Source organism: Molossus molossus, unplaced genomic scaffold (assembly GCF_014108415.1).
Source record: "Molossus molossus isolate mMolMol1 unplaced genomic scaffold, mMolMol1.p scaffold_m16_p_10, whole genome shotgun sequence".
NCBI lineage: Eukaryota > Metazoa > Chordata > Mammalia > Chiroptera > Molossidae > Molossus > Molossus molossus.
Genome location: NW_023425345.1, coordinates 27153490 through 27225578, shown reverse-complemented (window position 1 = coordinate 27225578; position 72089 = coordinate 27153490). Strand labels below are relative to the sequence as shown.

At 38.5% G+C, this 72089-nt stretch overlaps 4 protein-coding genes across 5 annotated transcripts; 3 read left to right on the top strand and 1 right to left on the bottom strand.

Annotated features, from left to right (window-relative positions):
• The first annotated feature begins 19903 nt into the window (after positions 1 to 19903).
• Positions 19904 to 33128, top strand: ART4 (ADP-ribosyltransferase 4 (inactive) (Dombrock blood group)). Its single transcript, XM_036253009.1, has 3 exons — positions 19904 to 20396; positions 22818 to 23523; positions 32444 to 33128. Exons 1-3 carry the CDS (start codon positions 20211 to 20213, stop codon positions 32533 to 32535), a joined length of 984 nt encoding a protein of 327 aa, XP_036108902.1. The 5' UTR covers positions 19904 to 20210; the 3' UTR covers positions 32536 to 33128.
• A 4994-nt stretch (positions 33129 to 38122) lies between these two features.
• On the bottom strand, positions 38123 to 38854 carry CUNH12orf60 (chromosome unknown C12orf60 homolog). Its single transcript, XM_036253010.1, has one exon. It carries the CDS (start codon positions 38852 to 38854, stop codon positions 38123 to 38125), a length of 732 nt encoding a protein of 243 aa, XP_036108903.1.
• Positions 38855 to 42612: 3758 nt separating this feature from the next.
• SMCO3 (single-pass membrane protein with coiled-coil domains 3) lies at positions 42613 to 51143 on the top strand. Its single transcript, XM_036253008.1, has 2 exons — positions 42613 to 42748; positions 49958 to 51143. The coding sequence occupies exon 2, from the start codon at positions 49974 to 49976 to the stop codon at positions 50649 to 50651; it is 678 nt and encodes a 225-aa protein (XP_036108901.1). The 5' UTR covers positions 42613 to 42748; positions 49958 to 49973; the 3' UTR covers positions 50652 to 51143.
• A 2074-nt stretch (positions 51144 to 53217) lies between these two features.
• On the top strand, positions 53218 to 68512 carry WBP11 (WW domain binding protein 11). 2 transcript variants are annotated; one of them, XM_036252897.1, is made up of 12 exons: positions 53218 to 53401; positions 54930 to 55065; positions 55577 to 55608; positions 56760 to 56853; positions 59164 to 59360; positions 60259 to 60392; positions 60602 to 60801; positions 61350 to 61541; positions 63746 to 63847; positions 64285 to 64575; positions 65436 to 65618; positions 67117 to 68512. In XM_036252897.1, the coding sequence occupies exons 2-12, from the start codon at positions 55002 to 55004 to the stop codon at positions 67548 to 67550; spliced, it is 1923 nt and encodes a 640-aa protein (XP_036108790.1). In that variant the 5' UTR covers positions 53218 to 53401; positions 54930 to 55001; the 3' UTR covers positions 67551 to 68512. The 2 variants fall into 2 exon arrangements, with proteins under 2 accessions (XP_036108790.1, XP_036108791.1); XM_036252898.1 differs by having other exon boundaries at positions 54981 to 55065; positions 67117 to 67550.
• Positions 68513 to 72089: the final 3577 nt, after the last annotated feature.

Here is a 72089-nt window from a genome sequence, read left to right as displayed (position 1 = left end):
CTCCTCCCCTCTCCCACCCCCCTCCCACCTTTCCCACACTATTGTCTGTGTCCATTGGTTATGCATATAAGTTCTTTGGTTTATTTCTTCCCACCCCCCCCCCAAACCCCTATCCCTTTAAAGGGCTTTAAAGCAGTAGACAGTAGAAGTGGGTTTTACACGTAGTCCTAACACAGACTGGTCATGTGTTTCTTAACAACATTCCCTTAGCCTATTTGACCCACAGTTTTCTCACCTAGAGAATAAAATTAATAGTATCTTCTCTGCCTACCTTATGGATTCTTACGGGGATTAAATTGGAAAAGGAGAATTTTTGAACTGCTAAGTGCTTAACATACATAAAAAAATTCGTGACCAAGGTTAGATATTTTTATCTACACTATTACATACTTCTATATGTAGAACTTGTAAAAATATACACTCATCAACCACTTTTTAGCAGATCACAAGTTACTTTTTAAACATTTTTTCCTGACATTAATCTTTAAAGGAGGAGCTTCCTATATGCTGTACATAGAAATGTAAAAATATACTAATGCAGGCACCTCTGTGTTTTACTATAATTTAATACTTCTAACTTAAATCTGAAAATGGAAGACTCTTCATCAAATAAAGGACCCACTCAAGGGAAAATCCTAAAATAGATTTGTTTTTCTCCAGTGTCTCTCATTTCCCTTTTGTTTGCCCTCCCCCACCCTTCCCCCACTACCCCTTCCCCCACTACCCCTTCCTTCTAGGTAAAGGATGACCCTGTGTCACACTCTTTCACCCACACTCCAACCCCAAATCTCCCCTTAAGAAGAAATCTGCAGTCAGTCCTGTGTACTCTGATACAGGAAAGTCAGTGTTCCATCCCCTCCACAGACAACCGCCTTTTCAGATTTATCCCCAGCGATAGCCTCCCAGCCTAGCCCCCAGTTAGCTTGAGGAAGAGCAGGCATAAGAGAGCAAGTAGAGAAGGTCATGTGCTTCATAACCCACTTCTGCCCCACTTGGCTCCAGAACCTCACAATTCAAATCATTAAGAGAATCTTCCTAAGCTGTTCTGCTAGACCAATAAGAGAACAACGCTAATTCTGAACTTTTGGTGTGACTAGCTGTTTTCCTGGTGATTAATCACAGAATGTCAATGTTTATGTAACTGCAGTCAAAATTCAGAGGTACCAACTTGACCAAAACTTTCCTTCTCAATATTACAGTACAGTTCTGTTTTTGTACACAATTTACATGAATGTAAGACTGTGTGGTTATATTAAGCTGGCCAGAAAATTATGTTTTCCTTGACAGTAATTAGGGTTTTACCTAAGATCTTCCAGCCTGAAACAATATTTAAAGATGCATTTTTTAAATTAAGGGGAAAAATACTGTTAATTAAGCAATGAAACTATATACCAGGTCCAGAAAACCTATGTTGTATCTCAATTAAAAATAGTCTTATTATACTTCACATTTGAACAACAATGTGGTATCTATCAATTAACAATTTTACAATTAAATATATTATATTATATATATACATTAAAATTACATAACATCTATTTGCAAAATGTACAGATATTTTCTTCTATAAGAGAAAAATAATAATTCTTACAAAGTTCATTATTGTTTTGTGAACAATAATAAAATGTTGAGCAATTGCAGCTTAAAAATTATATAATTTAACATTAAAAAGAACCCTAAAGGACCCTCATCTGATACTTAAATCTCTTTTCCCCCTTACCCCAAGATCTTTGCCAAGCAGTCAACTGATTGGATGCAACTGAAAACGTAGATAGATGAAAACTGAGATCCACTTGTCAGGAAACTATTGTGCATATAGATGATTTTGACTGGATTGACCTGATAATTAGCATATAGTGCTAAGAACAATAAAGACATCAATTTGGCTCTAGCCAACTTCCTTCTAAACAATAATAATAGTAGTAATAAAAAACCAAAGTAGTAATTGCTATTCATTGAACACTCTGTGTAATAGACACTGTCCTACATACTTTCCAAAATTGTTCTTTCAATTCTAATAGTGACCATCTGAGATGGATAGCATTAACTCCATTTTCCAAAAGAGTAAGTTGAGACTCAGAGAGGGTAAATAATATGCTTAGTGTTTTCAAACTAGAAAGAGTAAAATCAGGAGTAAAGTCCACATCTGCCTGTCTCTAAAACACTGCATCTTTTGTTCATGCAGAGATTTAAAAGTGATAACACCACTAAGAACTTAAACATCAAGACTATAAGGCTGGCCAAAAGATGTTAAAACTGCATCTAGAATTCATCTAGACTGGATCAGAGAATCATAGTTTCATATGGACAAGAGTAAAAAAAAAAAAAACCTTCTAGATAAGAAAAAAAAAAACATCAAGTTTGTGCAACCACTTCAGAAAAGTAAATTCAACGGACAAGGGGTCATAAACACAAGTCAGTCGGAAGAGTATGAACAAGAGGACCAAACACGTCTGCACTCCTTCAGTCCAATAAGAGACAACAGAAATAGGAAGGAAGGTGGGAAGTTACCTGAGTTACTTTAAACCAAAGTTCATCGGTAAATGGTAATGATAAAACTCTTACCAAAAATGATGGTTGGGAGGAATTGAGTACGATTAAACATATAGCTTAATCTGGCATATGCTTACATTTGGCATATAGAAAGTATTCAATAAATGTTGAAAGTAGTTTTGTTGGTTTAGAGGGTCACCTTCAACTTTCCAATATAGTTCAGTTTAGTGCAAATGAGAGTCAAAGACCTGGTTAAATCTTTTGTTTGCTTTGTACTAACTGAGCAATGTTGGACAAGGCACCTTGCCTATCTGAGAATCAATGTGTTCATCAAAAAAGAAAAAAAGGACTATAATATCTACTCATAAATTATTGGGAAGATTAAGTAAAAATATGTTGGAAGATGCTTAGCATAGTATTTGGCAAGTATAAATTTATTCACACATACAAAACATATATTCAACAAAAATTTATTGAGGGGCTATTTCAGTGGCAGGCACTATTATAAGCACAGGTGACAGAGCAATGACAAAGATATGGTTTCTGCCCTCATGAAGATTATACTCTAGATCTTTGAGAAGATGGTGGCAGGCAGGACCAGAGGGAGGGTGAGTCTGTGAGAGAGTGAGCTAGTGATTGAGAGAGTGTGAGTGGACATGAAGGTGGACGACCAACTCCTGCAATGCAGAGACGCGGAGCAGAAGGTTCCTGTGCTGTGGATGGAGCAGCCGGCTACCACAGTAAGCAGCTCCTCAGGGCTCTTCTCCCTGCACTGTGGGGAGGTCTCACCATTTTGGAAGATCCCGGGTCTTCCCTGGGAGGAGGCAGTGGGAGCAGCTAGGGCCCAGCAACCTGAGTCCACCAGCGCACCTGGCACCATCAGACCAGTGAACACTCTGTGTCAACACAGACCAGTGTAGAGTAATAGAGCTCCCAAGGCAACGGTCATGGAAGCCGTGGACAGCTGGGAACCCAGCACCATCCCCCACAGTAGCAGCCCGATCAGAGTCAAGATATACCCCCAGCAATAGAGGCTGGAAAGCAGACATCCATCCCAGCTAACAGCGGTGGGACCTGGGGCTCCACAGAGGCCTGTGCGGTCCAGAAGCTCACAAGAGCAGTGGGAAGCTGGAGCCTGAGAGGGACTGGTGCGATCCAACTGCCTGCCCATGGGACTTGCAGGGTGCAGGGGCACCAGAGAGGCCTGTGCAACCCAGCAGGGACTGTGCCATCCAGTTACCCACGGGACCTGCAGGGTGCTGAAGCACCAGAGAGGCCTGTGCAACGCAGCAGCCCATAAAATAGCCATAGAGCCTGGTCCCCAAAGGGACTGTGCCATCCAGTTACCCGTGGGACCTGCAGAGTGCGGGGGCACCAGAGAGGCCTGTGCGACCCAGACGCACACAAGATAGGTGTAGAGGACGTGAAAATGGAGGCAGAGTGAATGGAAGCTACACAGACCATCTCCCAGGACCAAACAGAAATTACAAATAAAATAAAGGCAAATTCTCAGAAGAAAGCAACAGAAAAGCAGCAGGACAGGACCATATAACCAGGGACACTGGTAGGATCTGCTGAGGTGCAAGAGGGTGGCAGGCTGGGAGCCCATGGACAGCAGCAGTCTTAGTTGTGAGCGGCGCCCTTGGGGAATAAAGACAAAGCCCTCTCCACAGCCAGAGAGCCAGGACAGAGCACTAAAATAGCCACAGCCACTCACCTAGGGCCTATGGCAGAGGGAGGGCAGACTGAGCTGGAACTCTGGGGACACCTGGGATTTGGAGGGCACTCAGAGTTTTTGCTGAGTTGTGACCACAGAGGATGGTGGCCAGTGTGCTCCTTCCCCGAGGATTCAGCCTTTCCCAGGTGAGGCAAAGAAATGCAAATTGAGGCTCATTAACAACCAGCACCTATCCCACCCTCTGAAAATCCTCTTACACCGAACACCAGGGCTACATTCCAAGGCACTGAGTAACTGACTACTCGCCTCCAGGAAAAAGCTAGAGGATAACTGAATCTTTCCTGGGCTTGCCAATCTACCCAGGAAAGTAAGACTTGACAGTGGTGTTTAACGTGGGCCCACCCAGGCTCATCCAATCCCAGTAGAGAGAGCCACAAACAGCAGAACACCAACACACACAGGGAGAATTTGGCAGGCTCCAAAACCCACTGAAATAGCCAAAATGGTGAAACAAAGAAACAAATCCCAAATGAAAGAACAAGAGAACTCTATCGAAGATGAGATAAATGAAATGTAGTTAAGCAAATTATCAAAGGTAGAGTTCAGACCCATGATCTTGAGGAAGCTCAATAGCATGAGTAAAAACATCAGCACCATGAGTAAAGATATAGAAACATTGAAAACCAACCAAGTGGAAATGAAGAATGACATAGCAGAAATAAAGAACACATTGGAAGGACTAACCAGCAGAGTAAAGGAAGATGAGGACTGTATCAGTGAATTAGAAGACAAGGTAGAAAAAATAAACCAATCAGAAAACCAAAAGAAAAAAACAATTAAAAAATAGAAAGATAGCTTAAGAGAACTGTGAGACAACTGGAAACATAATAACATCCACATCATAAAAGTCCCTAAAAAGGAAGAAAATGGGCAAGGGTTAGAGAATATATCTGAAGAAATAGTGACAGACAACTTTCCTAACTTGGTGAAGAAAAAAGGCATTCAAGTCCAAGAAGCACAGAGAGCCCCAAGTAAGAAGAACTCAAACAGGCCTACACCAAGACCCATAGTAATTAAAATGCCAAAAATTAAAGACAAACAGAGAATCCTAAAGGCAGCAAGAGATAAGCAACAGGTTACTATAAAGGAAACCCCATAAGGCTCTCAACTGACTTCTCAACAGAAACACTACAGGCCAGAAGGGAATGGCATGAAGTAATCAAGGTCCTGAAAAACAAGGATCTGAATCCAAGACTACTCTATCCAGAAAGGCTATCATTCAAAATAGAAGGTCAAATAAACAGCTTTCCAGACCAAAAAAAAAGGCTAAGGGAATATATTAACACCAAACCAGCACTACAAGATATGCTAAAAGGACTGCTGTAATTAGTAGAAAAAATAGAACCACACAAAACAAAAATGGAAATAAATAAGTACATATCAATTATCACTTTAAATGTGAATGGTTTGAATGCTCCAATAAAAAGACACAGAGTAGCTGACTGGATAAGAAAGCATGACTCATCTATATGTTGTTTACAAGAGACCCACCTCACAACAAAAGACTCACATAGGTTGAAAGTGAAGGGATGGAAAAAAATCTTTCAAGCAAACGGAATGGAAAAAAAGCTGGGGTAGCAATACTCCTATCTGATAAAGTATATTTCAAAATAAAGACCATAATTAGAGACAAAGAAGGCCACTACATAATATTGAAAGGTTCTATCCAACAGGAAGATATAACCTTGGTAAACATATATGGACCCAGTATAGGAGCACCAACATATATTAAAAATCTTTTGGAGGACTTCAAAAGAGAAATCGACAGCAATACAATCATAGCAGGGGACATTAACACCCCGCTTACATCACTGGATAGATCATCTAGACAAAAAAATTAACAAGGAAACACAGACTCTAAATGAAGTGCTAGATCAAATGGATTTAATAGATATCTACAGAGAATTACACCCTAAAACTGAAAAATTCGCATTCTTCTCAAGTGCACATGGGACATTCTCAAAGATAGACCACATGGTAGGACACAAACTAAGTCTCTACAAGTTCAAGAAGATGGAAATCATATCAAGCATCTTCTCGGATCACAATGGCACGAAACTAGAAATCAATTGCAACAAGAACATGCAAAGACATTTGAACACATGGAGGCTAAATAGCATGTTATTGAAAAATGAATGAGTTACCATGGAGATCAAGGAAGAAATAAAAAACTTCCTGGAAACCAATGATAATGAACATACAACAACACAAAATCTATGGGATACGGCAAAAGCCGTTCTGAGAGGGAAGTTTATGGCACTACAGGCCTACCTCAAGAAACAAAAATAAATTCTAATACAGTATCTAACCTCACAACTTAAAGAACTAGAAAGCAAACAAAAAGAAAACCCCAGAGCAAGTAGAAGGAAGAAAATAGTAAAGATCAGAACAGAAATAAGTGACATGGAGACCAAAAAAACAATTCAAAGGATCAATGAAACAAAGAGCTGGTTCGTTGAAAAGATAAACAAGATTGATGGACCGTAAGCTAGACACACCAAGAAACAGAGAGAGAGATACCAAATGCACAAAATCAGAAATGAAAGAGGAGAAATAATAACTGACACCACAGAAATACAGAGGATTGTTAACAAATATTATGAACAATTATATGGCAACAAATTCGACAATCTAAGCGAAATGACAAATTTCTAGAAACACACAGTCTCCCAAAACTGAACTGGGAAGAGATAGAAAACTTGAACAGGTCAGTAACAACAAAAGAAATTGAAGATGTAATCAAGACTCTCCCAGCAAACAAAAGCCCATGCCCTGACTGCTTCACGGGGAAATTTTACCAAACATTCAAAGAAGAACTAATACCCATTCTCCTCAAACCTTCAAAAAATTCAAGAAGAAGGAGGACTTCCAAACTCGTTTTATGAGGCCAGCATTATTCTAATTCCAAAACCAGAAAAAGACACTACAAAGAAACAAAACTACAGGCCAATATCTTTGATGAACATAGATGCCAAAATCCTGAACAAAATACTAGCAAATCGAATCCAGCAATACATCAAAAAAATTATTCACCATGAGCAAGTGGGATTCATCCCAGGGATGCAAGGCTGGTACAATATTTGCAAATCAATAAATGTGATACACCACATAAATAAAATGAAAGATAAAAATCATATGATCATACCAATAAACACTGATAAAGCATTCAACAAAATCCAGCACCCATTTCTGATAAAAATGTTCAGCAATCTGGGAATAGAGGGATTATATCTTGACATAATAAAGGCCATATATGAAAGACCTACAGCCAACATCATACTCAATGGGAAAAAACTAAAAGCATTTTCCTTAAGAACAGGAACAAGACAGGGATGCCCACTTTCGCCACTCTTATTTAACATAGTACTGGAAGTCTTAGCCACAGCAATCAGACAGGAAGAAAAAATAAAAGGGATCCAAATTGGAAAGGAGGAAGTGAAACTGTCATTATTCACAGATGACATTATACTATATGTAGAAAACCCCAAAGACTCCATCAAGAATTTACTAGACTTAATAAATGAATTTGGCAAAGTAGCAGGAAACAAATTAACATCAAGAAATAGACAGCATTCTTATACACCAATGATGAACTCACAGAGAGAGAAACTAAAAACAAATCCGATTTACCGTCACAGCAAAAAGATTAAGATATCTAGGAATAAACTTAACCAAAGAAATAAAGGACCTATTCACAGAAAACTACAGGTCATTAAAAAAAGAAATAGTGGAAGATATAAAAAAGTGGAAGCACATACATTGTTCATGGACTGGAAGAATTAACATCATTAAAATGTCCATACTACCCAAAGCAATCTATAGATTCAATGCAATCCCCATCAAAACACCAACGATATACTTCACAGAACTAAAATAAATACTTCAAAAGTTCATATGGAACCTAAAAAGACCCTGAATAGCCACAGCAATCTTGAAAAAGAACGAAGTTGGAGGGATCACATTATCAGATTTCAGGTTATACTACAAAGCCACTGTAATCAAAACAGCCTGGTACTGGCACAAGAAAAAACAGATAGATCAATGGAACAGAATAGAGAACACAGAAATGGACCCAAGACAATATGCTCAATTAATATTTAACAAAAGGGGCAAGAGTATACAGTGGAGTAAGGACAACCTCTTTAATAAATGGTGTTGGGAAAATTAGACAGCTACATGCAAAAAAAAAAACCCATAAAACTAGACCATCAACTTACACCATACACAAGAATAAACTCAAAATGGATAAAAGACTTAAGTGTGACTTATGAATCCATAAAATTCCTAGAAAAAAATGTAAGCAACAAAATTTCAGACATCATATGCAGCAGAATTTTCACTGATACGTCACCTAAGATAACAGAAACAAAGGAGAAAATGAACACATGGGACTACATCAAACTCAAAAGCTTCTGCACAGCAAGAGGAACAACCACCAAAATGGAAAGGGAACCCACTCTACGGGAGAGCATAATTGCCAATGATACATCAAATAAGGGGTTAATTCCAACATATATAGAGTGCTCATACAATTCAACAAAAGGAAGACAAAGAACCCAATTAAAAAATGGGATGAGGAACTAAAGAGATACCTCTCCAAACAGGACATACAAATGGCTAAGAGACATATTAAAAAATTCTCAACATCACTAATCATCAGAGAGATGCAAATTAAAACAACAATGAGGTATCACCTCACACCTGTCAGAATGGCCGCCATCAACAAATCATCAAACAACAAGTGTTGGCGAGGGTATGGAGAAAGAGGGACTCTAGTACACTGCTGTTGGGAATGCAGGCCGGTGCAGCCACCATGGAAAACAATATGGTGTTACTTCAAAAAATTAAAAATTAAACTGCCATTTGACCCAGTTATCCCACTTCTAGGAATATACCCTTAGAAGCCTAAAACACCAATCAGAAAGAATATATGTACCCCCATGTTTGTAGCAGCACTATTTACAATAGCTAAGATCTGGAAATAGCCAAAGTATCCATCAGTAGATGAGTGGATAAAAAAGCTGTGGTACATATACACAATGGAACATTATGCAGCTATAAGAAATAAAGGTCTCTTATCCTTTCAGACAACATGGAGGGACCTGGAAAATATTATCCTAAGTGAAACAAGCCAAGCAGAGAAAGACAAGTGTCAAATGATCTCACTTATTTGTGGAATATAATGAACATAACAGTCTCAGGAATGGGGTAGTCCCAGAGACGTGGAAGTGGGGTACAGAGTGACAATTCCCAGAAGAGTTAGTGGGGGGAGATAAACCACAGAACTTATATGCATGTATACATGAATAATGGACATGGACAACAAAGTTGGGGACAGTTTGGGGAGGGAAGGGGAGGGGGAATCAGTGGGGGAAAAAGGAGAAACATCTGTAACAAAAATAAATTAATTAATTAATGAAAAAGAAAAAAATAAATATATATAATATTTGTAAACAAATAAATAAATGAAACTTTGTTTTGTAAAGTTAAAAAATAATAAAATTAAATTAAAAATATGCTGTCAAAAAATAAATAAATAAATCACGTGTTGTAAAAAAAACAAAAATAAATAAATAAAAATAAAGATTATACTCTAGCCCTGGCCGGTTTGGCTCAGCGGTTGGAGCGTCGGCCTGTGGTACAGAGAGACCCGGGTTCGGTTCCCGCTAAGGGCATGTGCCTCGGTTGTAGTTTGTCCCCGGCCCTGGTTGGTCGTGCGGGTGGCAGCCACTTGATGGGTCCCTTCACGTCGATGTTTCTCTCTCTCTCTCTTCCTCTCTCTCCCTCCCGCTCTATCTGAACAAAAAATGGAAAAATGTCCTCGGGTGAGGATAAAAAAAAAAAAAAAAAAGATTATACTCTAAAAACGCCCTTTAAGTATTGGTTTGATCTGAACTGCAAATTCATAACACTTTATACATGAGAATCAGGATTCATGAAATTGTTGACAAGTTAAAATAAAGAGGCAAAGTATGCATAAATGTAAGGTCCTAAAATTGAACTTGCTACATCTATTTCAAATTTACAGGTGCATCAGACTGGTGACCTCTGACTTAATAATAGACATTCATGAGGAAATAATTGATGATTTCTAATAGGTGCAAATTCAGTGAGTCAAAAAAATGACATAATTGCCCAAAAAAACTGCTTCACTTTAGTTTGGCATCAGTGGAAGGAGAGCATTCAGAACAAAAGAAGCCTTTAGTCCCATTGATTAGTCACATTTCACAAGGGTCATTGACTCACTGGAGATACAAATGGCTAAGAGACATATTTAAAAATTCAGAAAAAGGAAGATGTGGCCCTGGTCAATTTGGCTCAGTGGTTAGAATGTCAGCCCTCAGACTGAGTTGAAGATTCCAGTCCAGCAAGGGGCATGCCTATGTTTTGGTTCAGTCCCTGGTCAGAGTCATGCAGAAGGTGGCCAGTTGATGTGTCTCTCTCACATCAATGTTTCTCTCTCACACGTGCTCTCTCTCTCTCTCTCTCTCTCTTTCTCTCTCACTCTCTCTCCCTCCCTCTCAACTCTGAAAATTATCCTCGGGTGAGGATTTGAAAGAGGGAAAGAGAGAGAAGGAGGGAGGGAGGAAAGAAAGAAAGAAAGAAGGAAAGAAGAAAGAAAGAAGGAAAGAAGGAAAGAAAGAAGGAAGGAAGGAAGGAAGGAAGGAAGGAAGGAAGGAAGGAAGGAAGGAAGGAAGGAAGGAAGGAAGGAAGGAAGGAAGGAAGAAGGGAAGGGAAGGGAAGGGAAGGGAAGGGAAGGGAAGGGAAGGGAAGGGAAGGGAAGGGAAGGGAAGGGAAGGGAAGGGAAGGGAAGGGAAGGGAAGGGAAGGGAAGGGAAGGGAAGGGAAGGGAAGGGAAGGGAAGGAGAAAGAAAGGCAGGCCGGCCAGGATGACAGAGAGTCTGAGGAACAATTGAGTCAGAATGTTGAGTGTGGAAAGGGAAAACTTGAAGAAACAGAACAGCATTCATAAATATTAGAATGAACAGTGGGAGATGAGGGAGATTTGGCCATAACAGATCAGAGATTATTCAAAACAACAGTGAATTAGATGAGACTGAAGTAATAACGTGTGTTAATTTGGGGGGTGGGGGGGTACATGCCCCTAGCAGGAATCAAACCTGGGACACTCTGGTCCGCAAGCCAATCAACCACTGAGCCAAACCAGCCAGGGTATAATATGTGTTACATTTGGGGTAAAATAGACTAAAACATTTCCCCTCTCAATGAAAAATAAAAGAAACATAGAAATTGTTTCTTTGTTTGCACCATTCATTGTTAGTGTGAAAAGATTTGTAACATGTCTCAGGGCAAGGGAAGAGTGAAAATTCTGTTAGCATAAGGCGAGAATTATGAATGCTATAGAATAAGGCCAACATTATGTTTATGAGTAAAATATTAATCTTTTAAACATAAGGCTTAAGTTAGTAAAATGAATCTGACTTCACCTGTTCGTAGAGCCTGGGGAATGGCTGCAGCATGGACTGTTCTCTGTCCTCACCATCACCTGTGGAGAGAGCGCTCACTCCCACCTCGAGAGAAACAGCAGTGGAGAGTGATCTCAAACTTCACCTCGATGCTCGGAGAGGCAATACCTGGGAGGAGGGAAAAGGCCATCAATTTTAAGTAGAGGACAGTAGCCACAAATTTTTCAAGACACAGTCAGGACTGAGGGTAATGGAAGTTAACTATCGTTTTAGGAAATAGTTTGTGATCCCAAAGAAACAAGAAATGGAATAAAATCCACTCTCATCGGTAGGGTAATAAGTTAAAAGAAAGCTTCAAGAGGGAGACTTCTCAGCCACAGGAAGCGTGACACCACTTTGACCATCAGGAGGAAAGTAAGGGTCACCCTTCCTGAATGACACCCTCCTGAGGAGTAGAGACACATCACGTAGGAAATAAATGGAAGGAATGACCACATAGGGTACAGATACAAACCTGGTCAAAAGTCCTCCAGCTCACTGAACAACATGGCAATGTGTAAAGCAAAGATTACCAAAACAGAAGAATCTTCATTTCGGTGGAGTCTAGGAGCCAACACAAGCGTGGAACGGAATCTGCACCTGCTAACCCATGGTGTGCAGAGGGTTGCTGTTGTGGGTCGGAAACTCCAGTCTCCTTAGAAAGCTCAATGCAAATGAGGAACAACCAGGCCTTCAATCCAAACATGGGCCAAAGTGGGACAGGACAGAACATGAAGGAACACAGTTCAGTGGAAAACACTGTCTCATGAAGAACACTTGCCCCCAAAATATTATCTTATTACACACATCATGTGCACACACAAACTTTTAAAACCCCAATACAGAAATGTCAGTAAGCTCACTAGAATGAAACTGCCAGACTGCTCATATCATAATGCTGTTCTTCTCTTCTTCCCTCTCCCATTTCTGCCCTGCTCATCTTCCCACATACGGGCCCACTCAGACCCCTCTGAAAAGTCCAGTCCTGTTGATGTCCAGACTGCATATGTAGCTGGTACCTTGGAGGGACCTGGGGCCCAGGGTTCTTGTGTTGGAGGCAGGTCCCCTCAGTTGCTACTCTCCCCATCCAGCAACTTGCTCTCAGGACTGAAGTGGGCTTACACACCCATCCCTCGAACTAGAATTAACTTTCGGTACTCTCAACCCCTACTGTCTTGAAAATATTAATGGGTCCTCTAGTAAAAATTGATTTTCTTGGGACTATGCCTCAAGTCTAATCTTCATGCTCCTGCTAATCAATGTGACTAGTCTCTTTTGTTTTATATCTCTTTAGGGAAATGGAGCTTTTTGTCTAAATCTCCTCCTAAACGTTAAGCCACTATTACCTGTGAGCTGATCTTCAAAATTGTATAGGTCTGAGTTCCTTGACAGCTAGGACCATATCTGTTTGGTTACTGCTGAATCTCCCAGGCCTCACACAGAGCTCAGAAAATGTTATAAACAAATGCGTGAACGGGTGGCTACTCCCTTGCCTGGTACTCTCAATCACTCTGACCCACTGAAGTGTTGAGATGGTACCAGAGTGATGTTGGCCTTCCTGCTGCCCACTGTGTACCTAAAACTGTGGACAGACTTTGCCGCAGTTCTTGGACCTATGCTTTGCATGGAGCCTGGGTCTCAAATCCTCTTCTGAGCCACTAAGAATTGTCCCATCTGTCCAGCCCAGGCCCGTTCTGCCTTCTCCTCCTGCTCCAAGTTTTCTAGTCATCAGTCTTCCAAACATTGTTTCATCCTCAAAGACACTATTGCCCCAGTCAGAGCAAGTACATGTGTTGGCAAAGAAAAAAGTGGGTAAGATCACAGCACCTTAATAAAATGTCTCAGTAAATTTTTTAAAGTTATCTTTTGTTCATTTGTTTTTTTTTTTCTTTTCTGTTGCTTGCTTGCTTGCTTCCTCCTTTTTTCCCGTCTTACTTATTTTCTTTTTATTTGTTCATTTTTTATTCTTCCATGTTTCTTGAAACAGATGAACTTGAACAGATGACTGGAAGCTTATTGGAAATGTCAGCTCTTCTAATTTGCATTTCCAATGAAACCGTCAACTTCCTGGGGTGGTGGAAAACACCCAATTGTGGAAAGTTTGAAAGTATTTATTCACTGATTCATTCATCAAGCACTTACTGAGTGCCAACTGTTGTGTGGGGACGGTCAAGGAAAGCCCTCCACCTGTGCGTCTCCCTACTCTCAACACTGTGCTACAATTCCACTTCTGACACCAGATTTCGGGTTTTTCACACTTCGAGCAATTCTGCAACACCGACTGGGTACCCTACAATTTAGCTCAATCTACCTGAAGTCTCTACCTGGAGAGCGTGTCAGATCCAACAGGTTATGGGTCACTCCTACTAGACTGACTTCCCCCACCTCAGAGCAACCGCAAGTCCAGGTTGCTACCCGTGCTTCTAACTAACTGGCTATAAATCAAAGGTTCCCACAACCCCCTCTTTGGGTTTGGTTAACGTGCTGGAGGACTCAGAGACTCAGAGAAACGTTTTGCTTACATTCACGAGTTTATTATAAAGGATAAAGGTAAGTGGCTGGGTGAAGAGGTACATAGATCAAGGTCCAGAAGGGTCCTGAATGCAGGAGCTTCTGTGCCAACATGTGCATGTGTGTCCCAACTTGGAAGTTCCCCAAACTCCATCCTGGTGTTATAGAGGCTTCATTACACAGGTATGCTTGATTAAATCATTAGCCATTGTTGACTGGTTCAACCTCCAGCCCCTCCACCCTACCTGGTGGTGGTGGGACTGAAAGTCCTAGTCCTCTAATCCTGGTGGTTCCCCCAGCAACCATCTTTAGGGGCTTCCAACTGTCACCACATTAACATAAACTCAGGTATAGTTGTGAAAGGGGCTTGTTACAAATAATGAAAGACACCCTTTTCACCTTCATGGCTCTGGTGCTGTTTGAGGAACTGGGAACAAAGGATGCCCCTATAGACCTTATCGCTCAGGAAATTACACAGTTTTAGGAGTTGTGTGCCAGGAACCATGGACAAGACCAAATATATACTTATTATAAGTCCCAATGTCACAGAAACGCACACAGCAGAAGTTGCTCTGTCGAGAATGTTAGAGGAGTCTCACAGGGGTGGAAGATGATGAAAGCAACGCTCTTTCCCAACACTAAGATGCTGTGCTAAGGAAGAAAAGGAAATGAGAAAGGTTAGATGACATGTTCCACACTGAAGCAATCGGTGCAAGTGCTTCCTAAGTGAGAAGGGAACAACATCACTTCTGTGATTCCCTGCTGGACCTGCGCAACCTCAATCTAATCATCAGGAAATAACAGACAAACCCCAATTATTCTGTAAAATAACTGGCTGATCACTTCCAAAAATGTCTAGGTCCAAAATCAAATCAATCCCAAGGAAATGTTCCAATTTAAAGACTAAGGAGACTTGACAACTAAATGCAAATTGTGATCCCAGAAAAAAATCTATACAAGGCATGACAGGAGCAGCTGATGAAATGTGCCTATGGGCTGCGGGTTAGATAATAGTGTTATATAAATGTGAAATTTTTTATCTTGGTTAATTGTATTGTGGTTGTACAAGAAAAGGTCCTTGTTTTTAGAAAGTAAGTTCTGAGGAATGTAAGGGCACAGGGTGTGAAGGGGAGCAGCAGGCACCACCCCAACATGTGCCCCTTAGATATGTGGAATATATTGAGCTGAAGGGAAATAAGACCCAGCAGTCTCAAGAAAAACATTTACTGCTCGCATAACTGCCTGAATAATCCAGTTAGGAGGCCTGTGCCAGAAAGCACTGTTGCCAGAGAGAACTTTTTTATCTGAAAGACTCACCTGCCTGGCAGGGCACACATCTGATTACCAAGCATCTTCTCTTCTCCTCTTCCTGTGAATTGCTGTTCTCCCTTTTAAAGCCCCTGACTTCTGTCCCGTCCCTTAGTTCAGGGTGGTATATAAGCCTCAATTGCCTAACTGCCTTTGGATCTCATATTTTTATGGGGCTTCTGTACAAACAAAATTAAATTTGTTTTCTTCTGTTAATTTGTCTTATATTGACTTTATTATTAGACCAGCCAAAAAACCCAAAAGGGAAGAAGAAAAGAATTCCTACCCTTACAACTAGACTCTTTTACATAAGGCAAATGCTTAATCCACAACCCATCAAATACAGTTGACCTTTGAACAACAGAAATTTAAACTGCATAGGTCCACTTATAAGCAGATTTTTTTTTTCAATAAATATACTGGAAATTTTTTTGGAGATTTTCTTTGTACCATGAAGCAATGATATTGCTACTTCTTCATTATCAATGCATGAATTCAATGAATTCACTGTTCGATTCAAATTAAGTTTTGTTCAAATAACCTCTAAATTTTTTTAATTTGCCTCAGTTTATCTTTTAACAAGGGGCAGGATGTCTGCAACTTACTCTCAGGTGGTTTAGCAAAAAAGAGTGAATGATAGAGCATGTGGGGCAAGTATAAGCAACCAGTGAATGTGGGCAGGGTATGCGAGTTCCTTGGAGATGTATATATTCCTTGTACAGAAATTTGCAATGTTTTTGTAAGTTTAAATTTTTACTTAAATAGAAAATTATTTAAAAATATGACACAGCTGAGGCAGTTTTGCTCACTTCTGTAAGGGTATTAAAGGTAAAAGAACTGACAAGTTAAAATCATTCTATCAAACTTTGGGGTCTCTATCAAACTTTTTTTTTGGATTACCAGGACTCTGGCAGTAAAATACTCCCATTAAATTGACATAGGTCTGAAGAAGTTCAACAAGATCCAAACAGGAGCCATTTCTAAACCTTGAGGCTAGTGGCAAAAGATAAGATTCTCCCCAGACAAAGCCCTCTAATGAATACTTCAACTCAAGCTCTGAAAGTAGCTTTAGAAAACTAGTCTAGAGTGTCTAAAAGTTATTCTAGAAAACTTGCAAGATCTTTTCTTAAACAGTTGTTTAGTTTTATAAAAATTAACTCATTTTGGCCCTGGCCGGTTTGGCTCAGCGGTTAGAACGTCGGCCTGCGGTCTGGAGAGACCCGGGTTCGGTTCCCGCTAAGGGCACGTACTTCGGTTGCAGTTTGTCCCCGGCCCTGGTTGGTCGTGCGGGTGGCAGCCACTCGATGTGTTCCTTTCACATCGATGTTTCTCTCTCTCTCTGTTCCTCTCTCTCCCTCCCACTCTACCTGAACAAAAAATGGAAAAATGTCCTCGGGTGAGGATAAAAAAAAAAAGAAAAAAAAAATTAACTCATTTTGTTGGACACCCTCTGAGTTGTTGGTCTTCAAATATCTGAGTAGAGTGTAAAGACAGCCAGAAAGCTCCGAGCACCTGCTGAGTGTGAGTGGCAATAGGAAACTGAGGAACAGAGAGGCTATTACCTTAGCCAATGTCAAGCACTAAGGAAGTGATAAAACTAGAAATTGGACTGAGGTGTCTTCCTCAAGAGCCCATGTTCTATTCACTAATCCATATGCTTCTGAGAGTGTACTTCATAGATCCATTCCATGACATTTTATAGAGTATTTCAATTTCATTGTCAACACAGCCCTACAAGATTGGTGTTATCATCTTCATTTTTACATACAAATGAGATGGAGAACTAACATAACTTGTTCAAATTCACAAAAGCTAAAAGAAAGTCTTGGAGGCAAAATGTCTGTGTGACTTTAAAGCCCATACCCCCTTTACCCATCAAAACGGCACAAATAGATTGCATTTTGAAGAACTGGGTATAATCAAGAAAATAATGACTGAATAAACCCCAAACTCTAAATTATCTAATATTGAATTATCTCATGATAACTTTAATAAAATAGCCCTCAAGGCAAAAGATGAGTTTCTAATGGTTTTAAACATTGTCAGAAAACACTTTTTTTTTTTTAATTTAAAAGTGTATGCACATTCACACACTAGATCTCTAGCTTTATCTTACCCCAGTTTATTGTTGGTATTCTCTCTCTTTCCTCCCTCCCTCTCTCTGCCTCACCTCTGTCTCTCTTACCCTCCTCCTTTCCCTTTCTTCCCTCTCCCTGGTATAAAAAGGTTATAAAGTTTTCTGATGCCCCCTAGTGGTCTTATCCTGGAAATGGCAGTCATGTTAGGAAACTTAAAATCTTTATGGACAATAATAAAATGACACTTTTAATCCTTTAGAGTTTTTGGAGACAGTGGGCCACTGAGGTAAAAGGACAGGGCCTGTGATCATGGACAAGTTATTTAGCCTCACAGGGCCTCAGCAAATGCAGCCTTGAAGTAAAGGTTAAAATATTTCCTTTTCACAGTTGCCTATGGTTTAAGATAACAAAGTAAAGGGTCTTGAGGCACAGTACACTCTCAATAAAAGATAATTATTATTTACTTTTGACAGTTCTGTAAAGTTGAGTAAATTGAGGCTCACACAGCTTACTCATTTTTTAACTTAACTCAGCAAGTTATCAAAATAACAGTTGATAAGGAAAAATGTTAAGAATTTTTTAAATCTTAAAGGGATATTTTCATACACTCTTGTGTTTTCATTAAGTCCAAAAAAATATACATTTCATGGGTCAGTGGTCCATCTCCAGAATATGTCTTAAAATTGCAAGAAGCACATGTCCAAAACATGTTCACAAATCATTACTTATCATAGTACTAAGTTGAAATAAACTTTGGTTAAAAAGTATAATTGTTTGTATTTATAGATACTAGATGCTGTTTTAAGGGTTATGAATATATCAAAGCATTCAGTGAGGGAGGTACTATTACTGTCTCCACTTAACATATGAGGAATCTGACGAACAGAGAGTTCAAGGACCTTGCCCAGGGTCAAACATTAAGGAGTAGTAGAGCCAAGAATCGAACTGAGGTCCTTCTCAAGAGTCCATGTTCTATTCACTAATCAATCTGCTTCTGAGACAGCATTGTCCACCTATGATGGAATATTGTGCAATCATAAAAATTGTGTTTTCAGTAAGTATAAAATTATATGGAAATGTACTCACATTAAAATATTAAGGAAATAAAAAATATATTAAGAGAAAAAAACAGTATGCAAAATTGCATACTATATTATTTTGGTGTTAGACTGTGTATGTGTGTGTATATAAAACCAAAATCTAAATCTAAATGGTACCTTTCTCCAAGCTATGGGTTATGATAATTTTTTTCTAGATATTCTGAACTTTTGTAATGAAACAGAACTGCTGTGATCATCAGAAAATTTAGATTAAAAAAGATTTTGGGGTGGCCCTGCCAGGTAGCTCAGTTGGTTAGAGAGTCCCAATACACCAAGGTTGTGGGTTTGATCCTTGGTCAGGGCACATACAAGAATCAACCAATAAATGCATCAATTAAGTGGATGATTCTCTCTCTCAAATCAATAAATGTAAACAATATTTTAAGGTGCTTTTTAAAATATAAGAATTTCACTCTGCTGGTGTGGCTCAGTGGTTGAGCATCGATCCATGCACCAAGAGGTCACTGGTTTGATTCTCAGTCAGGGCACATGCCCAGGTTGTGGGCCAAATCCCCAGCCGGGAGCATGCTGGAGGCAACCAATCGATGTTCTCTCTCATCGATGTTTCTATCTCTCTCTCCCTCTCCATTTCTCTCTCTCTAAAAAAATCAATAAAGAAAAAAAATTTTTTAAATACCAGAATTTTCAAAAACAGGGTTCAGTTTCCCTTTGCAATAAAATAATGAATCGGGAAGTGAAATCATGGAAAAGATTTGCAAGAAAACCAGGGACTGAGAACAGAGGAAGGGTGTTCAGACCAGAAAGGGAAGTGCCTGTGAGAGAGTGTTTATTAGGACACCAGTGCTGGGTTAACCGAGCACGGGAGCCTGCTTTTGACTGATGTCGGCTGTTCAGAGACTGCTGATAGCAGTCATTAGGATTCAGTACAGGCTGAAGTAGAATGGATGGGGGATGTGATGCCTTCCTTAATAGGAAGACCTATGACTCCACAGGTTCAGAGAGTTTCAAAGGTACTGTGGAAAAGCAGCAAAGACAGCCTTCTTTTGGACAGTAATAACCCTAAAAGGTTGGCTGCTTTATGACAGCCCCCTCGGGGCAGGGCCTATCAGCAGCACCAGAAGGGCTGGACACAGACCTATCTTGAGGTGGCGACTTCCCAGCAACCTACATGAACCAATTATGTTACTCACAGTGAAAACCTGCCAATCAAGATAATACCACTTGGCCCCAAACCCTGTGCGCTGTGTGCCTTCTCCTGCCTCCCTGAGAAAGCTGAGGCTGAGCTGCTGAACCTGATCCTGAACATTCTTTTGGAATTCCTCACCATACAGATTAGATAAGGGTTTATGTTTTTTTCATCAGAAACTAACTTCAATTTATGAAGAATTCCTTGTTCAGTGCACAAGTCCAGCTTTTTCCAAGATTTCAGCTTTGCAATTAAGTTGGAGTTGACCTTTGCCCTCGGAAAAACGGCTGGTCAACAGAAGCCTCAAGGTAGACGTTAGCAAGAAAGGTTCTTGCTGGGATTCACCCCTAGAAAAGCCCAAAGGAGAACGATGGCAATTCATTTCAGGATGAAGCTGCAAGAACGAAGGAATACATTTAACACCAACAAATGCTGTCCACTGACCAACAGACACAGGAAGAGTCTTCTCCCAAGTGCAGCTCCTGCGACGGGAGTCTGGCTCCTTGGGGCGCAGCTCCCACTCCTGCTGCTGTTCGCTGGCCTGCAGAGACCCACGGTGAGTTTCCAGGTCAGGCGCGACTGAGGAGGTGATCTCTGTATGATTAAAGCTCCAATGGAGCCTTCTCCTGGTGATCTTTCAATGACCTTTAGGCACTTGGGGTCTAATTTCATTCAGACATCTTAAGTTACACTAGCAAAAAGTTGGATAACAATTATTTTAAATTGTGGAATTTGTTACAATGTATAAATTTGATATTATGGAAGCTGCAGGCATGGCATTATTTTCTGGGTTCTCCGAGGACAAATTATGCAAAATTAACCAAGTCTATTTGGCTTTTGACTGTATCATATGAATCAACTCAAGAGAAGTATTATAATGTAAAGTTCCACATAAGGGAAATTAACCTAATGTTAAAAGATAACAGACTATATATTTGACATCTAGTAATATAATAAAGTTTTAAAGTTTATCATAACAAGATTTGACAAAATGTGATATTACTGATTTTGTTTTGTTTTGGCTTAAATAGATTCTCTAGATTTACTTGTAAACTTGCTGTAAAGAGTTATTGGTTAAACAGAACTTGTATGCATGTATGCATAGCCGATGGACCTGGACAACAAAGCTGGGGACAGGGTGGGGAGGGGATGGAGAGGAGGGTATCAATGGGGAAAAAAAAGGAGGAACATCTATAACAAAAATAAATTAATAAAAAATAATAATAATAAAGAGTTATTGGTTAAAATACTTTAAGCAGTCTTAAAATGTTGTTCTAATTTACACACAACTAGATGTTTAACATAAACAACAGTAAAAATGCCAAATGGTATGTTTTTTGAGTTTCAGCTGCAACATCTTTGACACTGACTGGATGGAACTGTATCTCTTAACATATTCCTTAATGTGTACAGTTTATCAGAAAAGCATCATTTCTTTGTCAAGCAGGAAACTTCTTGGGGTTTAGATCATTGAAATATGGCTCTGCAACTGATGGTAGTTAGTGAACTGTATTCACACTCTAACTTCAGTTTAACGTGCACTAGGTATCAATAAGTAATATTCAATTGGTCACCCATTAGCAAATGTGTTTTTCACACTGGCCGGTGTGTCTTGGTTGAACATCATCCCATGTACCTAGAGGGCCACCCATTCAATTCCTGGTTAGGGTGTATGCCCTTATTTCAGACTTGATTCCCTCTCCCTTTCTCTCTCTCTCTCTAAAATCTAAAACATATTTTTAAAAAGAAAGAAAGAGTGCTGGCCGTATTTTTCTCAGTGGTTAGAGCATTGGCCTGTGGACCAAAGAGTCTCGGTTCGATTCCAGTCAAGGGCATGTACTTTGGCTTTGGTTTGGTCCTGGCCCTGGTCAGGGTCGTGCAGGAGGCAACCAATCAATGTGCCTCTCTCACATGAATCTCTCTCTCTCTCTCTCTCTCTCTCTCTCTCTCTCTCTCTCCACCCCTCCCAAACACTCTATCTGAAAATACGTGGCAAAATATCCTCTGGTGAGGATTTTTTTTTTAATAAAATAAGAAAGAAAGAAAATGTGTTTTTCTCACTCCTGATTTCCAAGAGGAGTGACTTTCCTAGACACACACCCAACCACTGCCCAACCTTCTATTCACACCGCCACCCTGGAGGTAGGAAAATTTACCTGACAGGCAACATCAGGAAGAATACCTGGGTATGCTGAGTTTGACCCTGCTTTTCTCCCTCCTGGGAGCTAGCCTGACCGCAAAGGCCAGGAATTCTGTCTTCCTCCATGACAAGAATCTTACCTGGGTAGGCTGCAATTAGTACTACCTGTAGCTGAGGGAGCAAATCGGCCTCATCCCGGAGTTTATTCCTAACAAACCCGCTCGCTATCAGACCAAAAGATGTATGCCCCAATATGACATTATTCATTAATAAAAATGATAGTTTAACCTTCATATTTGCTTTTCTTTTTTCAGTGTTGTTCAGAGTCTGAATAGAGGAGAAGGCTGTTATTGCTGGGAACCCCCAAAAGGACACAACATTATTTACCACTTGTCTTTTCTTAAATGAAGTTCAAAGGTGTTATATAGCTTTCAGGTATTTATAAAAGAGAGAGTCCTTAAAACACCCACGAGGGAATGTGAAAGGGGGTCAGTAGAGGAAATAGAAAGTAGAACTAAACTTTACGGTTATTAATTCTTTCCTTCAATGTACCTAATATGCAAAAATAAAAAATACTGTGATTTTGGAGGGGAAAAGGTCACTTCCTCCCTGGGGAGATGAGCATTTTTTAGCTTTCAGAGATATTTATGCAACCAAATCCAGTCTCTCACTCAGGTCACTGACACAGGAAGGACTGGAGCAGGGTGATGATTGTGAGTGAAACTTACTTCAGCAAACACTGGTTTTGAGGAGTCGGTCTTACAGAGTACAGAAAATCTGCTATCAGATTCACCATCTGAGTTGAAAAATTATAATCAAGATTTTCTTTTCTTACAGGCAGCAATTAAAATCAACTTGGACTTGGCCCCAGGCTCCTTTGATGATCAATACCACGGCTGCCACCAACAGGTCATGGAGGAGCTAAATCAAGGGGATTACTTCACAAAAGAACTAGAAGCCTATAGGAATTATTTCAGGATCTGGCAAAATGCCCACTTGAACTGGCTGAACCAAGCTAAAGCTCTCCCTAAGAACATGACGATCACACATGCTGTGGCCATCTTGGTCTACACATTAAACGACAAATTTCGCTCTGACTTCACTAGAGCCATGGCCAGCACTGCCCAGTGTCCACAAGAGTATAAACGTTCATTCCATTTCAAATACCTACATTACTACTTGACCTCTGCAATCCAGCTGCTGAGGAAAGGGGCTGTCATGAGAAATGACTCTCAGTGTTACGAGGTGTATCACGAGGCTGATTTCTACTTGGAAGCCAAGCTAGGTGACACCCTTCGATTTGGCCAATTCCTCTCCACCTCCCTCCTGAGAAAAGAGGCGCCGAAGTTTGGGAACCAAACTCTATTTACTATATTTACCTGCCTGGGTGCATCTGTACAAGACTTCTCTCTCAAGGAGGAGGTCCTGGTCCCTCCCTATGAGTTGTTCAAAGTTGTAAATATGAGCTACCATCCAAGAGGAAATTGGTTGCAATTGTGGTCAACTGGACATCAGAGCGCATGTAACTGTGAGCTGCTAAAAGGTATTATTATTGATCTAAATTGAATTCACGCTTATCAGGATCACAGACTATTATTCTTTTATAAAATATATTTTCCTGAGTGGGCTTGGGGTGGAAAAGCCAAAAACATAGAAATTGGCCTTCAATAATGGTGGAACTAACAGATTAGAAAAAAAGAAAAGAAAAAAGATTGCCTTATTTCTTGGTTCCCCTCTCTTCTTTCTCCTTAACCACCTCTAGGAAAACATATTTCTGCAATGGCAATAATATGTGGGACATTTTAGATGAGCAAGTAAACCTCTACTGGAAAAGATGGCACATATAATATAGCATCTCATTTTTTTTTGTTATGATCATTTCATAAATAAGGAGTGCTAAAATAAAGCAGGAGGTACAACTCATTCATTCATCTTATCTATTCAGTGTCTTCTATGTTCCAGGAACTGACATAGGAGACCCCAGGCAATATAAAAAGAATAGAGCAGAACCACTATCCTAAGAGGATTTTTATTCTAATGAGAAATGGAAATATGAAGAAATATCTGTACACAAAAGTACAGAGTAACACACCCAATGTTTAAGCAATGGTTGTGGCTGCTCAGTGTAGAAGCTACTCATTCTCTCTGGAGAAAGTGAGGAAAACTTCATAGTAGAAAATCACATGGGACTTGAAGTAAAAATGGGGGTTTTCAGTGAGAAAAGAGGAAAAGTCATTTCAAGAAGAAAACAGTATATACTAAACCATAGAGATTTCAAACAGCCTCGTGACCTCAGAGAATCTCCAAAATCCTGGATGGCTGCAATGTAGGACGGAGGAGGAGACTAGGAATAGAAAGACAGTAGGAGAGGGAGCTGGTCAGGAGAGTTCTAATGGGGCCCGACTGTAAAAACTCATGTTCCAGGCTCAGGACCTTCAAACTTTGTTCATGCCATATGTAGGTAATGAGAAATCACCAGAAGTGTTTAAGGAATGAAGCATCAGTTAAATCAATATTTTAGCAAGAACTCTAATGATTTTGTGGGAAATGAACTGAATACAAGAAGCATTCATTTGGGTGGGAGGGTCTACCTTTGAAATATCCGTGAATCTTTCTCTACTCCATCATTATTGCTACTGTTAATAATTCAGGCTGTCAGCATTTCTCAACCTGTCAGAGCTGTGGTGCTGCAAAGGGCCTCAAGCTGACATCCACACTGAGGGCTGGAGCCTGCTCACTCTGGCCCTAGACCAGGGGAAAGGTGACCTACTGCACCTTTTATCTTCTCCCTCCTCTCTTTGGCCGTGGGACAGGCAGCAGCGTGAGTGAAAAGCATGTCTGCCCCACAGATCCACGAGGTTAGAGTTTGTAGAGGAGAATGAACAACTTAGAGTAGAATCTGAAGAAAAGTGAGGTTTGATAATAAATGAGAGAACATTTAGAGCCAGGTTCCAGGATTATTTGGAACTATACCTGACCAGAACACTATTGCTTCATTCTCATCATAAATTTGAAACAAATAACTCTTCTACTGGGTAAATGAGCACTGTAGAATATATTCAGTGAAAACTCGTAGAACATGTATGTCAAGGAACAGAAAACTAAGGGAGAAGAATATGTAATAGAAACTATTACCTATGTTCTTGCCATTCTGTAAGTCTCAAAGAAAAATATTTCAAGACCTTCCCATCCAAACCAATGATCTTTACTTTCCTGTGGTGAATCTACTCAAACACAACTTTAACTTTTAAGGTTTAGCTGGGGTAAGCCATGCATATTACTAGATTATGGATGCTCGGTTGGTCTTTATTGGATACTTGAAATCGTGGATCATGCTTAAAGCAATCGATCAGCTCATGTTGCTCTGTAAGCTCTCTGTGGACAGGGACTTGACTACATAGTATTTAAGAGCTTGGCATGGAGTCCAGGCAGTTTGACCTTAAACTACCCTGTCTGGGTTCATATCCAGCTTGCATCACTTTTTAGCTATGTTCTCAGCCAAGTTGCTTATACTCTCCAAGTTTCTTCATCTACATAAAGAGCATACAGGACTCTTGTGAAGATAAAATAAAATACTACGTTATTTCTACACTCCCTATCATACATTAAAGGATAAATAAGCATTGGCTACTGTTAACTTTAGTCCCCTGGCACATATTTATTGAATAAGTGAATGAATAAATGCGGCATTTTCTTTTATGTCTCTAAGTGAGCTGGGCCTTGGGTCAGATGACCATATGACTCAATTGACTAAAATTAATTTTAATATTTGCTAGAAAGGGAAAATATTCTAGAAGGTTCAATCCCTAGTTAAGACTAAGGAGCTACAGCCATACTTAAATGATCTGGAATGTGGCCCTGGCCTGTTTGCCTCAGAGGTTGAGTGTTGGACTGCGGACCAGAGTCCCAGGTTCGGTTCCCGCTAGGGGCATGTAGCATCAAAAAAAAAAAAGATCTGGAATGTGGTCACTTGCAATGTGACTTATCATATCTATATATTTTTTCTTGGAAATTTGCCAATTAGCAGCTTGTACAGCCTTGGAGAAAGAGGCTATAAATGGCAGTATAAAAATAACACTGGTCTTAGAACGTAGTATGTTGTTCAAAGACATTATAACCATAGACCAAGAGCTGGAATTAGGGTTTCTTCCCAGCTAGCACGGCTATAAAACTATCTGGAAGAGCCTCAGGAGACGAAGATCATCTCGAGCTTCCAGGATGACATTCGTCCTTTCACACTAGGCTCTGTCTGAAGTTGCAGAGAAAGCTGCTTCATCCTCTGGTTCCATCTTACCCAAGCCTCTTCTGCCATTGGCTGGTTGTTAGCACTGTCACTGTAGTTGAGGACAAAAACACTGTATAGACTTGGAATGGACACAAGTATCCACCTAGCTCTAATATTTTTTTTTTTAAGTTTTCAATTGACTTCAGATTACTTTCAGTTATTAACTGAAATGTTTTTTCTCAATGAGTAAGTTATTCCTGAGATTTTCCTTAAGTCATTTCTGTTAACTGATAAACAATACTCTATCTCAACATCCTGGAGCAGTGGTGGATTGATCCATACATGAGCAATGGGAGGAGGGAAGTGATATGTTTTCTTATTTAGGACTCCTTCGCTGGGATGAACTGAGATCATTGTGCTGTAGGAGAAGAAAAATAATTTTTCTTCTACCCTTCTACATCCCCACCCCCATCACCACCACCATGATGAAAAGACAGTTTAACAAGAAAAAAATTTTAGTTTTATACATACAGGAGCCCCATAAAAATACTAGACTCAAAGGCAGCCAGGCAATTGAGGCTTATAATGTTCCTGAACTAAGGAAAGAGACAGGGGTCTGGAGCTTCAAAGGGAAGGAGGACAATTCATAAGAAGATGAGACAAGTAAATGTTCCGTAAACAAATGTTTGCCTTGCCATTCAGATAAGTCTCTGATATAAAAGGTTATTTCTAGTAGTAGCCCTCTTCCTGGTACAGGACCCCTGTCTAAATTCTTTTAGGCAGTTAAGAGGGAGGTAACAAGCTTTTTACTGGGCCTTGATTGCCTTCAGCTCAAATAATCATCATGCCAAAGAAACATATTTTGGGATGACATATTCTGCTCCCTTTCAGTCCCCTCATCAGACCTGATTTTCTATGTAACTGTTATGCTCGCATCACTTCTCCAGTCACCAGGATTGCATGATTCACCTCAGCCTAGAGAATTCACAGATGCTGTTCTGGAGTACTGATACCCACTTCTTCATGAAACTGGAGTCATCTCGGGAGATGGTTTCTTGTCCTTTCCATTTTTTTGCCAGCAGAAGTCATACACTATTCTATGTCCCAGAAAGTCCCAATGAGCAGTAACTTATGTTTCCTCTCCTGTTCCGTCTTCACCTGGAGGACATGATATTTGAAAGGCAACATGAACACCTTTAAAACTGGGCAGCCAGGACACTGTAATTCTCCCAATGAAGAGACAGTAGATTAAAGGATAGTCCAGTCCTTCAATTTATTTTAAAATTGGTTCTGCTAACTTTCACCTGCAGTTCTCAATTTCAAAGAGTTCCCAGGAATCGGTCGCCTTAGGGAGTGAATTTGACAAAAGAAAAATTGTTTAAGGCATTTTAAACTAACAGCTTTCCCTTCTAATTCTTCTCTCACCTCTCACATGGCCTACACTGGTTACCATAGAAACAGATGTTTGCAGGCCCATACAGAGACTCAAAGTATGTTATGTTAGTTATTTTCCTTAAATGTTGCTTCTTCAGCAAAATAATCTGCGCCAAAACTCTGTAGACACACAAATACATGCTCTGTTCTGTGTCACTGAATTCACAAAGAAGAGGGATTCATTTGTTAAAATAATTAACATAATCAAAATTCTTAAGCATGTTTCTGGAAAAATAGTCAATTGTTTGTAGTAAACCTAGTTTTGCATGTTAACCTTGCCAGTTGCTAGCAGAGAAAACATGGGCAAATGGTTTAGTCTGTCTGTGCCTGTTTCTTTACAGGTAAAATAGAAATAATTTTTTAAATAAAACCTAACATAAGATTCTGAGGAGCAAACACACTTAGAATAGTATCTGACACTTGTAAGTACTCAAAACTTCTTAGCTACTATTACCATTATGATTATGATTGTTTATTTTATTAACTTTCTGTTTTCTTTTACTCTGGACTTCACTTTTCTCAGATTAGTTTTACCTATTTTGGCATCACATTCACCTTGAAGAAGCATGTGTGTCTCAGACAAATGGATGAAAGAATGAACAAGTGATTAAATGAATCTCAGAGACCACATGGCATGGTGGAAGGAGGATAGACGCTGAGCCTGAGCCAGGAACCCCCGGGTGTACGTTAGTAGCTATGTGGCCGTGTGTAAATGACAAACTCTGAGCCTGTTCCTTTGTTTATTAAATGGGGGCAATACTTGCCTAGAGGAAATTGTGACAGCAAGCAGTATGTACCCTCTCAAACACAACTGAAAAACTCCAGAAAGGACTGTGCACGTGGAAATGGGATAATGGAGCAAATGTGTGCTTCACTGGCATTTACAGTAACAATAGAAACAAAGTGTTATTGGTGGGGTTCTCTCGGTGGCTCCATCTGTTACCGGTGGAAGTAGAGTTCTTGCAATGTCACAAGGAAAGGAATTTCCTGAGACTCGCACGAGAGGATGAGTGATCTTTATTTCTGTGCAATTAAACCCTAGGGTTTCCAATGTTGCATTTCCCTCTGTCCTGCCATGAAAAAGTCCAGTCTTGTCTTCAGCAGGGCAAGAATTAAGGCCACTGCCCAGAGTCTCTGCCCCATATCAAAGCACAGTTCAGCCCAATATCTGGCTAGCTTAGCTTGTGTTCCCAGCTGCAGTCCATTGCGTGGGGGGGTCTGTATGGACCATGGCAGGCTAGTATATGGGCCGGTGGGAGTCACAGAGCAAGAGAGCACAAGAGCAAACAAGAGAGCAGGAATCCTATGTCTGGGGAATTGTAACCTTCCAAGATCTCACACGCTTGCAGGGTTCCACCGTCCTAACTGATTATCCTTTTTCCCAGGTTGGATTGACAGGCAAACACCTTCCCTGCATCACCCCAACTTCAGTGCACATGCACCCATCTCTGCCTTTGAGCCCTTTCCCTGGTGATTTGCAGGGAGTAGAGGGGTGATTTCCTGGGGAGTGTGAAGCTGTAGCTTCCTGGTAAAGCTACCCAGATGACCATGCTTACAATATCTGGCCTCCCCTTTGCTCTCTTTCCATTATTAATATTAATAACTAAGCTAATTACAACAATAACAAAAGGAAGAGAGAGAAGCAATAACGCTTACCATTTTTTGAGTGCCAACTGTTTTCTAAATAACATTCTAAAAGGTTAATGTTCATTATTCTCTGCATTTTGGCAGAAAAAAGGCTATAGATAGCTTACCTCCAAATACTAGATTAACCAGCTGTGCTGCATGTCAGTTTTACCTTTTTGTTTTTTTTTCAAGAGCTTGAATGTTTCTTTCTGAATAGTCTGATATAATTCACAGATTCAGACTTCATGAAATAAAAGGTATAATAATTATGTATTTCTCCCCAGACTGTATACCCTAAGGTAGAGATTACCAAAATTAGGTTATACACCAATAAAATGATAATTGTGTAGCAATTAGTTTACAAAAGACTTTCACATACATTATGTGCTTAATTCTTACAGCCATCCTGTATATATTCACACTATGCTAATGTGAATACTGAGGTTTAGAGAGGTTAAATGGTTTGTGTAAGGTTTTTTCAATTAGCTCATATATGACAACAATAGGACTTTTTGAACAAAAAGTCCAGGACAATTTTCTCTATAGATTGCTTTTAGGAGATTTATTTGTCCATTCAAAAATGTTACAGAGAACCTACCGTTAGTTTCAATCTTCTTTGACTCATCTCTCATAAGTATAAATATATAAATACACACAAATGTACATATAACAAGACAATAGTTCACCTTTACATATGCAGTGTGACTCTAGTGTTTTTTATTCTTAAAGAGTAATGGTTGTGACCTACAAAACTTTTGTTATAAACCATTAAGGGATCACAACCTCCAACTGGAAAAATATTAAACTAGGGTACGGAGGAAATAAGAAGCTTTGGATAGATAGTCTAGAAGAAATGTAAAAACAAATACAAAAGTAAAACTAATGTGAGATATTCTCAAATTGAAGATTTTATAGATGGTAATTAATTTAATTCACAGATGTTTTTCATTTATCTTCCTAAATATATTGTCTGTGTTAAAATAATAATAATGTGAGATAGAAATGATAATGACCATAAAAAAGATAGAGAAAAAGTAACAGAGTTAGAAAGGTTTCTGTAACCTAAGAAGATAAAATTAAAATAAGACATTTTTAAGAGGGCTTAAGAGGTGCTTTCGAAGAATAAGTATGATTACAGCATAGTAATGTCTATATGTTTTTCTCATATTTGAGCATCATCATAATAGCAGTGAAGCAAAGTGAAGAGTAGTGGTAGTGATCATATTTTCAAAAAAACCTTGAGATACTGTCATTTGACAGATTAGAAAACTCAGGCTTCATGAAAGTAACTAACATGGTCAAGTCAATCAGCTGGGGGCAGAGCTTCAACACCAAAGCTAATCACTTTCAAAAACCATGATCTTTTTCTACTATATTGATTCACTGTCAATCAATATTTTCTGATAACTCTTCAGTAGAATCTTATTTCATTAAAAAGTGAGAAAAGGCGTGGTTGGAGGTCTTCGTGATCTCTAGCCTTAGGGAAGAGAAAACAAAACAAAAGTTTGAGAATCATTGGAATGAACAACCTCCTAAAGTGGTATGAATGGTTCCTAGGTCCCTATGAAAATCAGATAAATACACTTTTAACACTAAGTTTGACAAAATATTAGAAATATGTATGTATATAATTTACCTTGTCTACTCTTATTGGTAAAAGTTGGAAGTTGGAACAATAATGCTGGCATATATAGAATTCTAAATAGAAATTCCTGGAAACTCAATGGATTTTATATATTATGTGAAAGTATGGGAAAATATCCCCTCCTCATCCAGTCGAACATCCTATTAAACAATATGGTTAAATATTAAGGCAACCACAGAGCTGAATGTTTTTCTACATCAAACGTCTTTTCTACCCTAATAATCAGTGAAGTCTGGTTGAAGTGATTTCGCTCTTAATTTAGAGTATTTTTAAAAGATTTCTCTCTTCTATTGCATTCTGTATTTTCATTCCACTATAGTCCCTAACAATAAATATTTCGTATTCAAAATTTGCTTCCTTCAGCCATACCTAACCTTTACCTACTTCCTGTGAAGGACATCTCTCTGTAGGGAGTACACACACACACACACACACGCGCGCACACTCACCTTGTAATTTAAAAAATTCTATGAGAATGTGCAACATATTGAGAGATACAATATAGTGGTTAAATATGTAGTGTTAAGCCAGACTGCCTGAGTCTGCCGACACTACATATGAGGTGTATGATGTTTGATAAATTTCTTCACATCTCTGTGTCACAGTTTTATTAACTAAAAAAGAGTGAGGATAATGAGAATAACTACCTTAAAAGAGTTGTGAGGATTACATTAGTTAATATAGCAAGTGCTTAAAACAGATCCTAACACAGAATAAATTAATCAGTGTTAGCTTTCATAATGGTCATCAAGATGTTGATAAAGAAAGATGAGGATAATGGTGATGGTGATAATGCTGATGATGATAATAAAGACTGAAAATCAGGAGATCTTTTACATGTACACAATGGAATACTATGCAGCTGTAAGAAAGAAAGAACTCTTATCCCTTGAGACGACAAGAAAGGACCTGGAGAGTATTATCCTAAGCAAAACAAGCCAGTCAGAGAAAGACAAATAGCACATGATCTCACTTATTTGTGGAATATAATGAACAAAACAGGCTGAGGAACAAAATAGACCCAGAAACATGGAAGTGGGGTATAGACTGATGAAACCTCAGAAGAGGTGGATGTGGGGGGAGGAAAGAGATAAACCACAGAACTTATACGCATGTATGCATAAACAAGGACATAGACAATAAAGCTGGGGACAGGGGCAGAATTGGGAGGAGAGTGTCAAGGGGGGGGGAGGAGAAACATCTGTAACAAAAATAAATAAATAAATAAATAAATAAAACTTTAAATAGTTGCTCAGAAAGACAAAAAGAAAATCAGGAGATCTCTACCCCCAACCAGCTGGGTAACCTGAAATAAACCTCTTAATCTCTTGGTGCTGTTTCATCATCTGCAAAGTATTCTGAGTTCTGTTACCTAGAAATATCGGAAAATACTTTTTTCAAAGTAGCTAACTCTGAATACTTTTATTATAAATTTTCTAAATTAAAAAAATGAGTGAAAGAAAAAATTAAGTGGGTTTTTTTTTAAATTTCTGCTACCTAAAATATCTCTAACTCTTTTGTTTGTTTTTACAGCTTCCAGCAAAAAGTGCATGCCAGCTCCTGCCGTTATTGCTGCTCTCTCCTTTTTGATCAGTGTTATTATCTTTTCCAAAAGTGAAGTATAGAGGAACCTTGTCATTTTGTTTTTCCTGAACCCTTTTGTTTTATTCCAGTCAAGGAACCCTGTATATCCTTAGGAAATCACTCTGCCCCTCCTCCCACATCAACTGATGCAGAGCGGGCTCAGGCCATTGCCTATGAGTGGGCCTGTAACTCAGTATGTTTCTTCTCCATGGCCACAGAGATCCATGATGGAGTAGAAAATGACCCAATCAGAGTTTATGAGATAAAATCAGGGTACTTTCGCTCTGGCCAGTTTGGCTCAGCATTGGAGCGTCAGCCTGCAGACCAGAGAGTCCTGGGTTCAGTTTCTGCCAGGGGCATGTACCAAAAGAAAAAAAATTGGCACTGGGATTTGGAATGAGGTGGTGCTTTCTTTTTATTTTTTAGTAGAGATTAATTAAAAGAGAGTACGATCCTAGAGCTGCTAGCAGCTATCTTGTCTCCAGGAAAGGAGGCCCTACCTCCCTGAGAATGGAACTAACACAGTAAAGGAAGAGCTAAGAAATGAAAAAAAAAAAAAAACAACTGTGTCTGGATGAGCGTGTACAAGCCCCTAGATCCAACTGTGCCTGAAACTGCATACTGCTGGCTTTTTCATTACATGAATCAATAAATCATATTTTTGCTTAAGTAATTTGAATTAACTTTTTATTTCAAGCAATTGGAGGAGTTAAGATGACTATAAAGATACTCCTTTAGTAGTCTTAAATAAAAACAAATCAGGGATGCTTGAGTTAGAAAGCAAAGGACAAATTCTTCATCAAATGGAAAAGCTTTGAGCCCCAGAGACATAATTAAGGAGCAAATTTCCTTCACAGTTTTATTAGTATTCAAGACCAAATTAGTGTATTCCCAGATGGGAGAAAACATGAAAACTTGAGAAATACAAAGGAAAGATGGTAGTAAAATCTCATTCACTGCCAGTAATGGTATGCTGCATATATGTTTCTAAACTATTTTAAAAAGTTAAAATTTTAACTCATGTGTTAATTTACAGAGAACTTGTGGATTTTAAGTATTCATTGCAAATTTATGTGTTTCAGTAAAGCATGTGGATGTGGATGGAGATAAAGTCAAAGATTTGAGAGGAAAAAAATATCTAATTACCAAGCAACTATCAGTGCTATATTGAGTTCCCATTATGTGTAAACAATTAGGTAAAAAGAAGTTTAAATAAACAAACTTCACAGTTGGGAATGTTCTCCACCTCTTCTCTCCAGTAGTAGACAAAATGTGAGGCGATTGGGGGATCACTTGACCTCCTCTCCAAAGACCCTAGTATTGGGCTAAATGGAGTGAAGTGAGAGCTAACTTTATACCTTGGAATTCTGAAAGTCCACGCTACTTAGAGATTTGGATATGAAACAGTAGAAGTGAAAATCAACTCATTTAGCCCCAGTAGGACTAACTGAAGGGTCTGTGTCATGACAGAAGAGACTCAACGGGAAATTGGAGGCTTTAAATCACCTGGTAGAGAATTCAGCCATCTAGTACTATCATTGTTTACATTGGGATTTTGAGAATATCGGGGCCAAGGGCACCTCCATCACCTAGCTTGCATTGGCCTCTACACACAATAAAGCAAGCACAGAACTTCCTTCAAAATAATTTATATGATTCATTGCATAGGGACTTTGGCAGATTAGTGGCTATCTAGTAAAAAGTCCAGGGGGCATGGATCCAAAAAAGCTTTGAAGTGAACTTTTGTTGGTGAGGCAGTGATAAAATGTGTTAGAAATAACCTCCCAATATCTTGCATACTTTTTTCTGTGCCATATAAATTTATTTATTGAGTCATAGCATGTACAAAGCACTTTGGAGATCAAAAATTGAATACTAGACCAGATCTTCCATAAGTTTATAATCTCTTGGGAGAAATTAAGAAAACAACACAAACAAATCACAAAAGGAAAATGTCAAGTCTTCCACCCTTCAAAATTCAGAAGAGAGATTTCTTCTAACTGAGGCAAGAGGAGAAGCTTCAAGTAGGAGGCAACATTTGAGTAAGGTCTTGGGACACTGGAATGGGAGCAAGGGGTGAGAGAAAGGAGGGAAAACAGTAGGAACAGGTGTATATCAAGTGCTTGGTGCCAAAAATGAAGACAAATAATAAGTGCTTGGAGTTTAGAGAAAAATGAGATTCTTCTGGCCTGGGGTTGAATGTAGCTTTCTATTAGAGAAGCAGCTGAAGGGAGGGGCTTCAGAATGGTAGAAAAGAAAGCTGAGTAGAAAAAAAAGAGGTGAGCTATAGGAACAATCAATGTATATAAGGGTCAGAAAATAGACAGGTCTGCCAGAGTGAAGGAGTAATGTAGCCTGGAAAAGAAAGCTGAAGCCACGGAGCTAAGCTCAAAAGCCAGCCTAAAGCATTGGATCTCCATGAGAAATCATTGTTCTGGCTAAGACAGTTCTCCTAACTCAGTTGCTCTTGAAGCATGCTCCCAGTATCCACAGCAGCAGCATCCCTGAAGAACCTGTTAGAAATGTGAATTTTAGGGACTGAACCCAAATCTATGGAATCAGCAACCCAGAAATCTGTGTTTAATAAGTCTTCCAGGCTTGTGACTTATGTAATTATAATTCTTAAGGGAATAACCAAGTTTTTTAAAAGATAATTTAGTTCTTTTTCCTCCTGCCATTGCTTTACTGAATAAATCTCTGGAGATAGAAATAATTCTCCTGAATCAAATAGATTTGTGGATTTAGTTAAGGAGGAATGTCTATAGTTTTCATTCCCTCAATCTCTGCCTGTGGTCCCAATTTTTTGAGCAAGGATTGTGTCAAATAGTTCATTGATTTAAATTGACTCAAACTCTAAGTCCATAAAAATTTAGGAGCCCAGTTTTTAAAAATTCTCGGTAATTTCTGCTCCTTTGTTATCTGGAAGATCTTCTGAAGATAAATGAACCTTTAAATGTGCATAAATTCACATGGATTGATAAAAGAAACTATACTGTGAGGTTGCTTGGCATTTATCTCCTATAGTAATTTTATTCAAATAACACATGCATCTCTCTTTCTGTATATACAAAAATTCTCTGGCTCCATTTATTATTTTTATCTTTACAATACAGTGTTCTAATATGTCTATCTGCTTGTCTTTAAGTTCTCTGTTTACTCTTACTTTAAAAAAAAATCTATCCAGTGAAGGAAAATTTTGGTAGAGTTTGGTTTGATTGGGGAATCGGGATTCTTGGCCTGAGTTATCTAATGATCTGAATCTAATGGACTTACACTGAGTGGAGTAGGTCTTGATTTGGTAAAAGTCAACAGACATTTATTTAGCTAGATGCTTTCAGAAATACCAAGGTATACTAAACATTGGCTGCTGGTAAAAGGTGGGGGGCTATTATAAGTATTACAGAATTTTTCTTTCTTTCTTCAATTATTTTTTAGTAAAAACTCATGTATTTTGTTTTGTTTCTGCTTTATGGCAATTCACTTTTTTCTCCCCACTTATGCTTCATTCAAATAGCCCAAAGTGTGCTCAAGACCTCAGAGAAGGAATGAGATGAGGCATAAGATAAGACCAAGTGCATCTTCCCCACTCTGTTCTCCTAAACCTGAAAAAAAAATTGAGAATAAATAAGAGGAACCCCAAACCAAAGTCTTTGAGAGAAACATTAAGTAAGAGTAATAGGTTTGAAAAGAGCATATCGTTCCCTAATGTTTTCTTCCACAAGCTGGGAAGCAGCAGCAGACAAGAAGTCACCAGAATGGGCAGATTGGTGGTGCCCAATGGTGGGAAAATGTCTGTGAAAGTCACTCTGAGTGATGGCCAGCATCTGAAGACCATGCATCTTTAGTGAAGCAAATACCACTCATCACTAACATCAAGGGGCCACACTAGCCACCATTCCCACTGGTATCTGGGGAGATGGTCCCTTGAACTGCCAGTCATTCTTCCAGTCGTTTCACAAAAAAGACTCTGCAACAGACTCTTCACGGTCCTTGTCCCATTCATTTCCATGTGGGTCCCTCCAGCTGTTGAAACATCCTGAGAGACAGACCTAAAACCAAAGAGAAGACGGTGAAAGCCTGGACACATACAGGTTCAGAAAAAGTAGCAAAGTGAGAGCTGCACCTCCCTACTCTCATTTATATATGTGTATTTTTGAGGGGAGAGTAGCAAATAGATCAGCTCAAGATAAGATATTAGCAGATACCTATTGCAAACAAATGAGGTTTCAGCTTTGAAGCTGAGACAAAATGCAGAGCTAATGTATTAAAACTCATGCTTTTGTCAAGCCCTCTGAGCCCTGGAAACAGTCAAAATCCCCTTGACCCTGGCCACAGAATGTCTTGATGGTCTCACTGTTAGGGAGCAAGGATAAGATTCCTTGTTTAAGATTACAGTGGTAATTACAATGACAGCCTCCACTTTGGAGCTGAGCTCTTGGCTCAGGCTAACGACAGTGCAACTTTCAAGTAGCCATGACTAAGGAGGTTGTCTTGGTCCAAGTGACTGCATAGAAGGCTAAAGAGTATGTAGAATACCTTCTTCCTCCCTCTCCATCAAATGCTCACACATAATTTCTTTCCCTGTTAGTTTCTCATGCTTCAGACTTTTTTTTTTTTTAACAGAGTATGGAGAAATTTCCTTTTTAAGGACGAAAATGAGATTTAAATTTTTAAATGAGGAAATGTTTAAAGGAGGAAAACAACTTAGGCATTTTCAGAAGAAAAATTCCAATAAAGAACTAGAGTAATTAATTGCTTTTCTCATTCTCAACAAAGTTCCTAGTAGGTGTCATGTGAAGTAGGGCAATCTTGAGAGCATACACTCATTGACAATGCATGAGAGCCAAAGACCTTACATAGGCAAATGCACTTATCTAACTTTGCTTCCCCACTAGAATCACATCTCAGATATCCTACTTCTGCAAGTGTCATGGTCTTTTCATTGTGAAAGATTAGATCACCTCCATTTTTCAGCCTCTAATATCTTCTCATAATAAGACCTCAGTAGCAGACAAATGAGAATAAATCATCTTATCTAATCTAATTCATGTAAGCAAGAAAATTCTGTTACTCCTCATTCATTGTTCTTATTTACTTCTGGATAAATCTAATCAAAAGCATTGAGAGAGTGCTTATGATAGTGAAGGCCCTGACTATACAGAAATTGGTATATGAGTGACAAAAATGCAGAGAGTTACTTTATATGTTTTCTAACCCAAGAAACAGTTGTTTCTTCCTGCCAGATTATCTAATGATAATATTTACATTTACCTGGACTTTGCACTGAAGTAACTAGACAGAATTACTAAGAGAGGACATTAGTTTAAGGTTATCTCAATTATCCTTTAAGATGAAATATAATGTTTAGGAACAGCCTCAAATGTAATATTACCTTGATTTTTTTAACAATAAATTCTTTTTAGTAACTACCATTTCAAGCAGGCTTTTTTTTATCATTTTTTTTATTTGAATAAAGTGAAACTTAAATTGTTTGCCAGGTGACTCCTCTTTGTACCAATTTCCCAATAGACCACACATCTAGAGTCAAAGGTCTAAGAATGTGCAATGAAAACTCATAGGATTTAAATTGATTTTCTGACAAAAATGAGCACTTCTGTTGCACTCCCACTAGTCGTTGGCTTTCTTAAGCCCAGAAATATTCTTTTCCATAGTCTTTACAGTCTTTTGGAGGCCCTCTAAGGCTGGTCCCATAGTTTTGACAATTTGCTCCAACTGATCTGCGGCTGACTCAATGGTGTTCTTGGCATTTTCAGTTTTTAGTACATCCTGCAACTTTTTCACGGTGTCTATTGAAGTGGTTTTGGATGGATCTGCACTTGGGCTTTTCTGAGATGTGGTAGCATCTGATAGCTCTTTGGTGTCTTTTCTATCGAAGTCACTTAATTGAAGATTCATAATGGGATACTTGATCAAGAGTGAAAGAGAAGATTCCAAACTCGCAAGGATGTTACCACTATTCAGCAAGGAGGCAATGATTGGTAAAGGGACACTTTTGAACCCTTCTTTAGCTGACTGCTGCAACTCCTTTACATTGGCACTCTTCTCAACCACTGAGGACATAGCTGTTGCAATACTGGAAAATAAAGGTTTCTTTTGCATTTTGTCATCCTTTGCTTCCACTACAGATTTCATCTCCTTAACAATTCTGAGCATTTGTTCAAAGATATCCTTAATATAACCATCTTCCTTCACAGCCATCAAGATGATCTGAGTATTCATACTTCTGTTAAAAAATTCAGTAAGTGTGTTTGTGAAGGAAGCAATATCTTGCATGTGAAGAAAGAACGTTTTGGCAACTTGAACTAGCCTCTCCTTATCTTTCTCTGACTCTGAAGACATTTCTCCAACAAAAATGTTTCAGCACTGCAAAACAAAGCAGCAATCCAAATGAAAACTAAAAGTATATCTGTTAGCCATTAACAAACTACAAAAAAAAAAAAAAAAAAAAGACTCAAAGTATTATCTAAACGTTAATACTATCAAGGGTTGGAAAGCTACACAAGCTTAAAGCAGAAATGATCCTCTGCTGTAATAAAAATAATACCAAAACTATTGAAACAGAGCAGAATATGGGTGTTTCATTAAATTTAAACCACACATCAAATACAGTGTGCTGGATCCGGAATTGGATACGCTGATATATGGAGTGACACTATTCTCAGGTATTACCCTCAATAACCATTCAATCTAGTGGAAAACATTGAATAAAGCTTTAAAAATAATACAAAGAGGTTCTGGTTAGGATAGAGCAAGCACACTTCATACAACCCTTTCTACTAGTTACAACTAAAAATCTTGGGCAAAATATATAAAGTAACTATCAGATAACTCTGAAAGATGGATAATAGCAGACCGAGGAGGTAGAGAATGTAGCATTTCAAAGAAGATCAAGGTCATTTGATACAAAATCGCAAAATGTCTTTCCTATCAAAAAAATGTTTCTGTACTTTCATTACAAACTTCTTCTATAGAGAGGAGTATTCATGTTGCTAACCACTGTTCATGATCCTTCTTTTTTTTATTTTCTCTAGAATTTTGTTCTATCAATCATCTTCTCCTTCTCTTTGCTGTGGACTAAATAGTACACTATCCCTTCCCCCAAATTCATATGCTGAAGCCCTGACCCTTAGTATGACTATATTTGGAGAAAAGAAGTAACTAAGGTTAAATCAAGCCATAAGGGCAGAGTTCTGATGTGATAGGAAGCGCCAGAGGCCTCACTCTCTCTCTGACATGTGAGAACACAATGAGAAGGTGACTGCCTGCAAATCAGGAAGAGAGCCCTCACCAAAAACTGAATGGGCTGGCACCCTGATCTTAGATTTCCCAGCCTCCAGAACTGTGAGAAAATCAATTGCTGTTGTTTAAGCCACCTGGTCTATGGGATTTTGTTATGGCAGCCATCTGGCATCCTCCATCTCACTCTTCAATTTCCCTTCTCCTTTACATACACATTCAGTTTCCTCCTCAGTTATAAAGAAACAAAAGTTTGACCCTAACTTCCGTTCAAGTAATGATGCCATCTCACTCCTTCCTTTCTCAAAAGAGAAATTATAATTTATTCTGTCCCCCATTATTTTTCTATAAGGCACCAATAACTTCTAATTATCAAATCTGCTGGCCTATTTCCAGGCCCTCACCACTTTGAGTTCTCTTCATTATTTAAAATTGCTGATCACCTCTTCCTACTTCAAAATGTTCTCTTCCTGAGGTCTCTATGATGTACAACTCTGGTCATTCTGTATCATCTCCAAGCATCCCCCCCCCCACCCCCACCCCCACCCACCCCACCCACCCCCATCCCCCCCACACAGGCTTCTCTTTCTCTTTATACCACCAATAGCTTCCGGGTCTCCTAAGCTCAGCAAGGCTGTGTCTTTGACCCTCATTATATTTTACACTTTCTCCCTGGGAAATCTCAACTGCCCCATAACTACAAATGCTATCTGTATGCAGATGACTCCTAACTCTCCTAGTGTAGCCTCAGCAGTTCTCCTGATCTCCAGGTCTACATTTTCAGCTGCCTGGTGGTCATCTCTCTAGGTGATTGCACCAGTATACTCCACACAACGTATCCAAAAACTGCACTTGTCTCCTCAAAAAACACGTTTCCTCTTAACCTTTGCCTTATTGCTGAAACTCAAAATCCATTTCCATTTTCTTTTTTCCCTTATCAAATCCACCCCTAAGATTTGTTAATTCTCTCTGAAATGAGTTCTAGCTGTCCCCTTCCTGAGAGTCTCATAACTAATACTATAGTTACCTCTTATTTTGACCATTTTAATAGTATCATATTTGGTCTCAATACCTTTAGTCCAGAGGTCACAAATACAGTCCAGGGGCAAAATCCAACCAGCAGATGTGTTTTGTTAGACCACCACAATGTGTTTTCAAAATTCATATCAGTTGCCACATTTAAAAACTGAAAGATAAATTTTTGATTTCTATTGATTATTGAAAAAAACAAAAGTGAGATTAACTGGCAGCATTAAGTCCAGGTTCTGAGTTGGGAAGATTACCCAGAGTGGAAGTTGTCCTCTTTAAACTAGATATTCATCTTATACACACTTCTATCTTATACTAAGTGTTTCGAGTACTTACGTATCTTGTCCAGCTACTGGAAGCATGGGAGTTGCTGACCCATGTTTATTGTTCATACCAACTGATTCACTTTATATAAAGTGATCTTTCTGAAATCTAAACCTCCGAATGTTATCCCACAATCAAAAACTTTTAATGGTTCAATATTGCCTACAGAATAAAATAAATTCCCTAGCATGGCATTTAAGACCATCTACAAACTGTTCCCAGTGTTTCGCTATTTGCCTTCCCGTGACAGCTTTCATATACACCTTGTACCACCACCAGCATAGTGGATTAATTTTTTTCCCCTGAAAATGCTCTAGAATATCTGTGCAGCTCCTTTGTATTCCCTATATCCACATTATTTCCTCTATACCCCAGCTCCTACACATCTGTGGAAATCCTACTTAACTTACCCAGCCATACCTAGTTCAGATCTACTGACTTCACCTGCTTTTTGCTTTTCTCCCCATGTCCCTACATGGTGGGACCCTAGGATACCTTGAGTACAAATTGACCTATTGGAACAAAAATTAAATTATACCCCACTTAGCCCTTCTTTAGGACTATGATAGGCAGCACCCTTAGATTGTAGAAGTCTCCTAGCTAGCATCTCGGTTCTGTATCCTCTACCCAACCAATAACCACAGAAATTGTTGTTGTTGGTATAAGAAGAGCTGCCATTTGTTTTTGCCATAGATCAGACACTATGCCAAGTGCTTTACATGTATTTACATGCATTATCTAAAGCATTATTTCATTTAATCCTTATGACAATCCATAAATTATATACTCATACACTACACCAGTGAAAATTATTTAGAGAGCGTAAATGACTTTCCCAGGTTTGCATGGTTAGTGACTGGTACTTTGGGTATACAAAACCAGGACTTATTCTAAAGCCTGCAGTCTCTCCACGAAATTACACTGGGATGAGTGATTCTCCTGCTTCTGAGGTGTCTTTGTTGTAGAGAAATCAGTGGGGATTAGGGCAGAATCCAGAGGAAGCATGGAAGACTCTGATCTAAACTTTAAGCGAAAAGGGTTAAGTCGGTCTTTAAAGTTTTTATATTGTTAAGACAATTCACCAAGATAACAAGAAAGATAGCAATAAAAGCCAGAGGAATTAATAGCACACCAAAAAATCCACATTTGGCTGGAAATATATTTGGAGTTATATCTCTTAGGAGCCTAAACAAAGCAACCAGCAACAGATGGAGGTACAAATGCCACAGAAGCTAAAGGAAACTTAATATCTAGACTAGTTGACAAGTTGAAATCCCAAAATCTGAGAGCTGCAAGCAAAGTGCCATCTTCTCTACTGAACTGAATTAGTTCAGTTATATAGCACTCTTCAAGAATAACAAGTCCATTAAAGAACAGGAAATTAAATGTTTTACCACTTTATTAGTCTTTCAAATTACATTACTTCATTCTAACTTTGTATTAATATAGGAAATAGAAGAATCCTGAGAGTTAAGCCATGCAGAAAGTCCACAAACCAGACAGGCAGAGGGACCCAGCAGAGATTAGCAAAGCCTGTAAGTCATCACATTCCATCAGAAACATCCAGATGAAACCAGATGAAAAAGCACTTCAACATTTCTGCTACACAACTGCTGGGACTGCTGACCTCTGAAACACAGCAAGGTAAGCCAGATGGGTGTTTTTATTAGTATTGATATAATACTGTTCCCCAATATTATAGGCAATTTGAAATAACATGTGTCTTAAATCCTAGCCAAAAATATAACAAAGGAACAAAACAACTTTGTTTTAAGAGGATCCAGTGGCATATTCCTTCTGATTATTTACAGTATTTCTCTGAAGACACCAGAGAAAGAAGAAAATTTACAGCGTATATAACTGATTAAGTCAGAGAAGGAGAAAAAGCAGTAAAGACATCAATTTTAGAAAAGATTAAGGATGAAATGACACCTGTGTCACTGTGTGTTGTTTACATGAATTGTGAAATTTCCTTCTATGTCTGTAACATTAATATAAGCACTCAGTAGCTGTAAAAGAGATGAATGTGCAGTCTAATACTAGTTAATGTATGGTGTTTATGTACCATCGTAAGTTATTACATTTAAATATCCTTGGGAATTTGCTGTATCTCTCCAAATAGAATGTTATTTTCTTGAGAGCAAGAAACATTGTCTTTTTTCTTTTAACACTTCAAAGCATATAGTAGATGTTTCTCAAGTAAGCACTTGGTAAATGCTGATGAATACGTTGATATTCTGCTTTCTGATCAGAAATATTCGTTAGAAAATTTTACATCAAAGTGTCTTCATTCCATGATCAACTTATTTCTTTCCTTTAATTAAAGGCTATGGTTTTGTATTAAAGGAGGCTCAGAACTAGTTAGTAACTGTTATTTTCTCCTGAAAAGCTCCTGCCTACTGCCTAGACCCTATTCCTCCACTCTCAAATAAATGAACCTTGCATGATAGCTGGGCCTAACGTGAATAGTGATACCAGGGAGAAATGTAAAATCTCAGAGAACATTAAAGACTAAACATCAGAGGCTTAGACAGGGTCATATTTCTTTCTTTCTTTTTTTTAATTGTTATTATGGGAAAAGTTAAAACAGAAGTAGAGATAATAATATAATAAACTCCCATGTCTCTATAACCCAATTTCAAAACTTATCAAAACAAGGTCCATCTTATTTCCTCTAAAACCCTACTCCTGCCCTGGCGGGTTTGACTCAGTGGTAGAATGTTGCCCCGGGACCAATGAGTCTTGGGTTTGATTCCAATCAAGGGCACATACCTCGGTTGCGGTTTGTCCCCTGCCCTGGTCAGGGTCGTGTGGGAGGCAACCAGTCAAAGTGTCCTTCTCACATCGATGTTTCCCTCTCTACCTTTCTCTCCCTCTCTTTCCCTCTCTCTCTATCTGAAGATACATAGAAAAATATCCTCGGGTGAGTATTAAAAATAAATAAAATAAAACCCTACTCCTCTCTCCCTTCTAGTTAATTTGGAAGCAAATCTCAGAGACTGGATCATTTCATTGTTAATGTTTTCAGTATGCATTTCTACAAAGGCAAGAATTCTTCTTGAAATTTAACTTTACATTCCCCAAATCGATAATATTTAACAGAACCATATTTGACTTTGAAACACACCCAATGTCCTGCTATAAAAATTTATTTTTGGTGGCAGTGTAAAAGTTTTTGGAAAGCAATTTGCAATACATATCAAAAGTAATAAAAATTTTAATTCGCATTAATTATATAATTCTTCTGTAAATTTATCCTGAGGAATATCCAGATACTACAAGGGGGGGGGGGGATTATATGTACTAACATGATCATTAGGATATTATGATAGTGAAACAATTATGAATTTATTAATTTTTAGTAAAGATATTTTATGGAGTATTTTATATAACCAATAAAGAGATTATAACACTAGAAATATGTTTAAGTAAATCAATATAAGATAAAAATCATATTTATATTATTATTGCAACTTTGTAAAAAACATATACATTTAAACAAATGAGAAAGAAATTACAACAAAAAATAATATGGATGTTTTTCCTCTTTTGTTTTAAAGTGTTTATATTAATGCTCTTGACTTTATATTTTAAAAGACTTTTATCACATCTCTGTTTAATTCCTTCACTTTTTCCACCCAACCCCACAACCCCTATTTTTAATATCTTCATGTTATAATTCTACCATCTGTAAAAGCAAATACCACCTGTCACTTTCTCCATGAAGCCTCCACTAATCACCTCAATATTGATTTCTCTCTTTAAATTTTTATAGCACTTGATAGTTAATGCACTACTGCTATTCGCAAAAGTATCCTGAGGATTTCTTTTTTTAATATGTGATCATCAATACATCTTTATTTTGTAAGGTGGTTCCTTTCCTGAAAAACTAAAACAATTGTATCATTTCACTAAATAAACCTTAACTTTTAGATACTACCATCAGTATATTTCTACCACTTCGTATATGCTTTTTAATCTTCAATGTTTACTTCTCAATGCAACAAAATTGACACGGATTCAGTAAGAATCCACCTGAATCATGCTAGTCTTTGTTCCATTCCAACATCCTAACACATGCTGATCACTGGCATTCCCAAATTTGTTTATTTCTTTTTTATGAAATAAGTTAAAATACATGTGATTTCCAAACTCTGTTTTAGCAACAGAGCACTCCTGGGACAGCCCACACACTGCAGCACAAGGAAGCACAGCGGCTTCAGCATAGGCTGGGGTGAAATGGGCAGCAGAGATCAAGAGCTCCCCCTACTGTCTAGCAATTTCCCATCAGGCTGCCCCAGGGCTCATTAGAACCCATTTCAAGAGCCACCATAATAAAATACACATATGGCCTGGCCGTTTGGCTCAGCGGTTAGAGCTTCAGCCAGAGGACCAAAATAGTCACGGTTCTATTCCGGTCAAGGCACGTGCCTCTGTGGCAGTTCGGTCTGGAGCCCTGGTCAGGGTCGTGCGGGAGACAACCAATAGCTGTGTGTGTGTGTGTGTGTGTGTGTGTGTGTGTGTGTCCCTCCCTTCCTCCCATTCTATCTGAAGATAAATGAAAAAAATATCCTCAGGTGAGGATTGAAAAATAATAATAAAATAACACATGTAACAGCACACTCTGCTGTGCAGAAGAACAGCCCAGAGTGAATTGTTCACAACAGGGAACACTTATCATGTGAAAATAAATAACATAAATGTTTATATTTACCATACAAAAGGTACAGGTAATCAGAGCTGGATTCAGTAGATCACTTAGCTTCCTGCTGGTACCAGTCTTTAAAAGTCATTTTTAAAATGATTTTTAAAAGACTGAATTTTAAAGTCCATATTTAAAAGATCATCCCTGAAAAGTTAATAAGATAGAGGAAAGTATATGGTCCAGAACTCCTTTTAAGTACAGTACTATATATTCTTAGTAAAATATCACTTAGCCATGCCTAAGTAAAACTAGGAGTAAGAAGGGTGACTCCAATTAATTGAGGGCTTTTGTTTTGCTGAATGAAGTCATTTGAGAGTCAGAACCAAACTGTCATGGGCAATCGTGGAAACGCGGCACCTTACCAACTGGTTTTCCATGTGGTACATAACCTCGCCTCTGAATACCAAGCACATATTTAAGAGTAACAAATTGAAATGGTGCAAATCATTAATCTCCCCTGGATGACTGAATGTCTCTATATTGACCCAGTGTCAATATACACTAAAGTGTGACTTGTTCAAAATTTGAATTTGCACAAGTCCAGCACCACCACCTCTATCTATAATTTTAAATGACACATTACTTTCAAGTTGACATGTAGTTTTACCGTCTTAACTAGATTAAGAATTCCGTGAAAGCAAGAGCCATGTCTTTTTCATTTTTGTGTGCTTTGCAAAGCCTAACATATTACCTTACACATAGTGAGATGCTACCCTATTAGATAAATTGTTACTGAATGATTAAATAGCTTCCTCACCAGGCTCTTCAAATTTCACCTGCCCAAGAAATAATTCATTAGTTTCAACTTCAAACCCCACCTCTCCTCCGTCTAATTCTCTAGCATATATCTCACTGTTGGGATAGAAACAATCTTGAACTGTGTTCAGTACTGGAGCAGGCATGATAGCAGACCTGCTGAAGATATTTACATGAGGAAACCTCCCAAAGCCCTTCCCCAAGAAGAGAAGAGCCAGGAAGGTAAGCCGGATTCAGAAAAATAAAAAGTCCTTGTTCATTAGGTGCGAAAAATAATTTTGAGCATATCTTGACGTCTCTTACTCAAACTAGTTACTGGCACAAAATTATGAACTTATGCCTGGATCATCAAGGTATAAAAGTGCATGGGAGAATGTCCTCAGGTGAGGGTTAAAAAAAGTGCATGTGCAAGGGCTTCAGTATGTAAAGAAAGAAAATATTACTTTTGCAGCTGAAAAACTACTGTCTTTGATTTCTGGTAAGATTGAACATTTTTCATAATTTAGCTACTATTTCTTCTGTTTGTTCAGAGTTGTTTGCTCATTTAGCTATTAGATTATTGCTGTTTTCCTTATTAATAATAACATTCTTTAGAAATCCTTACTTCTTTTTTTTTAATCTTCACCCAAGGACATTTTTTCTATTTTTTGTTCAGATAGAGTGGGAGGGAGAGAGAGGAAGAGAGAGAAAGAAACATCGATGTGAAAGGGACACATCAAGTGGCTGCCACCCGCACAACCCAACCAGGGCCAGAGACAAACTGCAACCAAGGTACACTATGCGCCCTTAGTGGGAACCGAACCCGGGTCTCTCTGGACTGCAGGCCAATGCTCTAATCGCTGAGCCAAACTGGCCAGGGCTCTTTCTTTCTCTTTTTATTTCTATTTTATTTTTCCAGTTTTTCCCAGTTTGCATTTAGTTCCTTGTACATGGTCACCTTTGTTAGTTAAATTTTGTATGACATTTTTTTAATGGTTTTGAGCTTACAAAGTTCTCTTCTATACATTTAAAATTTATCTATCTTCTATTTTATTAGTTGATTTTACATATATTATGCTAATATTTTTAAATTAACCCCTAAAATTATCCCATTATGCCAGGATCATTTATGCAATAATTTTAATTACCATCAATTTGAGATTCTACATTTATTATATATTAAATCAAATGTACAGAAGGGTCTGCTTTGAGGATTATTTTGTTCCATAATTCCATCTACTCCTTCCCCTGTACAACATTGGTTAATATTGTATTTTGATAGTGTTTTAATATTTCAGAAGGAAAAAGTCCCATTACTTTTCCTGAAAAAATTAGTGTCTCACCTTTCAGATATATTTTATGATTAATTTGCCAAGTTATGTTAAAACAATTTGTTGAGAAGAAACTGCTCACTTGGAAGCATTCGACCTCCCATCCAGAAGAAAAGCTCATTTCTCCATTTGTTTATCTTGAGGTAAATAGAACCACACACCTTTTCTGGAAATTACACCTTCAGATGATGGCATATGATAGTTGCTAGGGATATTTTCCACTTTTTCAAGGTAAGAAAGACTCCTCTCAACAAAATATCTGAATAGGGATGTAGTTGGTGATTTTCTGAATTCAAAGTCAGAAACTGGAGTTTTTATTTCATGATAAGATCTGAAAACTAGGAGCCAAAAAAAGAAAAAAAAAAAGTTTAATGGGAAACTAGAAGAAGAAAAATCAAAGTCCAAAGTCCAAATTTGTAGTTATCAAATTTCAGTTTGCAACCAGATGGTTGCAAACCATCTGGGGACTATTTAATAGACACTCAACAAACAATTTCTTTATATGGAATTGAGATATTTTCTAAGTACTTTCTTGGGGAAATTTGTGTCTGTCGTGCAAGCATACGTGTGTGTGTGTGTGTGTGTGTGTACAGGATCTTGAATCTGAATCAAAGACAAAAATGATTTCTGATCATGATAAAGTTTATTCCACCAGGGGTACCAGTGTATGTTTCTAAATTTAACAGCATAGGGATTATGTTCCTAATCCATTTTTCTTAAATCTTCCTTTCTCCATTCCAAATTATATCTTTATGACTTGCAGAATAAGTTATTTTCATGTTTCTTTTCTTGAGAGAAAAACACCTTCACTCCTTCAGTTCATGCTTCTCAGGTTCCCCTATCTAGGCTAAGAACCATGGTTCTAAAACAGGGCCCAAATCAATCAAGATACTATTTACTCAGAGAGAGAATGTGCCACATCCCACGCAGATATATGGAACTTCATTTTCTCTTTCTTTTCTCCCACAAGTTTAAACAAAAAATAAAAATGCCAGCAATCACACTCAAGGTATGCACACTGAATAACACCACTTTTACTTGGCTCAAGCTTTTACACAAAGAAACCCAGAACATGCTTATTCCTTTTTTCTCTGCATGGTACTCTGAGTCAGAAGTGCAAACACAAGAAGGCTCCTACCAGGCTTATTTCATTCATTCTGTGGTGTACTTTGCTACTTACTACTTAATACTTCTGTGAAATGGCATTATTTTCTTTCCAAGGCTTACTCTAACTTAGCTTAATAATGGCCAAGTCCAATATAGTTCATTCTAAATAATCTATTGTATAAGCTTTACGAATAGAGAACCAAAGAGGTAGTCATAACTGCCCTGCACCCTGCACCATCTCCACTTTCTCCTCAAATGAGATTTTAATCCAAGGAATCTTGAATATATACTCTCATCACAAGCACTTTTTGTTTTTTAATTCTGTTTTATTTGCCTTTCAATGTCCCTTAGGTTTAGAGAAATTGGCTGAGATTTGAATATTGTAAATTAAGATAACAGGGTATATAAACAAAATTATATATTAACAGCCCTGTAAACTCAGAGATCTTAATGTTCTGGCCCTACTAATTTAACTCCAAATATTGTAGAAATCAATCGGATAGGTCTATTCAATGTGGTGACTAGAGGTTGGAGAAATAAAAGAGCTAATCATTAGCTCTGATTATCAAGAGCTAACCATTCCAAACTTCAGTGTTTCAAATATGTTATTAAATATTACTTGGAAATAATCACATTTATTTATTAATAATTAGATACTTCATAAATACAAAAATTTCCTATCTAGGACTTCCCCTCACTACACTTAACATTAGTTAAGTAATTCCTTAACTAATGCATCAATAGATTGTATTCAGTTACCCGCATTTCCACACACTGATTTCAAGTTTCATAAAAATAATTGGTTTGAAAAACTTGTGGAGTTTTCTGAGGAATTCCTTACATGGCATATAGATACTCTGTTATTCATGAAGTAAAGGATTTCTTGGTCAAATCTATGCAGACAGCAGATATTTTTTAAGATGTTTACAACCAAATTCAATAAATGTCTTGAAAATTTACCATTTTATTTTTCAGAGATCACATCTGAAATATGGCTCAGAGCGACTTTCTCTACCCAGAGAACCCAAGGAGGCGGGAAGAAGTAAACCATCTTCACCAACAGCTCCTTGACTGCTTATCTGACAGTTTCCATGCCACCAATGAGCTGATTGGAGTTTTAAATACACATTTGGGGTGCAGGCTGGCTTCCATTGAGATGAAAAGAAATGGGACCATCAAAGAAAACTGTGATATCATCATCCAAGCCGTGATGAAAATCCAAAATGAATTGCAAAAGGTTGATGAAGCACTAAAAGATAAACTAGAGCCAACCCTTTATAGAAAACTTCAGGATATTAAGGAAAAGGAAACAGAGAAAATTGCAATCGTACAAAAGGTTATTTCAGTCATCCTGGGAGAAGCTACTTCTGCAGCCAGTGCAGTGGCTGTTAAACTTGTGGGTTCAAATGTCACAACTGGCATAATTAACAAGTTGGTCACTGTGTTGGCTCAAATTGGTGCTTCTCTCCTTGGTAGTATAGGAGTTGCTGTTCTTGGCCTTGGCATAGATATGATCTTCCGTGCCATCCTGGGAGCAGTGGAGAAAACACAGCTACAAGCAGCCATCAAAAGTTATGAGAAGCATCTGGTGGAATTCAAGTCAGCCTCAGAAAAATATCATCATGCCATTACTGAGGTCACCAACACAGTGAAACACCAAATAAAATAAACAGCCACCTTATTTGCCACTGGAATATTTTCTGCTTCTCTTTCAAAGATAGTGTTTGGTTTCTTGGATTAGGTTCATTTTCCATAAGCTTCCATCATAGACATACAGTAAAAAAATTGGAAAGAGAAATTAGAGATGCTAAAACTAGATGACTCTTGAGTTTTGCATCATCAATGAACGCCTGGATCAGCTGGTGCTAGACTATGTCAGTTATCCCAGGATGTCTTCTTACTCTGCTCTCCAGGTCAATATTAGGGTACAGTCATCCCTCGCCACTCCACATTTTGACTTTTTGTGGCTTCACTCTATCACGGTTTTTTCAAATACTATACTATATGTACTTCGTAATTTCTACCTAGACACAAAAACCCTGGGTCTTTGAATGGAATAGAAACACTACCATAATTTCGACCATCCATTTTAAATCCAATATTCTGTAAACTGGAAAAGACTGAAATATGGTTTGTAATAATTTACTACAGTGATGAAAGGAGGCAATGGTTCTGTAAACTTCTAATTACATACTATAATCTAAATGGATTTTTGACAGATAAAAGTTAAAATTGAAAAGATAAAGGTTTGGTTTCTATAACTGCAATCAACCCTGACCAAGTATGATGTGTTAATTAAATATCTCTCAAGTGAATGTTCGAACACTAACATTTTTTAAAGCAAATCCCAGATATACATGCATAAAATGCATTAGAACGCAGGAGAGGAAGTAGCTACTCTTTCAAGAATTTGTCACTCGCCCTGGCCAATTTGGCTCAGCAGTTAGAGCATCCACCTGCATACCAAAGTCTCGGGTTCTATTCTGGTCAAGGGCTCGTACCTTGGTTGTGGTTTGGTCCCCAGCCCTGGTTGGAGTCATGTGGGAGGCAACCAATCCATGTGTCTCTTTCACATTGATGTTTCTCTCACATTGATGTTTTTCTCTCTCCCTCCCTCCCTCCCTCCTTCCCACTCTATCTGAAGATAAATGGAAAAATATCAAGTGAGGATTTAAAAAAAAAAAAAAAATGTCACTCAGAGGAAGTCACCATTGATTACCTTATGAGTTTTCAGAAAAAAATAAATTTCATTTTCAATACTAGCAGAAAGGAGAAAGTTGCCCTTGCTATAAAGCTTTAGGTAGCCCATTTCATTAGCGACTTAATTTCAGAAAAATCTAGAGGTTATGGAGGCCTAAAGGTTCAGTTAAATTTCAGCAGATAGAAGTGTTTGTTTTCTAAATCCTGCACCAACTAATAACTCCCCTCTGAGACTCTTAGATTATACTTACAAAATTATTAGTAAGCTGTTGATGCAAGAATGTGTTTATTATAGTTCTTACAACCAAGTTCAATAAATGTCTTAAAATTTAAAAAGCTCAGCATATCACAAAAATTAAAAGCTAGATGAAATACTTTAATTTTTCAAAAGTACTAATTTTCGCCTCTTCCATCATTGCTTTTAATATTAGTTATAAAATATCACAATTAGTTCACCTTCAATATTAAATTTTTGTTGTTTGTTGTTTGATTTATAAACTACTAGATCTTTTTACTGTTCTGACACTCAAAAATCAGTCTAAAATCAAATCAATGATATCCTAAGACAAAGGTTAGTTTAGGTAAAGGACCAATCTTAAACGGTTAAGTGCACATTTGAATTTTCTGCTAAAAATTAATATGTATCTCCAGCAGTATTTTAGAACATTTATAATAGATTGATTGTAGGAATTGGCCTTTATCTAACATATTATCCTATAAGGGATATTCAGATTAAGATCAGAAATAAACCAGTTGTCCTGTAAGGGGGGAATTTTTAAATATTTAAATTACCTTTAGGGGGAAAGACTGGAGAGGAGTCTTGGAGAAAGAGCGGATAGAAGAGAAAGAAAGAATCTTCGAAGACTAGAGTTTAGGGAATAATCCGGTAGGCACAGTGACATCATAGAGGGCTTCTGGCTGGCAACCTCGCCTGTCGCAAATTCAAAACTGACAGCACAAGTATGCCCACACCTCCTTTCAAAGAAAAGTAAGCCTGCGTGTAGATTGGCAATCTGGGACTCGACTCTGGGCACCGATTTACTCAGCTCTACAAAGGTTCTGTGTGTCCGTAAACAACTACTGAACTTCCAGACGGACCCGATGCTAGCAAAACACACCGAATACAGTAGCAAATATTACCCGGGGATTCGTTTTCAAACACACACGCCCAAAAGATCGCACTAAATTACGTCATAAAAAAAAAGGGGGGGTAGGGGCGGTGAAAATCCCAAAACTAACACAACTCCAGGACGCAGAAACTCCCCTGCCTAGAATCCACGGGTCTAGCTCCACGCAATAAATTAAGCACCCGGAATTGGTCAGAATGCCTTTTTTCACCAGCCAATCATATATCCGAGCTGCTTCATTTTTCTTATTTCTATTGGTCTACATAAGTGTCGATCAACGTGGTGTCTTTGTACTACGTAACACTAGGGCGGGCTCTTAGCAGATAACCAGCCAATTGGGTTCTGTATTGGAGCGGAATAGACTCTGGCCCTGGAGTTCTTGGTTACTCTCTGTATTGCCAGGGTGGAGAAATGCTGAGACCTGGGGCCCGCAGGGATAGGAAGTGACGTAGCGATGGTGGAGGGGCGCGAGGTTTCAAGATGGCGGTTGCTGGATAGCTGACCGGGAGCCGAGGTGCAGGCCCTTAGGAAGTGAAACAGGCCGAGAATCGTCCCCTCCCGGCTTCTCGCAGTCCCAGAGCCCAGCAGAAGTGTGAGTGTGCGAGACTGTTCCGGTCGGATTCTTCAGCGTTCGCGTCCCTTTCTGAGGCCCACGCGGTTGCCTCGGGGACAGTAGGCCCCTTAGCCCCGCTCTTCCTCTCCGCGGTTGGGGTCTCCCGGGTCGCGGACTGGGGGAATCCCCGAGCCTGGGGCCGAGCGGCGACCGGCGGTTCAGCGTCCGACTTCGTCCGGGTCGCTGAGCGCCGCCTCCTGTCTGTTCGCGGTGATTGGTAGGTAGGCTTAGGTTTGATGTTTGGACCTCGAGTCAGGGTCAACCGTCGCTATGGTTTCGGCAGTTGCTGCCGCGGTTGCCCTAGTGGGAGTGGGCTCCGTCCCACGGAAGCCTCGTTGGCTGCTTACAGTTCCCTCGTGGTTTTGAGGCCCGATTTCCTTATCGCCTCCGCTTTGTGGCCAAAAAGTAGTCTGCACAAGCCAAGGCCCCAGTGTCTTCTATGGAATTTTTCCGTAATTCATGTTCTGGTTCAGTTTGGGAAAGGTGGGTCAAAACCAGAGCCCGAGGGTGGTTGAGAGAGGAAAGCAAAAGAGATACTGGCCATCAGAGAGGCGAGAGCTTGTGTAGGTACTGAATTTGCCTGCTCCCCCTGCCTTCTCCCCCTCCCAGTTTTTCGGAGAAGGAAACCCTTCCTTAACAGGGTCCGTTAGCTGCCATTGGGACAGCCTTAACGCGTTTAGCAGAAGTCAAGCAATTAAACACTTGCCGAAAGAGGCATTGACTAATAATGTCTGATAAAATCTTCATAAAGAAGGAAAGGTATTGTATGGTCTACCAAAAATTTTACCTCTGGCCTATAACTTCCCTAGGAAAAGGTTTTTCTTTCTTTTAAACAAACCCTGTTCATTGTTTGTATGCATCTAGGTTAACATACTTTTGAATTGCTTCTTTTTCAGACCTCTCAGAGGCTTAAGGACCTGTTAACTATCCTGTAACCCAGTCATAGGTATCCCCCCCACCCTACCCCTTGCTTTCTCCCATCTTCATGTAACCTGTCATAGGTATCCCCACCCCACCCCCTTGCTTTCTCCCACCTTCATGTAACCTGTCATAGGTATCCCCACCCCACCCCCTTGCTTTCTCCCACCTTCATGTAATCTGTCATAGGTATCCCCACCCCACCCCCTTGCTTTCTCCCACCTTCATGTAACCTGTCATAGGTATCCCCCCCACCCTACCCCTTGCTTTCTCCCATCTTCATGTAACCTGTCATAGGTATCCCCACCCCACCCCCTTGCTTTCTCCCATCTTCATGTAACCTGTCATAGGTATCCCCACCCCACCCCTTGCTTTCTCCCATCTTCATGTAACCTGTCATAGGTATCCCCACCCCCTTGCTTTCTCCCATCTTCATGTAATCATTCTTACATTCCCTCCTTAATCCCAAAGGTATACAAGGGACTGCAAAACTGTCATTATCCAGAGCATTTTTGAGATCTTATTGCCAGGCAGGTCATCAATTTGGCTCAGATAAGCTCTAATTCACTGTTATATAAATTTTCCACAGGTTTGGACATTCTTGTGTTGATAACTGGATTTTCTTTTTTAAATGAACAAGTGAACCATACAGATTGTCAACATGGGACGAAGATCTACATCATCCACCAAGAGTGGAAAATTTATGAACCCCACAGACCAAGCTCGTAAGTATCCATTAATGTGCATGATGAAGAAGGGAAGTGGTAAAAATTGCAAGCATTAGGGAATCTGTTTCATGATGTCCTAATTATAAGATCAGCAGTGCTAGGAGTCAGTGGTATGAAGTTGTCCAATGTTCTTGTGGTGCACGATTAAAACATCAAACATGCAGAAAAATTCACACCCATATTTCTGATTTCATTGACTTGCAAAGTAGAATTGGCTTAAAGCTTTCTTTTTGTATTTGGAATTTTGAACAAATTAGTTTTGCAAGTTCTTGTTTAATATTTTGTGACATCTTTTTTCTTCAGGTTCCTAATTATTTTTAAGAAAACAAAAAATTGTTGACATTTTTTAGTTGACAAAATTATATGGGTTCTAGTGGCATCCAGTAGGTAGAGACCAGGGATGCTGCTAAATATCTTACATAATAACGAATTGTCTGTGTTGAGAAAAATGCTGTAATAGGGGTCACGAAGTGAAAGGCTTATATTCTCTCTCTCTCTCTCTCTCAAGGAAAGGAAGCCCGGAAGAGAGAATTAAAGAAGGTATGATTTCAGATGCATCAAATTAGCTATAAGTGTTGTTTGGCACATCTTATTATTTGGGATTAGTGGATTTCAAACTAACATTTTCAGTTATTTGCTACAAAATATACTTTATGCTTTTTATATCAAGCCATAAATTTAATCCAAAATACTATACAGATGCTTCTTGACTTAAGATAAGGTTACCGTTATATCCCGATAAATCCATCATAAATTGAAAATATCTTAAGTCAAAATGCTTTTAATACACTTAACCTACCAAACAACATAGGTTAGCCTACCTGACCATAAACATGCTCATAACACTTACAATAGCCTACAGTGGGGCAAAATCATCTCACTGCTGCCCAGCATCATGAGAGACTATTGTACTGCATATGGCTAGCCCAGGAAGAGATCAGAATTTGAAGTACAGTTTCTACTGAATGCGTGTGAAAGTCAAACCATGGTAAGTTGGGGATCACCTGGACTTGGAAACTGAATTAAGTAAGCCTGCAGATAAGCTCACAGTGGGTGGTTATTACATTGTTTATTACATTTTCCAGTAAGTTAAATAAATACTTTTGCAAGTAACTCTTTTTTGTTCGTTATTAAAACATACTACTTTGTTAATAGCTACTGAATTAGTGAATGAAAATAAATGTGATGCTAAATAGCTTTGTGCATTCATTTTCCTGGTATGTAGCTGTTGAGTTTGAGATAAAGTGCTTCCCAGAATAAGGAAGGATTTACTTTTTAGTATCATGCCATAACATGTTGAGAAAACTTAGATTTTTTTTAATCGTTTCTAATTGTGTATGCTTGTTGCATTGTTTAGCATTAAATTCTGCAAAACTTTTTTCTGGTATATAATTTTAGAATTTAGCTGAAACCTTTGTTTATTTTTAAAAAGCTAAAATATTTTAAGTAGCTGCTTTTAGATCACAGATATATGCCTCGGAAAGCACATCTGATAAATAACATTTACTTTTTAATATAAAGTTGAAACATTTTTGAGAGTAAAAAATTACACAGTTCTGTTTCTGGTGGTTAAAACAAGTGATCAGAAACCAAGAAGTTCAGCCTCAGTTTAAATAGATTCTTGAAGCAGATTGAAATAAATACTTAAGAGTGTCCAGCTTCTTGACACACTGCTCTTTCTTTTTTCTAAGAACAAAAAACAGCGCATGATGGTACGAGCTGCGGTTTTAAAGATGAAAGATCCCAAACAGATTATCCGGGACATGGAGAAATTGGATGAAATGGGTAAGAATTTATAAAGGCTAGATTTTGTGACAGGGATAGCAGTCTGATACACAGAGACAGGCAAGCAGATTATGAGTGAAGTAGCACAGACATAAGAAAAACTTAAAGCATGGTGGCATTTGACACTTGAATTTAGTTTTAATATCAGAAAGCAAAATGGAGAGGTGGGGAGTTACTGCAAACTGAAGAGCTTATCCAGAATAAGAGGGAAGTCATTTAGCTTGAGCTAATTGTTGTTTGAGGTAATGAACACCCATTTTGGCCACCTCATTTTACAAGAGAATACAGAAATCTGCCTTCTGAAATCATCTTGGGGTTTTTTGTTTGTCTTGTCTGTTTTTTAATGCTGGCAACTACTGTATAAATCTGTTAGGCCACCAAGATTATATTCGTTTTCCCATTTTTACAAGATCCAAAGATGCTTGACCACTTAGTAAGGATATAACAGAAATCATGAAATACTTAACATCAAACACCATATTAGGATTCTTCCTCTCCCCTTCTTTCACATTTCGTAGAATTAATTTTATTCACTCTTTATATGCATCGTCAATATCACTGCTTTGTCATAACTGGAATCACATGAGGTAACTGCATGTTATCTTTCCTTGTATCGAAGGTAGATAGAGAACCATGTGGGGTGCTGCCACTAGAAATTTTATCCCAAACCACAAATACCTGTTTTCTTAACATTGGAACATGGGATTTTTTAATTTTTCTTTTTTTAATAGAAATTTTCTAGCATGCAAAATTAAATAGTCAAGTTAACTCCTATGTGCTTTTCAGCTGTCAGGTTTTTGCCAATTCTGTCTTCTGCCTCCTGCCACTTTTTAAAATTACATATTAAGGTAGTCTTTATAAGTTCTGTTTACAAAGTTACCCAAATGTTTCTGTGGTTTGCCCAAAAACAGTAAATGAAAGAGGTAGAGTGGGTCTCCTCAATGCATTAAATGGGGTTCCAAAAAAATCCAGTTGTGTGTGGGTGCAGTATTATAAGCTTTCTAAAGTTATGTGACAGAGACTGGGCACTAACCTGGGCAACAGTTCTGGGTCAGGCTGTATGAAGCCAAATCTTTCCCAGTTCATTTGTAACTGATCCACTTGTTGCCTCTGGTCTAAATCCAGTAAGGACAAATGCTGTCCCTAGAGCATCAGAGTATTACCTATTAAATGATCCTCCATTGATTTATGTGGTTACTCACACTACAGATACTGTGGTGTAAGACTATAGCTTCTGGTTTTGAGTAAATTGCCAAGATTAATAGTTAATGGGATTTAGGGAAGAGGATAATTAAACTTGTTATTCTTTACAAAAAAAAAGGAAAAAGGAGAAAGGAACATTGTTTATCCGCACTCTAATTACAGTTTATAAAATTTAGTACAAACTAGTTTGAGCAGAAAATATACAGTGACTGCCATAATTTGGAAATCCCAGCGAGAAGCTGGCCTCAAAGACCCAGATATCATTATCAAGCCTGTTTGTGTCTCTGGTCGTTGTCTGAATTTCTTGGGAAGGGCGGTAGAATATGTATGGGAGTGTAGTGGTAGTTGGGGGACAAGGCCACAGATAGCTCTAGGTTTATTTCATCCCTGTTTGTGAGAGCTTCTGTCTCAAACATTTACATTTAAAAACCTCAGGCAGGAATCTGGTCCAAGTTTGGATCGTGTGCCATTTGATCTCTGAGTCAGTCGCTGGCAAGGGTAATGGAGGGGGCAGGTATGATTGACCAGGCAGGCCTGAGATCCTTGTGCTAATCCCTGTTGGGACAGAGGACCTGAAATTGAGGCCCATGTTGAACACATGGAAAGAGAAGGTTATATGGTAGCTAGGCGAAGAACACCACGCCATTATAAAAATAATAGGTGATGAGCCAGACATTGTAGATGTTTTTTTGTGATCTCATTTAATCATCAGATGTTCATTGGGAAGTGGATGATGTCCCCATTTTGCAGATGAAGAAGCTGAAAATAAGAGAATTTAAATAAAGTGCCCAAGATCTCAATTAAATGACAGAACCAGTGTAGTACCAAAACCTAGGTCTCTAGCATAGTGGAGTGAAAACTTATTTTCATTATAATGATGAAAATTAATTAGGTGACATTTCTTAGGAAAGTAAAATTAATGGCCATCCTTAAAAGGTGGAATTTTTATAAGTATTTATTACAGTTCTTTAGGAATTGAAGAATATATTTGGTGTCTAGCCCCTTTTAAAAAGGTTAACATATAAGTTTTTTATTAGTGATACAGTCTGTTGACAACCTAAATGAAATGACTTGTGTTTATTTCCGTAATCTGCTCTTTTCTCTTAGAGTTTAACCCAGTGCAACAGCCACAGTTAAATGAGAAGGTGCTGAAAGACAAGCGTAAGAAGCTGCGTGAAACCTTTGAGCGTATTCTACGACTCTATGAAAAAGAGAATCCAGATATTTACAAAGAACTTAGAAAGCTAGAAGTAGAATATGAACAGAAGAGGGCTCAACTTAGCCAATATTTTGATGCTGTGAAGGTATCCAAGTTTTTTTTGAAAGAGAAACTAAAGTGTTATATTTGGATTAGCTCTTAAACTTGTTACTAGAACTGATTGTTGAACCACTTTCTCTCGGCAATTTCTTGTCAAACTGAACATAGACAAGAAATTAATCCATCTGCCAACACAGTAATAGCGAAAAACTGGAAACTGCTCAGGTATTTTTAAAATTCAAAAACAAAACGTACTGAACAACTTCTGTAGTTAATTTGTATGAAATTGTAGAACAGGCAAAAAATTTGTAACAGCAGTTGCCTTGGGATAGTGCTAGGGATTGACTGGGAATGAGTATGAAGTATATGCATTTGTCAGAACTCATTGAATTTGTATGTCATTGTAAATTTGTTTCAAAATAAAAATGTAAACCGAATGCTATAATTTTTGTAAAGTAGTTATTATGAGTCCTATTTATAGAAAAAGAAAACTAAAATGACTTACTTGGTCATGTAGTTAATATGTGGCAGAAACTCATCAAAGGTAGACTAATTTTAGAGCCCAAGCTCTGCCACTGGAAATACACTGAGTTAATTGATACGTGTTATTTATCACCCAGGATATTAAATAGGGTGGCTTTGGTACTAGATACTTTGACAGTTATACTTTTCTAAATAGCAGCTATTTCAAACCCTAACCAAAAAAGATTTATTGATACTAGAGAGAGAAAAACAACCGAATTTGATTCTTTTAGAAGACGTAGGTTTTTTTCAATTCATTGACATACTGGAAATACTGATGAAGCTTGTTATACTTGTCTTTTTGTGATATTTGTTTTAAGTGAAAAGCAAATCCAAGTTATAAAGCAGCTGACATTGAATTTTTAGTGTTGAGTTTGTGGACTACTCTTATCCTACTAGTGAAAGATTTCTCTCTGTTTCAGAATGCTCAACATGTGGAAGTGGATAGTATTCCTTTGCCAGATATGCCGCATGCTCCTTCCAACATCTTGATCCAGGACATTCCACTTCCTGGTGCCCAGCCACCCTCCATCCTTAAGAAGACCTCAGCCTATGGGTAAGTGGTAGCATAATCAAAGAGCATGTATTAAAAGCACCTCCTAACTATCTGCAGCCAAAATTAATGAAGTGGGAAATAAAGGACAACATGTAAATAAATATAAGCCATGTCTAATTTTATTAGAAATTTAAAAATCCCTTGAAACTTGTTTAGAAGAGGATGTAAATGCCACTGTTAACATGATTACTGTAAAATGTTCTTTACAGACCTCCAACTAGGGCAGTTTCTATTCTTCCTCTTCTTGGACATGGTGTTCCACGTTTGCCTCCTGGCAGAAAACCTCCGGGTCCACCCCCTGGTCCACCTCCTCCTCAAGTCTTGCAAATGTATGGCCGTAAAGTAGGCTTTGCCCTAGATCTTCCCCCTCGTCGGCGAGATGAAGATATGTTGTATAGTCCTGAACTTGGTAAGGAGTGCCTGTTCCTTTTGCTCTTACAACCTTTCCACTATCATTTTTGAAGTTGGCCCTGTTTTGCATCTTGTTCACCATCCTTAGAACTTGGGAGATAAATGAGGATACCGTATACATTCTAACAGATGGATAAATCCTAGGATCTACCCAAGTAAAAACATACATAACGAAATATAGAAATGTTTCTTGTGGTTTTGGGGTTTGTTTTTTAAATTTGGCTATTCTTAGAAATGCCACTTACTACCAGTTCCCTACGATTTGGCTATCTGTTTCCCTTTCAGCTGTGTCATCAGACTAGAGTATTATCCTATACAGTCGCAGTAATGGTGTATATTTGTGTGTGACAGCTTTCTGGGTGTGATTTTAATTTTTTAAACTATTGCCAAATGAAAATATCAGACTGCCTGAATAGCTGAGATCTACACAGAAATTTTTAAAACAATTAGATTATTGTGTTATATAATGAGCATGATTTTCTGTGTTTCGGGGTACCATGTAATGGCGGATCTAGTCATATTACTTGTTCCCTGCTCCCTTTTCAGCTCAGCGGGGTCATGATGATGATGTTTCCAGCACCAGTGAAGATGATGGCTATCCTGAGGACATGGATCAAGATAAGCATGATGACAGTACTGATGACAGCGACACTGACAGATCAGATGGAGAAAGTGAAGGGGATGAGTTTGTGCACCGTGATGATAATGAAAGAAACAACAATGAAGAAAAAAAATCAGGTATGTGCAGATGAAAATTCCATAACGATCAGTAAATAGGATACAAGCTGAAGGTCCTGATTATTAATGCATCTGTAGAAGTAGTTGTGAGCTCCTTGAACAGAAGGATCATATCTGTGTTCATCTTTAATCTCAGCTATCTCAAAGTTCTTAACACATAGTAAGTACTAATGGATGTTAAAAAAAATTAAGCAGTATATGTAATAAAGTTCACTTTTGAGGGGAAAGATAATAGCTGTTCAGCAGCATAAAGATGGACTCTCATGGTTATGTCTAGGAAAGAAAGGGGGGAAACCATATTCATATTGTTGTTTTTTCATAAGTCTATTTGAATATCTACATTTAAAACCTTTTAAATTATGTGTGATCATGGTATATTACATGAACCAGAACCGTAATTATAATGGAGGTATGCCTTTGAGTGGAGTCATGACATAATGGAAACATTATATCCATAATGTACGTTATGTGTTTGATTATTATAAATTCAGACTGAGTTACATGTACTTTTAAAAAGTACTCATGACATTCAGGAAAATTTTAATCATTGTAATAGGTACTGAGCAATACAAAATGTATAATGCGTCACACCCCAGTAGTCTTGGAGCTTCTTTTAGAATTGTTTTTGTAGCCTACAACTCAATATTTATGTATTAAAGTACTGCCAATAGTAGTATTTATATTTATGACAATTTTTTCTCCTACTTCTTAAGAATTATGGTTGCAAATCAGAAAGCAAGTTTAAAAGGGTATGTAGAGCTAGTAATGAAAACTTATGGAGGACTCTTACATGGAAGTCAGTACTAGGAAGTAGAAAGCCCTTAAAGCCACAGCATCTCCATTTCTTTTAGGTCTGTGTGGACTTTGCTTCATTTTTCTCTTTCTGACAACTGATTTTTTTAACATGTACTCATCAGTGCACATTTGCTGAAAATGGCTGTCCTGTGATTCAACATTCATTCAGCTAATATTTATTGAGTTTTTACTATAAGGCATTTTTGCAGATGCTAAGGATGTGAAAAAAAACTAAACCTATGCACACATGGAACTCTTATCTTTTTGTAAATGTTTACCGAATAAGAATGCTCCTAACATTGCTTCATTTAGTTGAAAAGCATCTAGTGAGTAGCCTTTTTGTCAGTTAAGAAGTTCCCTTCTAGTCCTAGTTTGCTAAGAGCTTCAATCATAAATACCTTTTAAGCATCTGTCGGGATGTTTTTATGGTTTTTAAGTTTATTGTAATTAATTGCATTATGACTTTTCTAGGGTAAAAGGCGAAAGATTTTTACATTATAGCTTTTCTAATGTTAAACTATCTTGCATTTCTAGAACCAATCTTACATGTTTACAATTTTCTTTTTTTTAAACTGTCAGATTCAATTTGCTTATATTCTGTGTTGGCCAGTAGGTTAGCTTTGTTAATCAGTAGTATGCCAGCTTCGTGAGCTCTGGATAGCATTCCATCCTTTCCTATACCCTTTTACAGGACATTTCTGTAATGTAATGTTCAGCTGAATTTCCTTGTAAAATTATTTCAGCCAGGTGCCTTTTAGTGAGTAGATCTTTGACTTCCATTTCATTTTTGTTTATTCTGGTCTTACCACTTCTTTGACAGATTTTAGTAACTTACATTCTTCTAACAAACTTGTCTATTATTTTTATCTGGGTGTTCAATTTTATTGAACATAAAGATATTATTAGGCCCTGGCCAGTTTGGCTTAGCAGTTAGAGCATCATCCTGAGGACCAAAGGGGCTTGGGTTCAATTCTGGTCAAGAGCACATACCTGGGTTGTAGGTTTTATCCCCAGCCCTGGTCTGGGTCATGCAGGAGGCAGCCAGTTGATATGTCTCTCTCACATCAATGTTTCTCTCTCTCCCCAACCCCCTTCCACACTCTAAAAATTCCATGGAGAAAATATCCTCAGGTGAGGATTAACAACAACAACAGAAAAGATGTTATTAATATTCTTGAATTTTTGTGTTTTTTTTAATCACTTTTAAATCACTACAGCATGTATTTACCACTAGTTGGCACTTTATTTACTACCTTTAATATGGTTCTCTCTTTCTGCGCTCCTGCCAAGTTTTACAGGAAATGGACAGGCAGCATTTGTGTCTAGTAATTCATAGTATTGGTTATAAATAATAAGCATTTTATTGATGCCAGTTCACCCTCCTCTCCCTCCCTCCTCTGCCTTCTTAGGTTTGAGTGTACGATTTGCAGATATGCCTGGGAAATCAAGAAAGAAAAAGAAGAACATTAAGGAGCTGACTCCTCTTCAAGCCATGATGCTTCGAATGGCAGGTGCGGCAGGGAAAGAGTAGTGAATCACCTTTTGGTATTTCTCTTTTTTGGTATTTTCTCATGCTAGTAGCTTTACACATGTTTTCCCATTTAGTATCCCAGCAATAACTAACAAATCCCTGAAATAACTAACAAATCCTCGTTTTACAAAAGGTATGATTTGGATAAATTAAAGTGCCCAAAGTTATACACAGCTGGTAAGTGGTTGGACTGGCCTTCAAACTCAGGTCTCTCCGGTTCTAAAGCCTGGTCCACTATGCTGCACCAGATAGATGAGTGGAATATTGTTTGATTCTTCCACATCTTAAGAATGTTGTTGAAGAAGACTGATTGTTAATGTTAAGAAAGCATTTATTGAGCATGTATCTTCAGGCATCACTCTTACAAGCTATAAAAAATAAATCAACTCCACTTACTTGGTTTAACATTTCTTTCAGGTCAGGAAATCCCTGAGGAGGGACGAGAAGTAGAGGAATTTTCAGAGGACGATGATGAAGGTGATTCTGATGATTCTGAGGCAGAAAAGCAATCACAAAAGCAGCATAAAGAGGAATCTCTTTCTGATGGCACATCTGCTGCTTCACAGCAACAAGCTCCCCCACAGTCTGTTCCCCCTTCTCAGATACAAGCACCTCCCATGCCAGGACCACCTCCCCTTGGGCCACCTCCTGCTCCACCTTTACGGCCACCTGGACCACCTACAGGCCTTCCTCCTGGACCACCTCCAGGTAAGCATTTACATAGTATGGATAAAGAATTAAGTCTACATGTGAGTGATAGGTGTTAATCAAGTCTTTGGCTTAAAAATATAAAAGGTTTATTTACAATATTAAACAGCATATAGAACTTCTTGGCTCTTTATGATTTTATTCCTTCTCTACAGCCAATTAAGACTGATTCAGTTGAATTCATCTTTTTCCTGTTGGTCCAAAGTAAAATGACCTATCTTATGTTGTTCTCAGTTGTCCTTGTCTTTATCTTAATGAGTCTCAGGAGATCATTAAGCACTTTACTTTATAGTCCATTTTCATCTCATATTGGAATCATTCAAGAATTCTTCTCACCCTGGCCAGTTTGGCTCAGCAGTTGGAGTGTCGGCCTGCGGATCAGAGAGTCCCGAATTTGGTTCCTACTAAGGGCATATACCTCGGTTGTGGTTTGTCCCCAGCCCCAGTTGGGGTTGTGTGGGTGGCAGCCAGTCGATGTGTCTCTCTCACATCAATATTTCTCTCTCTGTCCTCCTCCCGCTCTATCTGAAGATAAATACAAAAATGTTCTCGGGTGAGGATTTAAAAAAAAGAATTCTTCTCATTTTTTATGTTTACAGCCCAACTGAGTTGTGATTGAGTATCCTTTTTGTCAGTGCTGGGAAATAAGCAGGTCATCCGTAAGAGATTTAGTACCCTATCTCTGCTGCTCAGACATTTGTTGGATGAATTCTGTTTCCATACATTTCAATGAGTTTAAAGTTACCTGATTTCAGGTTGAAGTGATAACTCGAACCACATCTGAATTTCCTTTATTTGTACCATAGTTACTACTTCTTGTATATTTGTTTGACATTAATTTATTATTATTTTCTTTTCAGGAGCTCCTCCATTCCTGAGACCACCTGGAATGCCAGGACTCCGAGGGCCTTTACCCCGACTTTTACCTCCAGGACCACCACCAGGCCGACCCCCTGGCCCTCCCCCAGGTCCACCTCCAGGTCTGCCTCCTGGCCCTCCTCCTCGGGGACCCCCACCAAGGCTACCTCCCCCTGCACCTCCAGGTAAAGTTTTTGATTTCCATTGCAAACATTTGTCTGTTATAGGTATGGCAAAAGTAAATTTATAGTTGTGACTATGGGAAACAGTTTATTCTTTTTATTATTAATTATATTATTTTCCATACTAACAACTGTAAACCTAGTAGGTTTACGATTTCATTTGCTCTAGGACATATTTTTACATTGCAGTAATCTGAAATGAAGAGGAATCTTAAAATGGTGTTTTGTAATTGCTATTAGCCTGGGTTAAACTTGAGTTCTTCCATGGAGTGTTTGCTTTGATTCTACCTGTCATTTGAGGGACTTTTTCCAGTTAGCGGCCACTTTGGATTAAACTCTCCATTTGAGTTTTTTAGGTCTTCACTTATAACTGTAGTGATTCATACATTTGCATAAGTACCAACTTAAAGTTTAAAATCACAAGGGAAATTTTTTTTCCTCAACCCAATATCAGTGCTGGATATGCAGATTTCCTTCTCTTTTGTTATGTGTGACTGCTATATTTTTGGTGTACTACATTGACTGTTCCAGTTTAATATGAAGGTCTTTTAAGCCCCCAATTTGGACCTTTTTTTCTCTCTCTCAGTTGTATGTGGAATACTTACGAGTTTGTATAAGCTGTAACATCTTAGATTTGATAAAATTTGGCATTTGATATTCACCCCTAAAAGTAGCATTTGAAGTGCCCTGGCCAGTTTGGCTCAGCAGTTAGCGTGTCGGCCTGCGGTCCGGAGAGACCCGGATTCAGTTCCTGCCAAGGGCATGTACCTCAGTTGCAGTTTGTTCCCGGCCCTGGTTGGGTCATGCAGGTGGCAGCCACTTGATGTGTCCCTTTCACATCGATGTTTCTCTCTCCCTCCCTCCCACTCTATCTGAACAAAAAATGGAAAAATGTCCTCAGGTGAGGATTTTTTTTTAAAAAAGTGGCATTTGAAGAAAAGTAAACCTGCTTTTCTTGGTAAAATGCTATGGTATGTCTGAACCATCAGTGGGAACTGAATTCTTTTCCAAGAATGGTGACATATTGTGATTAGTTATGGCATCTTACTCCCCACTCATGGAGTTACCACCACCTTGTGGGGTGTGGAGATCAGTAAATATGGCACGGGAATCAAACCCCAACCTTGTCTGCACTGTACAGCTAAAGTAGACTCTTTGGCTATCAAATTTGGAGTTTAATTATTTTGAAATCATATTTGAAACCAGTTGGTATTTTTAATTTTACTTTATAATCTAAAGTAGTGCCTTGTTTATAGAGAAAGAGAATATTACTATCATAAATACAAAATATAAACTGAAGGTGAGTCTTGTTTTATAATAAAATGTTTCTTACTATCAGAATATATTTAAGTATCAAATAGCAAGCATCATGATTTCAGCTTATTTTATGTAAATTGCCCATTTTTTTAATAGTTGTCAGCCTATGTTTTTTACACCTTAATCACAGTTATACTTTACTGGTTCCTGTAGTGTTCATAAGCCTGTCTTCTTCTTTATTTAGGTATCCCTCCACCTCGCCCTGGCATGATGCGCCCACCTTTGGTGCCTCCACTCGGACCTGCCCCACCTGGGCTTTTCCCGCCGGCTCCCTTGCCGAACCCAGGAGTTTTAAGTGCTCCACCCAACTTGATTCAGCGGCCCAAGGCGGATGACACGAGCGCAGCCACCATTGAGAAGAAAGCCACAGCGACCATCAGTGCCAAGCCACAGATCACTAATCCCAAGGCCGAGATTACGCGATTCGTGCCCACTGCACTGAGGGTCCGTCGGGAGAATAAAGGGGCTACTGCCGCTCCACAAAGAAAGTCAGAGGATGATTCTGCTGTGCCTCTTGCCAAAGCAGCCCCCAAATCTGGTCCATCTGTTCCTGTCTCAGTACAAACTAAGGATGATGTGTATGAAGCTTTTATGAAAGAGATGGAAGGGCTGCTGTGACAACTTCTGATGCCCGACCACGCTCTGTTCACATCATTGGTTCATGGAAAAAGAGGCTCTTGGGAAACTTAGGCAAAAGAGCTACTTTCACTGTCAGGGTATTTTCTCATTTGATTTGAAGGAATATCTTAAAGTTTAGCCTTGTTTGGAATCCACTGCATATAAGAGAAGGCCATGCACTCAGAATAGGTTGGTTATTGGAGCAGTTCTGCTAACATCCATTCCCTTTCATACCACCATTTCATCCCGTTTCTTGCCCTCTCCACTTTGGAACTTGTGATCAGGGGGTATTTGTTAAATTTATTTGTTTTTGATTCTCTTGTGTGCTGTGGGCACTGGAGTAGAGATTTTTTTTTGTTGGGGGGGAACAGTTTATTTCACCCCATCTTGCTTTTTGTGTTTATTTTTAATATTTTCTTGTAAATATTTTGTAAAATTGTAGTGAAATGGATCACAACGTCATTTCCTAATACAAAGCGAGATGTGTGGGAAGAAAATGTACAATTCTTTAATTAAAATATTTCCCACTGACCTAAACTTTGAGTGTTTCATGAAATAAATAAATGTTCTACCCCAAGATCTTCTGAGTTCCTGACAATCTATAAACATATTATCTTTTTTATGGTCAGAAAAGCAGTATTTAAAACTTGAGTTTAAAGGCACTACCATTTATGGTACAGAATGAGAATCTTATTGAAAATGTGGTTAAACTAAGTTTTAAATTTAAGGGATAAAGAAGAGAATTCTTTTCCTTCAGAATTACCATATTGACTTCAGGAAAATCGAGGTGTTATTTATTGCTAAGAACATACTCAGTCATATCCTTAAAGATGACTCACTTCCCCTAAAGCTTTGTGAACTGATACTGATTGTATAGCAAAACTTTTAAAACATTTCAAAACTATTAGAGAATCAGAAAAGGTTCCTTTTTGGAATGTTTTATATGCTTTTTTCTTTTTTAAAGCTAGTGAAAAGAATGTTTAATGCTGTTAACTTGCATTGACATTTTCTTTACCAAGTGCTTTAATCACTAATTCATCTACCCTGTAATTTTGGGGAGTGACTTTAAAAGATATTCTCATCTGTAAAATAGGGAAAATATCAAAGCCAAAGGGCTCATGTGATTTATCCAGTGGCCCAATGGTGTGTTTAATACGCAGACACACATGTGCACACACAGACAATGCATGCGTTACATTCAGGCTAGGCATGCCTGTTCTTCCCATTGTATCTTAAATGCCTTTCATGTGAATCCTATACCATAAAAAATATAACATTTATTGAATAATGTATGAAAGAGGGAGAAGTCATGGAATATATATAATAAATCATTACTATTGTAAAACTCAGTGTTTGGCACATGGTAAATGTAACGTTTTGTTAGAATTATATTTGCATTTCAGAATGACACCTGTGGCTACAGAGTTATGGGATGGATTGACTCGGGGTGAAAGACCTGAGGTGGAAAGACATTAGGAGACTACAGCAGGCAGAAAATGAATACCCAGCCTAGCACAGGAGGCGGAAGAGAGTTGAAAGATTAACTGCAGAGACAGAAAGCACATTAGTGGATTATCTATTTAGTGTAGGGAGTGAGGCTGAAGGGAAAGAATTTGGGGTCTCCAATTTAGGGCTTCGGTTGTGGGTAGCATCGTTAGGGAATAAAGGGTGAAGCTGGAGGAGGAAGAGGAGGGTAACAGCAGCTAGCACAAAGCTTTACATGTACTTATTTTATCCTTACCCCATCCCTGTGAGGTAGCAACCATCATTTTCTTTATTTTACAGATGTGTCCATTGAGGCACAGAATGATTAAATAACTTGCCCTGGTTTACACAACTAAAGGAACAGAAATTCAAACCTAAGTATTAGAAGGGGGGGGGGAGGGGTGTAGAACAAAGGCAATTGGTCCAGTTTGGAGCAGGCTGTGTTTCAGGTCCCTGTCAGGCCTGTGAAGTATGAACTCAGGAGGCAGGTAGAGGATATTGTACACTGAATGAGACAAGAATACCAAAAGGAAAGAGAAAATTGAGGCAGGAATTCTAAATAATCACAATGATATTTACTGAGCTCTTACCATACACTTGTCACTAACTGATCTACATAAGGAATTATTTACCCTACTTTTATAAATGAGAAAACCAAGGTTTAGTAAGCATATAAATAACTGGATTTTTATTGGGTTGAGTGCTTCTTTTCTGAGCTCAAATCAGGATAACATCGTTTTTTTGGGAGCTGGGCAAATGGGAAGCTGGATATTGGAAGAAAGGAGGAAAGTAAGGTCATAGCATTTATTTACTAAATACATTTAAATATATAAAAATTATATACAAGTATATTAAAATATAATTTTTAAATAATGTGTTATTAAAAATACATGGATTATCATGTTAAAGAAACTATAACATTGTTACCCTATATGAAGATACAAAAAGATAAATTCAAGATGAAAAGTTTCTTGATGAACATAGAATGTTCCTTGATGAACATGGGATGTTAGAAGATTCAGATATTTCAAGTACATAAATGTGGGACTGAAACACCCATACAAGTTCTCTTGCATGGTGCTTGGACACTGCAACATTTGCTTTAAGATGTCTTTTCTACTTCCACTCCTCAGCAAGCCCTCTTCTCTGTGTCACATGTTTTCTTTAGCTATTGAGAAAGGAGAAAGCCCATGACAGCTCAGAACTGGCCTGGACTATCAGCCAGACCCTGGTGTTGCTAGGAGTTGGCCTGACAGTTACACAGTGGTTTATTGTGGAAAATTTCACAGAACACCAACACCAGACAAGGCCATTCTGTGGCTGTGAAAAATCAAAACAGAAACAATCTGTAATTGTGTCTGAACACAAAAATATAAGAGTGGTCCAAACCACAAAAACGACCAAACAGACCCCTATGCTGACCAATATGCACTAGCATATGCACCAATTACAGCCTTAACCACCCTCCATTTCTTGTATTTTATTAGCTGCATTACCTACCCAAATCATAGACTTACCTCTTCTGAACAGCATGCAATCCTGGGCAAAACCCCAAAGTCAGTAAACACAAAGCCAAAACCTATAATAAATCCTAAAACCCTTTTAGTGCAACGCACCACATCTCCCTACAGTATGTATATGCTCTTGCTGCAAAGAGCAATAAGCCCAACTTGTTAAACTACAGGTATGTGCATGGTGGTCTTTGGCCTGAGGGCATAGATACAAATACAGATTCAGCTAACACACTCATTGCTGGGACCAGGACTCTCAGCTCAGTACCAGGTGAACATCTGAAACCCCTGTGATTCTTTCTGCAGGAGGTGCCATCTGCTCAGGGCTGGGAGGTGAAGAACGTGCTGAATTGAGTTTCTGTTTTTTGTTGAAGCACTTCAGCGTTGAGTTTATCATGTTTCCCTAGGAATAAGATTTCTTGGAATTTTTTGTCTGATCAGTATTCTTTGGTAAAATTGTTTTTAGTCTTGTCTTCCTGGTTTTCATTGCTTGTTAGCTTGCTTAATATTTAGCATTGTCTGTAAGAGGCAAAGTCTGTAGGGAGAGGATGGACATAGGCCTGAAAAGTCTGTTTTTGAGCTGATCTCCAAGGGCAGAGTAGTTCAGAAGTTCTCCTCGGACGAGCAACCTTAGGACTAACTTTGCTTCAGGTTGGCATTTCTAAACTTGATAAAGATTTCTTCCTCACTCTTGTCTTTGAGTCTCTGAGAACTGGTTTGTTTAGTTTTGTCTGCCTGAACCTATGGGTAATGACTGGCCATTGGCCAAGTTCTGGGGATCAGAAATTACACATCTTTATTAAACACTGTATTTCTCCTAGTTGTTATCATCTAAAACTACCTCTTCCAGGCCAAACACCTGCTTCCTTCATGTCCACTCATAACAGTCATTTGTACACCTACTTCTCTAATAGGCACAATTTCATCAGAGACCTTTTGGAATTGCAAAGGCCATATTTTTCAAATGAACAAGATAGTTCCCAACAAGACAGTTCACTTGAAAAATACTTTACAACAAAAACAAATAAGCCCTCACGAGCAGATTGCTTGTCTGCTTCACCTAAAAGAAAGATAATTTTGTTCAAAGTAGGGCTTATCCCTCCTTTGTTTCCACAATTTGGTGTTAAGTAGTGCTGGCTTTTTAATTGTATGGCTTGATAAAATTATCAAGGACCCAAGTTACTGTCCAAATGTGCTGTCATTTTCTTTTACGTATGTGTATGTTAAAATCTGTTTTTTCAACTTCTAACATTTTCTTCCTCTCCTTGGAGAAAAACACAAAATAAAGCTTTATAGTGCCAATTTCATATCTGCCTGAAGCCAGCTGGCTTCCTTTTTTCTTCTTCTTCTTCATTTTATATTTTCTGTTCCTCTTACTCTCCATTTCCCTCTATTGGGAAGATAAATAAACATTATCTGATTTATAAAACTTTAATTTTAAATTTATAAAAAATCCCAGGCATTCTAAAATATCTAATTGCTTCTATAAATTAATAAGTTGCCACTATTTCTATAACTTAAAAAATTAAACCATTAAAATATG

Excerpts from the sequence above, each read along its gene's own strand:
- ART4 (XM_036253009.1), top strand. The coding sequence starts at position 20,211 with ATGGCAATTCATTTCAGGATGAAGCTGCAAGAACGAAGGAATACATTT. Across the intron at positions 20,397-22,817 it reads CTGGCCTGCAGAGACCCACG|GCAGCAATTAAAATCAACTT; the intron begins GTGAGTTTCCAG and ends CTTTTCTTACAG. Across the intron at positions 23,524-32,443 it reads TAACTGTGAGCTGCTAAAAG|CTTCCAGCAAAAAGTGCATG; the intron begins GTATTATTATTG and ends TTGTTTTTACAG.
- CUNH12orf60 (XM_036253010.1), bottom strand. The coding sequence starts at position 38,854 with ATGTCTTCAGAGTCAGAGAAAGATAAGGAGAGGCTAGTTCAAGTTGCC.
- SMCO3 (XM_036253008.1), top strand. The coding sequence starts at position 49,974 with ATGGCTCAGAGCGACTTTCTCTACCCAGAGAACCCAAGGAGGCGGGAA.
- WBP11 (XM_036252897.1), top strand. The coding sequence starts at position 55,002 with ATGGGACGAAGATCTACATCATCCACCAAGAGTGGAAAATTTATGAAC. Across the intron at positions 55,609-56,759 it reads GGAAGAGAGAATTAAAGAAG|AACAAAAAACAGCGCATGAT; the intron begins GTATGATTTCAG and ends CTTTTTTCTAAG. Across the intron at positions 65,619-67,116 it reads ACCTCCCCCTGCACCTCCAG|GTATCCCTCCACCTCGCCCT; the intron begins GTAAAGTTTTTG and ends TTCTTTATTTAG.